The sequence below is a fragment of the Brienomyrus brachyistius genome, chromosome 7 (assembly GCF_023856365.1).
Source record: "Brienomyrus brachyistius isolate T26 chromosome 7, BBRACH_0.4, whole genome shotgun sequence".
Lineage (NCBI taxonomy): Eukaryota > Metazoa > Chordata > Actinopteri > Osteoglossiformes > Mormyridae > Brienomyrus > Brienomyrus brachyistius.
Genome location: NC_064539.1, coordinates 12,750,661 through 12,822,749, shown reverse-complemented (window position 1 = coordinate 12,822,749; position 72,089 = coordinate 12,750,661). Strand labels below are relative to the sequence as shown.

The 72,089-nt window shown below is 38.2% G+C and overlaps 1 protein-coding gene across 1 annotated transcript; it reads right to left on the bottom strand.

The window, feature by feature from the left end:
• Positions 1-19,298: 19,298 nt before the first annotated feature.
• On the bottom strand, positions 19,299-67,569 carry parp8 (poly (ADP-ribose) polymerase family, member 8). Its single transcript, XM_049019124.1, has 26 exons — positions 66,962-67,569; positions 66,150-66,204; positions 45,577-45,614; positions 39,042-39,131; positions 38,678-38,748; positions 37,609-37,677; positions 36,436-36,530; positions 31,815-31,875; positions 31,561-31,651; positions 31,240-31,306; positions 30,650-30,778; positions 29,934-30,492; positions 29,664-29,717; positions 29,477-29,572; positions 28,265-28,357; positions 27,759-27,884; positions 27,507-27,572; positions 26,797-26,864; positions 24,929-24,977; positions 24,374-24,486; positions 23,820-23,892; positions 22,899-22,968; positions 22,722-22,798; positions 22,506-22,575; positions 22,347-22,431; positions 19,299-22,092 (listed from the first exon to the last, which is right to left on the bottom strand). Exons 1-26 carry the CDS (start codon positions 67,140-67,142, stop codon positions 21,990-21,992), a joined length of 2,649 nt encoding a protein of 882 aa, XP_048875081.1. The 5' UTR covers positions 67,143-67,569; the 3' UTR covers positions 19,299-21,989.
• Between the last annotated feature and the right edge of the window lie 4,520 nt (positions 67,570-72,089).

The following is a 72,089-nucleotide window of genomic DNA, read 5'->3' as shown; positions in this document are numbered from 1 at the left end:
GCATACATTTATTGAAATGTGAGTAATGAGTTTCTGATATAAATGTGTATAAACAAGTCACTTTGAGAAACAAACCATTCATTTGCAGAGAACGTTTTTAACATGCAGGTGCAATTGCAAGATACACACAAGCACCAAAATACAATGGGAAATGTGAAATTCAACTTTCATGTACCACTTATGTACCCTGAGCAAGGTACTGCCCCCAGGCACTGCTCCCCGGACGCTGAATTAACTGCCCCTTGCTATGTCATGATGTCACATATGCGTTAAATGCGGAGGACACATTTCGTTGTTGTGCACTGTGTGCTGTGGTGTGTCAACAATGATCACTGATCACCAAATTCTGAATGTCTTAGGCAGTCAAAGAAAAAGAATTTTAAATGATCTTCACGTTGGAGTAATACTACGAAATTACGTAATTTCAAAACTCAGCCAATTTAAAATCGATCCTACGGTCACTCCAGTATTTGCAACAACCATCCAATACAGCCATGTAGTTTTTGAGTCGACCACTAGTACACCATGTTTGGATAATCAATACCTCATTGAGCTATTTAACGTAACATAATTAATTACTTAATTAATTCAGCTGGTAGTGAAATTTAACAAATTTTACATATAATTGCTCTATCAGAAAAGTAGTTTTTACACAACTATACATATGACTCTGCATTATTTTTAATTATTTAATGCGTTATTTAATGCATCTAGCTGATATAGCTCTTGATTGAAATATGGAAAAAAATATAGTGTAGCATATGGAAATCTTCAGTAATATTCTGCCTGCTACCTGATATTTTGGCGTTTACTCTTACTGCTAAAATTGTTTTAAAGAATACTCTTGAGGAATATGTTACTTTAAAATTGAAATATAAGATTGCAAAATATTACAGTAGTGTTATCTACTGAAACTGCAGTTTTTGCCCAGTAATGCCATTAAGTAATCTTCTGAAAATAATTACTAAACAAAAATACACAAATATACTGTATTTATATGCCCACTCGGATTTTTGATAAACTATTGTACTATTCATTTTTTTCCTTTGCCTTAACTGCACTTTGTCATATTTGTGTAGCTCTTATAGGACCTGTTTAGTCACTTTCTGTTTGGTTGGTCAGCAAAGTCAGTCACATGACTCATTGGGTTATCTGAGTGCTAACTTGGATCATTACCTCCTGCTCTGCGCTGACAGCAGTCACCCCTACAGATATGTCACTCAATCTGGGCTATTTGCCACTATTACACAGATTTGTGAGCAGAGATGGATAGTTCAGGTCCAGCAATTTAAAATCCATAATAAGATTTTGTTTCAACTAACCAGCTGTGGTTGACTCTTTATACTCAACTGAACCTTATATTCTGGACCTGAACTATTCACGTCTGCTTTGGTTGTACTTAAACATAGAAGTTTCTCAGTACAACTCTGCCAGTTCCTTTTGTCTTATGCAGAGCACATGGTAGAGTCTTTGCCCCTAAGCCATGAGTCTCATGCTCTGCTAGCTGGCTTGCAAATACTCAGCACCCTGAGTGCTGAACTGAGGTAAAATGAGGCTACAGCTGTTCCCTCTTGCACTCAGCTCATTTGTTGTTTATAAAATACCATATTGCCAAAAATCCCATAGCTGTGCTGCAAAAAGAAACAAAAGAAAAAAAAAACAGCTGTGAAATATAATTCACTTCCTGCAAATATCTGTCCTGTAACAATGAAATCTCGATGCAATCCGCATGATTGGAGCCTCATACTCTTCTGCGTATTTTCACATATTTCCCATGGGGACATAATATTACATATAAAAACACAAATGCTACAACACGAAGTATGCACCGATATGCATTTGAGACGTCCTTGGCTTTAAACTATGCAGACTTTTTACTAAATAGAAATAATCACATCCAAATATTACTCTAATACTCCACAATAGTCCGTTTACTGATTTATTTTACTGTCTTTCCGATTTCACTTGGAAACGCTCCTCCAGTACCTTTCATTTTATGTGGACACTGTTAATGTTTCCAGTCTGCTTCCATGACCAGGCTGGCCCTATTTATTTGCTTTCTTGGGCATCAGCTCCTTGTTGGAAACTAGCTATTCCTTTGAAATGTTTCTGAACACACAGCATTGTTCTAAACACGAATAACATAATTAGTAAATTTAAGTATTTTTTTAAATACAAAGTTTAATTTTACAGGATTATAACGCATCCTTGGCTACCTTCCTTGAGGAAAGACAATGAGCCATAAATGCTCCTCCCTCTACTACCCGGGTACCAACAAGGCTGAAGAAAGATTCAACAGGGTGCTCAAGTAGACCATACAGTTGGGCATCCAGGAACACCAGCACAGAAGCAAACTGTGACTGATTTTCTGCATGTCTATTGCACAAAGCTGACACTGTTGCCACCTACGTCTACATCCCTGCTGACAAACACAGACATCTGCCACAGAGTTAGCCAATGCCGACACAAAATAAAGGTGCATACATGCCAAACAGGGTGCCCGTTCTTCTTGCTTCCAAAAAGGGGACAAAGAGAGAGTGAGAAACCCGCTACATATCTCTGATGGATACAGGAAGTTCAGTGTTCCTCTACCGATAAGTGAGAAGACTGGAGAAGGCACATACAAACTGAGTGACGGTAAAACCTGGAATACATCCCACCTTAAAACATTCCATCACACCCTAGCTATACCCAGGCTCAACAAACAGGAAACTAAGCCAACTGATCTCACTCACATGCTGAGGCCCAGGCGAGATACTGGACATCATTGCTTGCTGAAGGATTATGTCACTTGATTTTACAAGCAATTACACCATAGATAGTGTCACACTGTTATTCACTTGCATGGTATTTAACCCCCGGCGGTGAAGTGCATCATCGGCGATGTAGCATATTTTTCACGTTTATTTCAGTTAATATCTCGCTGAAATCTTTATGTAGAATCATGAAAAAACACTGACTAAATCCGTAATCTGTCTTGTTTTCAAAATGTCCATTGTCAGAAGTATTAAAGTTTTTAAAATGAGGTTAAATCGACAAAAAAGTAAACCATGTCACCTTTTTTTGTAGTACCGCCCTCACCTTGAAGATCGCTATTCGCATTATAAATAGCCACATTACCGGGTATTCAAATCACATTTGCATGGTAATTTGATGAACAACGCAACGGTGAAACCCGATCCAGATACAACCCCATCAGCACTATAAAAGTGGGGGGAGGATGTGGCCAGGTGTGAATGACTCATGCATACACATGAGAGCTCCTACATATTCAAATGAATATATATATATATATATATATATATATATATATATACACACACATATATGAAAGGAGGCCAGAAATAGTGACATGAGTTAGGTTTTTGTTATTAATTTATCCAACTGAATGTTGCAACTACACCATCTTCATGTACCCAAGACTTTGGTGATCAGATATCTGGGATCAAAACAAACTGCCACCATTGTGTACTTTCATAATGTTTCTGCAAGTGTTCCAAACTGCATGTCTATACTTTGATGTCAAATTACAAACTTAACATAAATCTGACATATTTACAATATACATTAAAATTAAGATGAGTAATGCCAGAACAAATATATGACATAATTTATTTGCCATGAATTAAGTTTATTATTTATTAAATTATTAAATTATTATTATTTAAGAGCTTGCACATTGCACTTCATATTGCACTCACCTAGCTGTTAGCACTGCCTATAGTTTCCCCTACTTTGACTAATTGCACATTTTATTTCCTATACTCCTCCTGGGGGGTGATGCCTGGAGACCCCAGTCTACCAAGATGTCCAGCACACCCTGCTACATGTGACGTCGCCAACACCAGTGACATCCCTGCATCCAGCTCGCCGTTCTGCCTTTGTCATCTTCCATTTCCCCTACTCCTCCTGGGGGGTGCTGCCTGGAGACCCCAGTCTACCAAGATGTCCAGCACACCCTGCTACATGTGACGTCGCCACTACCAATGACGTCCTTGCCACTGTCGCCTTTGGCTTACTGACTGGGGGCTTTGGGTGAGGATGCTGTAAAGTGCTTTGAGACGATGTAATGTCGTGATACTGCGCTATACAAAAATAAATTTGTTTGTTTATTATATTTAAAGAAATGTGTAATCATGCCCCAGTCAGTGATAGTGTGTTCCCTACCCCTAGACCCCTGAGGGTTAAGCAACTTACAGCTTGTAATGATGTATATGGCCTGTACTTTAAGTTAACTGTTAATGTACTGTTTCAGCCACAGTGGTTAATTTGTTCTGTTATGTCTTGTAGGTTCAAGTGATTTTCCATTGCCTAAACCAATAATAAGCTGTTGTGATTTCTTAGACTGAATAAGCAAATGTCCGCTGTATTGGTAGTGGCGGAACAGGTGGTAACAGTGTTGGGTTATATAGCCTATATATACTATATACTTTCAGTTATGTAGGATACATGCTTATTTTCTCTAGAAAATTGGAAAATGTTGTGTTCGGTACATTAACGCAATAGTATTATAGAACTACAGGATATGCGTATGCCATGCAGTGAATGTAGGAGGGATGTTTGGATTGACTGCATCCATGTTAAAGCTGCCATATTCTGAGTTACCCTACTGCTGAATAAAGTTGCCGCTCTAACTCAGGTCTCATGCCATCATTCAGCCTTAAGAATATAACAGGCTACTGACTCATGTAGCGTCTGCACTGAAGACTCTTCATTCTTTGAAACTTGCCCTTTCTGAGATCCAATGCAGTGACTGATTGAAAGGGAGTCTGACACTTCGCTGCGAGCAGGGCTGCATCTCGCAATATTGTCCTTCTCAGTGTACACCCTGAGCTTGGCTTCAATGACTTCCAGGTCCCTTTGATTTTCAGGCTTTTTCTGTTGTCGACCCTGTGCATCAATGACTGCCTCCATTTCAGACTCAGCCGCCTTTGCAGCCAGTTGCGCAGCTGTGTCTGCTCTCTGAGATACTTGGTGACTCTGAGGGAAGGCTGGAGGAGCGGCTGCATCCAGTGGCTCTGGGAACTGTGGAGCCATATACAGATTTGGCACAGTCCCCGTCGAGCAGTATGCGTAGTCTTGCTCTTTCCACCTCAGCATCAAACTCTTGCATTTCTGTTACTTTTTGTGGCAAAAAAAACCAATCTGATTAACTAATTCACCACACTGAGATAAGGATTCATGATAAGGATTAATGATAAGACATTTGTAACTTTCAGATATAAATACCTTAAACAAAATAAGTTAATTTAAAGGCATGTGAACTGCGACAATTAACAAAAAACACCTTGCTTTAGTTTGTGCACAACACTATACAAGCAATATAATCCTAAAAAAATCTTATTCAACATAAGTAAAAACAACTGTCTTAACACTTTGTGGTTTATAAATATCAATAACTTATAAAACAACGTCTTAGAATAACATTTACCATTCAGGACATTTTATTTCTAAATCACACTATTCTACAATCCTGAGCACCGTTATACTGGTACTTTGCAACAATTCCATTCTTCATAAACTTATTGTGTACTATCCATCAATACCAGAAGTTCCACCACTGCAGAATCCCACCAGGAGATGCCTCAGGGCTGCATGCTGAAACCGTAGCCCACATGTGAAGGCCGCAGCATGACGGGATGAAGGGCGATGTTTTCACTTTAACTTCAGTGGGCACACTTCATACTGATGTTCGCAAGTGTTTATTCTTCCATTATTGTATCTTGGAACACCATGAAAACTGAAAGGCGAAAGTAAAATGGTAAAAAGTAAGCAAGTGTTAAAAACACAAAGCTTAAAATTACGGAAATATTTAGTATGCCTCAAATAAACTCAAAATACATAATGACAAAAAATATACACATTTTATAACTCGGTTACTCTCTTAATTTAAATCGATAATCGTAAACACACAGTATGATAGAACGCAATCTGTGATATGTACAGTAATAACCATTTCTGGAAACCTTGCATCGCTATACTTACTTTAATTTCTTTAATAATGAAAGTTATAACAGTATACAATAAGGAAATCATATTTTATTTACTGTGTGTGCCTGTTTATTAGACCAACTATAGATTATTGTGGCTTTCTCCTGCAACTCTCTTCAGCTTCCACAAAACTTCCCGCTCATAAACCCAGCGCATATCACGTGACTCGCAGCGTAAGCTACAGTAAGTATTATTATTCCAAAGTGGAAGCATTTAGGAACAACATTATCTCAGCCACAAAGTGACAGACCACATAAAGTAGCATAACGGGGTCGCAGAGTGCTGAGGCACATAGAGCATAAAAATTGCCAATGCACTGTTGACTCAATAACTGCAGTTGAAAACTTCCTCTGGCATTATCTGTCACAATGCTTAGGGGGTTGCCATATTGGCTGAGCACAGATGACTTGCGATTCCTGATTGCAAGATGCAGGTCTTCTATTCATACCCAGAATAAAGAATGTTAATTTTGGGTTAAGAGCATTTGCTCCACACCACACCACCGCACCACAGTTATGGAATAAACTTCCAATTAGTGTTCGGAACTCAGACACAATCTCTGCTTTTAAGTCAAGGCTTAAGACTTACCTCTTTAGTCAGTCTTTTGGGTAGCAAAATCCCCTTTTCTAAGGTGAATTGGAAATCTGGAGGTTCATGGTCATTTGAGATTAAAGGTGAATGGGGGGATTGGTGCTGTTGTCCTGCCACTCTCGCCGATCATTTAAACTGTGGACGGTAGGTTGGCTTGATGTCAAAACCCCTGGTAACCCTCATGCCTGTGCTTCCTTCCAGGTCTCTCTTTTAGCCAGGCTGCCATAGTTACTCTAGTCCTGCCGGAGGTTAGGTTAGGTGTAGGGCAATAACTCTTCTCCATCTTCTCTTTTCCAAGCTGATCCCAAGCCAGCACTACACCGTGTGAACCCTCACCTGGACTCCTTGGAGATAATCCAACCAACATAAAACCAACTGGGACTTTTAAAACGATATGGACTAAAATTAATGTCAATGTAAATACAGTTTTCATGCTCCCTGGTCGCCCAGAGAAGGATGTGGTCCCCTTCCAAGTTTATGTTCTCAAGGTTTCTTCCTGCTAGAGGGAGTTTTTCCTTGCCGCTGTCATCTCAGACTTGCTTGGTGGGGTCCAGGTCGGTTATATGTAAAGCGCTTTGCGACAATGACTGTTAATTGAACTGAATTGAACTGAATGACAAAACTGTGTGCCGGGAGCCTTATGGAATGGGCTTAGATGGCTGAGCAGCTGCATGCAAGCAGCACATCACCAAGAGCAATGCAAAGTGTCAGTTGGAGTGGTGTAAAGCACACCACCACAGGACTCTGGAACAGTGTAAACATGCTCTGTGGATTGAGGAATCAGGCTTCTCTCTGGCAATTCCAGGAGAACATTACCTGTCTGACTGCATTGTTCCAACAGGTCTGGATGTTGTTCATCCAAATGGCTACTTTAATATTAGTTTAAATATGTACTAGAACTTGTGCCCATAGGTGGAAATTAGCGGGAGAACATTTTAAACTGAATTTGAGAAAACACTTCGTTACACAGCGTGTAGTTAGAGTATGGAATAGTCTTCCTGCTAGTGTAGTGCAAGCTAAAACCCTGGGTTCCTTTAAATCAGAGCTAGATAAGATTTGAACAATTCTGAGCAATTAGTTAAGTTCTCCCCAAACGAGCTTGATGGGCCGAATGGCCTCCTCTCGTTTGTAAATTTCTTGTGTTCTTAACTGTAAAGTTTGGTGGAGGAGGGATAATGGTATGGGGTTGTTTTTCAGGGGGAGGGCTAGACCCCTTAGTTCTAATGAAGGCTTCAGCATACCAAGACATTTTGAACAATTCTATGCTTCCAATTTTGTAGGAACAAGTTGGGGAAGGCCCTGACCTCAACCTCAATTAATACCATTGGGATGAACTAGAATGGAGATTGCGAGCCAGGCTTTCACGTCCAACATCAGTACCTGACCTCACAAATGCTCTTCTGGATGAATGGGCAAAAATTCCCAGTGACACACTCCATAAACTTGTGGAAAGCCTCCCCAGAAGAGCGGCAGAGTATCAGCTCTATATTGATGCCTATGGATTTAGTATGTCTTGTAGGTGTAATGGCCAGGCGCTTTAGTCTATGTTAAAAAAATATATTTTGGCTGAGTGTACTAAGCCAGGTAGTAGAGCTTCTGGAGACAGAGAACAGAAGAAGCTCTTTAATCCCTTTTAGAAATACAAACATATTTAAACAAAGTTTCTTTGGCTTAATATAAATTTAGCAGCCATGAATATCTGAACCAGAGTGCAACATTCTGACTTCAGTTTGGATCTACTGTACTGGTTCTATTATTTTACAACAATTAGTAGAAAGTTTTCATTCTATACTATATCTACAGGATTAGGGCGGCAAAATTCTGGGGATTTTCAAAGTTGAAAACCTTCCATGGGAATTAACAGGAATACAAGGGAGTTAATGGGAAAAACTGAAAATTTGCTAAATTGCACGTTAGCCTATGACAGGGAAAAAACATCTAGCAGCTTAATTTTGGTTAAAATATCCAGATTTAATGCAAATTCAGTTGAATTTCTGTCCTGCACCATGCATTCCTCCATCACATGCACCGATAATTTCTAGAATCCTGCACACTATACAGTATAAGTACTATTTAAGCCACATTACTGCATTTAATCCATTGACTATATCCAGTCAAGTAAGTGTTAATGATATTACTGGGTTAAATATATTTGATCTATGGCATTAAACATTAACTAGCAACTACTAAATCAAAATATGTTTACATAGTAGCTAACTAGCCAGTAAATCAAATATGCTAAATGTAAGGTAAGCTATTTACACTGTTTCATTGACAGTTTAACCTTTGGGACTTGATTGCTGCACAATGGGTTAATTGAGTTTAAAAACAATAACTCATAAACCCTTTGATGCACAGAAATTGCCAGAATCGTAAGATGCTGAACTTGACGGCACTAATAGTGATTTCATTGTGTAACCAAGTGCTTATAAGTAACTATCTGCGTGTAAAGACACCCCAAAATAAGCATCTGCATCCAAACGAAGTGCTTATAAATCATATTCTATGTTGTATTATTCATACAGTTACAGCTGCCATATCTCACAGCTCACATGGAGTTCCACAGCTCTCTGAAATGGTCCAAATCAGCTCATTTATTACAGACAAAACACCTGTTCTAGCCTATAAATAACAATAACACACAACATTCTATTTATTAGGAAGCAGAGGAGGAAAATTCAGATCCTAAAAGTACGGTGTCATGCCCGGCTCGTCCGACCCTCGTGTGTGCCACGCCCCCTGATTATCCACGTGTGTGCCACGCCCCCTGATTATCCACGTGTGTGCCACGCCCCCTGATTATCCACGTGTGCTTCCCTGATCTTGCCCAGCTGTGTCCGATTATTTTCGCCCAGTCTTGTCTATTTCAGTCCATGTCTTGCCTTGGTTTTCGTCCGTCATTGATGTTAGTCAATGTCCGATGTTCCCTTGCTGTCTGCCCCGTCCCGATCCCGTAATAAATCCCCAGTTTTCCCCGATTTTCGCCTCCTTGACTGCTTCCTGCCAGCTTGCCTGCCTGTCCGCTTACCCGCTCACCGCGAATCCTGACATACGGTACTCTATGACTTTTGACTCATTATGCACAATTGGTTGCTCGAATTTGATCTGTATTTGGAGTTCTTGGACCTGAACTTTCCACCTCTGTTAGGAAGTCAATTACTTGATATTTTGCAGTATTTATTCACAAAAGTTTGCATATACCTCTTTAATGTCGAGCTGAATATTTCCAAAATTCCCATGAAAAGTTTTCAGAAATTTACCAGAACCTTTCTTTCCCTTTGCAACCCTATATAGGATACATTTAGGGATGACAGTAAATGTATAATGTGGTGTTGGGCAAGGTCATGGATCGGATAAGTAGATCTTCTCAAGTTGTTTCCTCAGAAATACCTATCCAAAAATTAAAGACCATGGGAAAAAACTGAATTATCATCTGACCCATATGAGGTTCCTTCCTTGCTTAAAGTGCTTTCTTCATGACTGTTAATGTTCAAATCCACAGTGCACACATTGTCAATGGCTAGTTGGAAGAACACAAGGACAAAGGTCTTCCATGAGCCTCCAAATCTCCAGTGCTGAACCCCATAAAAACACTTGGAGGATACCTAGGACTCACTGGAGTGGCACTTACTACAGCCATTACGACTTCCATCACACTGGCATTAGCTGGCAGATTTCCAAAATTGAGCCAGATTACAAAAGGGCAAACACCAATGCTCTTTTGAGTGTGCATCACCACATCGTAGCCAAAAGCCTAGTGAACAATATTTAAGTGACATTTTCATATTCCCAATGTATGCGTATCTGTAGTACCATTTCACACGCATTCATTAGCACTGAGAGGGGAAACTATATGACTTATTAGGCAATTTCTCAGTTAAGAGAGATCAAGCCATGTTTGGCCTTCAGCTGTGTATCCACTGCAGTAGGTGAAGTTAAGGGTAGTAATGGGTTTTTCGTCTTGTTAGACGAAGAGGTACTAATAGAATTTATAACATGTTGTTACATTTTAAAATATATATTATTAAACAGTTCTAAACGTTAAAAATATCATTATATCACTATATTGTACCCTAACATTAATTAATGGTCTTTTAATTAATGTTAATAAATAAATTTTACAAATATAGCAATATGATGTACAAACATCCTCCTTTAATCACCAAAAAATGTATATTTCCTTCAGTTATACAAGGCATTTTAATTGAAAGCTTTTATCAAAACTGTCATATTGATTAACCTTTATAAAAGTGATTGTCAAAATCATAAACTAAAAGTCATTTTTGCATTTTGTCACATTTGACATCTTTGTGTAATGATGAAGGTTAAAATGCAGAATATTACTTGAATTTGTACTGCTGGATAGTCATTTATTTTTGTATCTTTTACAAGAAGTAAGTGATGAGAATGAAGGTGCTGTTTTAGTTTTAGGTCCTGAACTAGTGGTTTCTATGGAGATTATCTGTCTCACTCTTATATTTGTACCATGAAATTGTCAGTATGGAGTGCTTTGTTTATTACTTAAGACTTCAAGAGATAATGCATATGTTCTTCTCTACACAAATTTCTTTTATCATTTTTGCTACTATTATACTCACTAAGACACCATCCTATCACCTGAAACTTTTCCTTAAATGGACGTTGAGAGGAGGAATGGAATCTTAGCAGCCTTGAGAATGAATGAGTGCTTGTTTTTTCTTTCAAAAGTCAGGCCAAAAAAGACTTCCATGGCAGGACAGTTAGCATCAGCGAACATATTACAGCAACTTTTACATTAAAGTATTACACGCAGTGACATCTTGATAATAAAACATTATATATTTTAACTGAACATTTCCTTTTATTCCCACGGTATTCCATTCTAGTCCACATGTAAATGCTAAGCAATACCTTTACAAATCAGCAGATCGTAAGACTTTGTTTCTGTTTGTTTTGCTATTGAGCTATTGCACTGATTTTACAGATAGAGATGCTGAATTCACACACCACTCCCTAACACACTGAAAATGGCCCCAAAATCGGGCGTGTTGGATTTTCAAAAAGCACGTTGACAGCCATTTTCAAATGTACTGGGGTGACTGAAAACAAAACAGGTCTTGACCCTGGATCAGATTGCAGAGAGGTGGTGGGTGAGGGGTTCCTCAGAAATCCCAAGGTTGCTCTCTGCACTCTCCTTAAGGAACTGGCGTCCTTTGTCGAGGGACTTTCTACATGCCTTCATAGCAGGAGAGAATCCAGGGACCCGTTCCTACATGTCCTTTGGTGAGTATGGCCTGTACTGAAAACTGGATTCTACGTCCAGGTTGAGGTCCTACTAAATCGAAGTACAGATTAACAGACTACGATATATGCTTAAAACTACACATAATATGATAACACTATAATCTTAGGGAAAAAAACAATGGCTCTGCACTGTCTCTCTTTCACTACGAAGGAGATGGTGACTAAACCTTGGAGTCCCTCCAGATAACTGACCTATGGCTGTAGCACTGCTCATTTATTAACAGATCTTTTCATGTTTCACTTCATATATCTGCATAAACAGAGATTAGGCTATAAGCGAAAACTAACGTGTTACTCATAGCCTACGATACTAGTGCCGAACCCAGTGAAAGTCTAGTTGAAACCAGCAGAAAACTAGTTTTAGGACAGTTAAATTCTGCTGTAGTGTTTGTTATACGATTTATAGGGGCAGTTTGTAGTACACTGTTGTTTAGGCCTACTAGCTGTAGTTACTGTAAATATTTTATACAACAATGACAGTATTGGAGGACATTGCACAACTACTCAGCTATTCATATAATTCATGGGTCAGATTTTCAGATTAATGGTAACTATTTCTGACACCTATGACTCTAATTCCAGTGATTCAAATGTAGAGTATATGAAGTAAAATTAACACCAAAGACAAACTGTTTAATCATTTGTTCAGCAGTGATTAAAATACCTCAGTCTAAACAGTCAAATAGTAGTTCAATTTTTACTACTGTAAAAATATCTTAAGACTTTATGGGTGCAACCAGTAAGCTTACAGTGAAAATATGTATTATTAATATTCTATCACGATTAAGTTTAAATATCGTAGTTTAAATTAAGTTTTATCATAGCAACACGTTAAAATAACTGTAATTTAAGTTTCGCCTTCTAAAGATAAAACTAGTATGCTTCATGGAAAAGGCAACGAAAGAAACGACAGTAAATCTGAGATAACGACCCTGTAACTACAAGCGTCTGCTTACAGTTACACCTTTCATTTTAACATTATTTAAAATTACACACACGCACAGGTTTGTAATTATATTTTTGTGGGGACACTGAATTCATTTCTATGGGGAAAACCGTAATCACAACATGACAACCTTAACCCCTACCCGGCCCTAACCTTAACCACAAGTAACTAAACAAAATAGAAGACTTTGGGCATTTTTAGTTTTTTAATTGCGTTCTTATATCCTTGGGGGACCTGAAAAATGCTCCTCACAATGTTAAAATAACGTGTATTGTGAACTTAAGCGAGGGAATCCGTTTTAACTAGCATTTTTCTCGGATCACTATTACTAAAGTAATTCATACTGGGATCTTTAGAAATGTCTAAATCTGTCTGATTACATTAAATTCTTTCTCTAATACTCAAATAGGTGTCCGTTTACTTTTGATTTAGTACTGAAAAGGCGAGCGTTTTAAGAAGAAAGGCTCGTCACTTTCAAGCAATATAGAGATGGACCAGATAGCCTAACCGGCAGCGACGTAATATCACATCGTATTATACGCTGTTCACCAGGCAAACCGCACTAATTTGAACAACCATTCATTTACTCATTTTGTTTTTTTCTTCTAAAATGTGCAATATTTGTTGCCCGTCAGTTGAAGCACCAGCCGCTTACAGACTTAAACTTCAACAAGAGATTTTGGGTGCAACGCACGGACCCAAATCTAATGTCGCATAGACGTATAGTTTTGTTGGATACAAAAAACAACAACAAAAAAAATAATAACAATAACAACAATACGACGTATTATTATTGTTGTTGTTTTACTGTCGTTTAAAACCACTTTTGGACGTGTGTCCAACTGTGTAACATCTGCATACTTCTTATATCAGTATAGAAAAACTAACAGAAAAATCCTAAAAAGTGTACTCCGCAATTTGCCGTATATATTGGAATTTCTACCGAAGATTTAATATTCACTGAAAAACTGAACAAAGGCCTACATAATGACTGAGGCAACGCAAATGAAATTAGTATAAGCCCGCTATAAGGAAACCAACTGATTATATATATATATATATATATATATATATATATATATATATATATATATATATATATATATAAATTCAGGGATACACATTAAAGCTGAATATCACTGTAAATATTCTAGTTAGTATAATGAAGAATACGCATTGAATTGTCATGCAATAGTTTTCAGCAATTTAATACCAAGCAGTAACCTCTCTATATCTTTAAGCGTGAATGTGTTGATTGTGATAAATATATAGGCTACTGATATCCATCCATTCATCCATCCATCCATCCATCTCCGACATGCTGTCGGTAACGAATAAAAATGCTCATCCTTGCATTTCTCTTTTAGATGTATCTATCGCAAATGTTCAGAAATATCGAGCTCTCTCCTTAGCACAGGAAAAAGCTAAAAGAAATTCACATAATAAAGGTATAGAGGAACAGGTCTTTCAGACAGAATTTTGAACATTTATTATTCCAAGGCATCAGTAAGGAAAGCTTAACATAAAAGCTAAGATTGGATAAGCTAAATTGTGTATTATGTTGTATTACATTGCCGTTACTTTTATGTTTCGTGTCTTATTATTTAAAATGTTCTAAAATGTTAACGACGAAAAATGAAATAAAAGTCCCATTTAAAGCTTTCCCATTGCCAAAACCCATTAACGTTTAATATGGCTACAATATGGCCTATTTGGAGAGAAAGTTTAATTATCCAGTGCAATAACTGTAAATGTATCGACGATACAACTGTTTATATGCCAACTTCGGAAAAAGTAATAGTTTCAAAGTTTACCTGCTAAATGTTACAATACTCTTTTAATTAGGTCTAGTCTATGTAATTCCTTTCGAGAGAAAATTATGGTGTTTAAAGCTTATTTTATTTATGTGGTATTAAGCTGAAAATGATAAACTTTATTAGAAAGATCGTACCTTGTTAACAGCTTCCACAGTCCTGTTGCGAGCTTTTCGGGAATTATCCTTAAATTCAGTGGAAATCTTCGCGTCTTCTTATTGATATCTACGTTTGACTGTTGCCCGTTGCAGGTGGCCACTTCTGTAAATAGTGAACCATTATTATGGTAGCCTGCTGCCTCACTCCAAACCAAGAAGCTGAGTATTTATTTTAAATTCCTCAAGCCCTTATATTATTAAATAGGGAATAGGAAAAAGATGCATTCATGAAATCTGCCTACCTCTCTATCCCGAATTGTTAACAAAGGTCAAGGTTAAAAGCAGGATTAGGAAGGCTGAGAGCGTTGTAATGATACTTTACAAAAATCTCAATAACAAAATGAATCATTTTAATTGCAAATTTTTCTCTAATGTGTTTAATTAGAAAAGTACATTTAATTAATATAAACCTGATTAGCATGCATGCCTTCTACGTTTATTCCCAATGACCATTAATCAAAACATTCTAATAGATGAAGAGTATTTCTTGTTGAATAATCATTTCTAGCATTCCCTGACTTGGAATTTGTAGACATGCATGCAAGTTATCATGATACCTAACCAAAGGCGGAAAATCTGTTCGTTTTTTTTAAATAGCATATTTGCAATGAAGTATTCCCGAGGTCAATACTTCCACCTAGTGGATGAGTGATAGAACGTTTTAATCAGAACGTTAACTATTGTTGTCTACTGACCTCTCGTGGATTATTGCTGTTGCTGCAAGCAATTATCAGAATTGGAATACTTTTATCCATCCATCCATCCATTTTCCAAACCGCTTATCCTACTGGGTTGCGGGGGGTCCGGAGCCTATCCCGGAAGCAATGGGCACGAGGCAGGGAACAACCCAGGATGGGGGGCCAGCCCATCGCAGGGCACACTCTCACACCTTTCACTCACACATGCACTCCTACGGGCATTTTAGCAACTCCAATTAGCCTCAGCATGTTTTTGGACTGTGGGGGGAAACCGGAGTACCCAGAGGAAACCCCACGACGACATGGGGAGAACATGCAAACTCCACAAACATGTGACCCAGGCGGAGACTCGAACCCCGGTCCCAGAAGTGTGACGAAACAGTGCTAACTACTGCACCACCATGCTGCCCCTAAGGGTAAACATATAACATATAAATATAATGAAGTTGGTGAACATGGAAATTGGTAGAGTACTATGGTGACAAACAAAATTAGGTATTTTAAGATATTTTAAGATTCTTCAGCTCAGTTAGTATGTGCTAAATGACAATTTAGACAATAAAACAACAAACTTCAGCACCATGATGTTGTGACAATCCACCCATTTTCATACTGCTTCTCATAGCCAGGGTTGATTGGGGGGTGCTCAACACAGAGCAGAGGGCGCAAAGCAGCATAACAGTCTGAATAGGATGCCAGTCCATTACTGGGCACCCACACACTAGTTTACCTGACCACAGGTTTTTAAACTGTAGGAGGAATCCAGAATTCCCAGAGAAGGAAGAGATGTTAAGATGTACTGCTGGTGGAGAATGCAGCTGTCACTCCATAATATGGAGCAAGTGCTTCACTTGAGATGCAATGAAGATGATGACGGTGTATAATTTACATTTTCATACTCACTGTTCATGCCCTATGCTGCTCATACGGATTAATGGGCATCCTGGGAGATTTTACTCCATACCATATGTATCTACTGTATTTTACAACGAAGAATGAAATCTGACCCATTTTTTAAACAACATCCTGTGAAAACAATCTGTGTTGTTTGTACCGTTTCATTTTAAAATTGGCACTCCAGCCACTGGAAAAAAGTGTGGTGCTGAGGTATCACCCATTGCATGGCTGCATTAAGGTTCTCATCCCTGAGGTATCACCCATTGCATGGCTGCATTCAGGTTCTCATCCCTGAGGTATCACCCATTGCATGCCTGCATTCAGGTTCTCATCCCTGAGGTATCACCCATTGCATGGCTGCATTCAGGTTCTCATCCCTGAGGTATCACCCATTGCATGGCTGCATTCAGGTTCTCATCCCTGAGGTATCACCCATTGCATGGCTGCATTCAGGTTCTCATCCCTGAGGTATCACCCATTGCATGGCTGCATTCAGGTTCTCATCCCTGAGGTATCACCCATTGCATGGCTGCATTCAGGTTCTCATCCCTGAGGTATCACCCATTGCATGGCTGCATTCAGGTTCTCATCCCTGAGGTATCACCCATTGCATGGCTGCATTCAGGTTCTCATCCCTGAGGTATCACCCATTGCATGGCTGCATTAAGGTTCTCATCCCTGAGGTATCACCCATTGCATGGCTGCATTAAGGTTCTCATCCCTGAGGTATCACCCATTGCATGGCTGCATTCAGGTTCTCATCCCTGAGGTATCACCCATTGCATGGCTGCATTCAGGTTCTCATCCCTGAGGTATCACCCATTGCATGGCTGCATTCAGGTTCTCATCCCTGAGGTATCACCCATTGCATGGCTGCATTCAGGTTCTCATCCCTGAGGTATCACACATTGCATGGCTGCATTCAGGTTCTCATCCCTGAGGTATCACCCATTGCATGGCTGCATTCAGGTTCTCATCCCTGAGGTATCACCCATTGCATGGCTGCATTCAGGTTCTCATCCCTGAGGTATCACCCATTGCATGGCTGCATTCAGGTTCTCATCCCTGAGGTGGTGCAATGGGCTGCAATCAGTGTGCATCCCCTTACCTGGTAACATGAAGTGTTTGTGTACTGCAACCAGATCAGAATTTCCTTCTAAATATTATTCTAAACCCATTATAAGTACCACTACTTACACCAGCATTCATTCAGAACTGATTTTATGATTTGCCTTGCAGCTCAAGTCAATAGAAATACATCATGGAGTAGTATGTACCATCGTCCATGGTTGCCCCCAGTCCTTCAGACTTGCATACCAATAGGAGCGTTTTGGGGGGGCAGTGGCCCCATGACAATATGCATGGCCTCCCCTGTCGCACCCCTAAATATGTATGCTACTTCGTTCTGAAACAAATTTATTAATATTATTACATCTATTATTAATTACATTTATATATGTGGGCAAAAATTGTGTGAGCTGCAAACAGGCAAAACACAAACATAAGCACATTTTTTTGACAGACTCATAATGTATGAGTGACTGGTGGTCAAGTCGCTTCAATTGGTGACAGAAAAAAATAAATCAAGCTTGTGGAAGCAAGACAATCTAAACAAGAAATCAAAGTAAAAAATGTAAAATGTGACTGCAAAGCATTGCATAAAAACTTATAGGTTTTCAAAATTGTCTTTTACTTCTTTTGTTGGCAATTTAGTGTAAGCAATACTTGGAGGGCATTAAGGTCAAATGCATCTGCCCTCCCCCAAACAGAACAAATGCCCCATCTGGCCCTCCAGTTGAAATGGTCTAGAACTGCTACTGCATGCCATCATTTTAGCCATTTTGTCTTGTGAAACACCAACAAGTTCAGCAGGTTTTGTGGCTTAAACACGTGTCAAATGCATCTAAACCATCTGCTCTTCTAGCCACATTAGAGATTACTGGGCCCATCCAACAATTTGTCATCACCACAAACGTTATTAGATGTTTGGGAGTTCAGGAACTACTCATTTTTTCCCTAATCCAAATGGAAATCAATTTAGTTAGAGTAGAACTGAGCATTATATTATCTGGTGCTTAATCATGAGAAATAACCTACGTAAATGTGTGTATGTGCATATATATACATACACACACACACACACACACACACACACACACACACACACACACACACACACACATAGCTTATTTCTTAGACATTCAGCTAGGAACAAGTCCATAGGAAAAGAGACATTTCTTCTTTCTTCTAGATAATCTTGCCCTACTCACACTGATTCCAGCATTTATAGTACAAAAAGGCCTCTCAACTAACATTAATGGCATGCTCTCCTATTTCATTAATTTCCCAGGTATTAACAAGTAGCCGATCTGTCTCTTTACAATAAGGGCATAATATCTCCTTGCAATACAACTAAGGTGGAAAATTAACCACTTCCAAGGTCTCAATGTGAAGCATTTCACCTATTTCATATACTGTCATCAACAGTAAGCTGTATGAGGAGTCTGTAATGCATCTGTTAATTCCAAGGAATGTCGTAATTTTTTATATTTGTCAGATGTCATTGTCCACTGTGTGTGGGGAATTTGCGGATGGGTTTGCTTCAGGTTCCATGCTTCCCTGACTCAGTCTAAAGACATGCAGTCAGGGTAACTGGTGTCTCTAAGTTGCTCGAAATGCATGACTGTGTATGTGCCCTGTGAAGGACTGGCACCCTCAGCAGGGTATTTTTCATAGCCTAGGATGAAACTGTGATACTACCCAGTAGAAGCAGCAAGAATGGATGGATGTCGATGTTATACTGAATTGTAGGACAACACTGGAATTCCCAGAGGAAACCCGCACATGCACAGAACATTCAAGCCTGGGGTGCAAACTGAACCCACAACCCTGGTGGTGAAAGACCACTCCCTTAAAAGCATTTTTAATGTTAACATTTTAATGGAGGAAAAACAAACACATTCTCTTTCATTTTAAATAAACAGAATTTGCTTAGTTTTTAAAAGGTTCTCGTACATAACAGCAAAAACCAAAAATATGTCAAACATCTGGTTTAAACAAATGTAAATTTATTGAAAGTAAACAGATACATAAGCTATTATTCCATAACTAATAAAATGCCAGAAAAAGCTTGATTTGATTGCAAAAGGAAAAAAAAAACTGTAGAAACTCAATACAGAAAATATTTGGCGTTCATGTTTTAGTGGCAGTATTTACAATATTTACAGTATATTTGCCATTACTCTGTTTCTAAGGCACCAAAGGCTAATTAGCAGAAGTATTTACTGTTTTGTGCAGGGCAGAGATAATCAAACTTCAAAAGTTTCAAATGAAAACCATTTAACAAAAAAATAAAACAAACCAAGAAAATAGCACAACTCACCCACATTCACTATGTTGTTCTTCCGACGTTATGCTCTCCTTATTTTTATTTCTAATTATTGATTTTAACCATTCAGTTTATGTGTTGCAAATCAATGCAATTTTATTCATTTTTATGGATGTATTTTTTTTAATGAATATGATTTACAAAAATTATAAAAAAAAATAAGTAGCCACCATATTGAAAACGAAGACAATACTGTTATAGAAAAGGGACTAATGAATTCATTTTCGCTGTTTTACCTCATGTACTATCCATTTATTTGTGTAACACATTTGATTCACATTTTGAATTAAATAAAAAAGGACTATAAAACTGTAACCATCAGGTATTTACAATAGGAGTATTTTTAACTGAATCGTAATAAATTTCTTTTCTATACGGTGGGAGCATATAGTACCTAAAACAAGAACCATTATATATTCCAAATATACATATGAAGAATCAAATGGAACTTCAGTTTGGGGAATCCATTAAGCTATCAGGTTCAGATAATAAATTAAACATAAATATTGTAAAAGCCTTAACTCAGCATTAATCAAAGTTTCACTATTATTTTAATAAACAGCATTTTGAAACTGGAATTAAGGAACAGTGCGCATTTCATGATATACATTTATGAAATCTTCACCAAATTTTAATTTCCAATTTTTTCCCTTTTTTTCGAATAGGGGAATATATTACAACATGTACACACCACTTTAAACACATTGAACATTTTTAACAAAAATGTTCATTATATTTATCATAATATCCATATATACTATAACACTGATACAGTGTTAAGAGCATTTACTTCAGCTGATAATAGAATAATGCTCCTGGTCAAAAATTTAACTTCTCATTTGAAATAATTTTGTCAAAAGAAACTACAAGTTTTAATACCTTCTATGCTATTTCAATTAAAAGGAGACACAAGGATGTGCCATATTAAATATTCAATCAGTAATGAACAATTGGACAAATAAAATCTATAATATCAAACTAACAGCATTCCTTAAAACTATGAAAATACTTACCTAATCATCTATTTTAACCAAATTTTTTACTCTCATTTATTGCTTTTGATAACCATTGATCAGACATTAATCAAAGTTTTCTGTAATGTGTCTTAACTGATGAAAAATAAGCAAGGGGAGCATGTGATATTTTGATTTAATTGACTCACTTATAAATGTCTACAATTAGAAAGAAATGGCCAAATATAAAAGCGGAACCTCAAACACAAGCTTTGTGTTCCCCCATATAAACCCCATCCCTTAAAAAATAACCTGTTAAGTCTCTCCCCGCGATTTTTTTTAAACATCATAGAATATCATTTGTATATCAGAAGTTGAAGGCAGATAAAAACCGAAGACTGGAAAAAGAAGCACTGACCAATTGCTGTAAACCAGTTACTGCTGGTGTATTGAGCAGCAACCATTATTGTCATTGGGCTTTGTGTTGGGCTTATGAAGAGAAATTAACCAACTGTGGGAGGTAGGCTGGGAACATCCCTACAGCAACCGTTTTATCACTGCTCTGAAGCCAACAGCATGGCCAGGTAAGTAGATGACGACATTGATGGTTTTCTTATGCTTAAAAGTATTAGGTTTGGATAACTTTCATTGTAGTCAAGCATGAATCTTGTGTAAATCACCCTATTTGGAAGAAAACTGATCAGTTAAATATGACTGACAATTGATAATGGGGGGGGGGAGGCATTTTGATAAGTGTAATACATTGTATACCAAAAACATCAATTAAAGTGCATATCAACACCATTGTTGTTCACTAACTACACTGCAAACAGACATGTCTCATTTAGTAAACATCTTGTGAGATTTGGCTTTTTGTTATACAGGAGTACCAAATTACTGTAAAGGTTCAACAACTATGATAAATCCTATCAATTTCACCAAGAATGTTACTTTTTTTCTTTTTTTTATTAAAAAAGATGAAAGCAGTCCATCGGTCAAACTGGACTTTCCTGACAATTCATAAACAGTGTAGGTTACTGTACTTAAAAAATAAAGTCAGAATTTGTAATAGCAGAAGGCTCAGTGTACTTATTTTTTTCATACTTCATACCAGGGTACAAAGGTTTCACTTTTTAAGATTTCAAACCAATGTAAATTTCTTAGTAGTGTTCCATGCTTATCAAATCATACTATAATCACCACTTTAGCTCAAAATCCAGCTTTGAGGCTATAAAGTGTGAACTCAGGGTAGAGTAAAGAGTCAGCATCCTTATCCAGTTGCCGTCTGATTGCCTATAACTCGCAAGATCTCTCTGTGGATGCTGTTGTCCTGTGTGTTGATGTTTGTGTCACCAACCTGCCCATCTTCATAACTGAAAGGCATCAATGATTACTAGTGACTTATAATGAAAGGCAAACATTCTCAGCAGCAAAATAAATATATATACATGAAGACAATAATGATTAACATTTTAATTTAGATCTATATCGCACAATGTATTTAACTATTTTCTGTACTGGTAAACATAACTCCGCTAATAAAATACACATTTGCTTCGATTAACCTGTGCCTTAATCATCAGATATGTTTATAAGGATGCGTTATTAAGAAAGTGCCAATACTTACACAAAAAAAAATCTTGTACAGACATTATCTGTGTTGGGGACAACCCAGATATCACCATGTTTGTCCAGATCAGGAGATGTAATGACTAAAGGAGAAAATCGGAATGTCAGTACTAATTATGAACATTGAACCTGAATGTACACATATTGACAGACTTACCTTCACACAATGCTATACACTTCAAATTTCGACTCTGCAAGAATTGTGGCTGCTGCCCCCTCTTCTGGGCCTTGAAGAAAAAAAATGTGCAATGTACATTTTTCAGATGTCACAAAGGCAAATTAACTTTCAAATACTTAAAATGACCAATTTTATTACCAATGTCCAGCTATTATAAAAAAAACACATTTATAAAGTAAACAATGAATTTTCCACCTGCAGATTCATGTTCGTTTTGCTGTGTGATGTACTCTCGTCCTTTGAAGAAACTTTCTGCTGCTTTTTGTTTATCCCTGTGAAATGTTATACAATAAATGAATCACAAATGAATCCATGACCTAACTGGCCTGGGTATTAAGCACATTTAGAAAACATCAAATACATGATTCTTACCTGAGTAGCCAAAGGAAATACTTGACATAGGGCTGACATAGATTCCACTCCCATAGATGGCGCCATGGAGCTGTAAATGGCGTATAAAAAAAACTAATAAAAATTTACTTAAAAACATTTCAAAATAAAAGCAATCCTATAGGAACATTGATAGTTATATTTTAATACAAATTTGAATACATCCTAAAAAATAATTAACTACAGGCATGATTACTTCCAGCATATGAAAATTGTCATTTCTGAAATAAAATGGTGTTTTAATCTTTTAATCTAATGTAAATGTTGCTTTCACTGAATGTTATATGATTTAAATGCAGCAAAGAATATTATCAACTTGATATAAAGATATTAGAATATACGCTTATTTTGTAAAATGGACTACATCAAAAGAGTATAATTTTAGAATGCTCTTTTGACCAGAAACTGCTACCAATTCCTTCACTGAGATCCTATTAAAGTATGTTCAGAGAACAAGCGGCTTGTTCATTCATCATCCTGCCTAAAACTGCCTTGGTTTTGATCATGCATGACTGCTGAATAAAAAGGAACAAAATTTTCTATTCTGGTGCTGTTCACCCCTGAACCTGAGCCTTAAGCACACTGTCCGCCAAAGCTCAGTGGAAGTACTGTGTACTTCTCAGGCCTGGGACAGCAATACTGAAGCAAGAACATGCTTGAAGGTCTTTTCTCTCGTTATAAAATAACAAAATCATACAGATATCGTTTTCATTTGCTTATCAATTCTAATATTTTTTTTTTGTTTGATTTCCTAAAATCAAACAAAGCTGCATCCTAACAAATTCCTTAGATTTGTTTAAGCATTTGGATCTGCATAGTCAGATGCACATATACAGGCATAAACGAAAATGTCAGTTGCACAGGTATTTTTTCCTCCAACAGTTACACATTTTCTTTATTTACCTGAAGTCTTGTATTGGAGGCAACAACCAAACCGTTCCTCAGAATGGAATGCCAATTTTCTATGTGTGAGCCACTAAAAAGAGCAGATAAAGGGATACATATAGGACATAAAAAACATGTGAGAAATACGGTAAAAGGCTATAAACCAGCTTGATAGACAATATAAACTTCTCATGGGCAATGTGCAGTGGGGTGGGGGTGGGGGGAGGGGGGTTAATAGTTAGTAGATTAGGTTGTAATTTGTAGAATTTTGTGTGAAACCCCCTGGTCGGCAATTAAAGGATGCCAGTCAGCTTGTATTCTTTGGACTGCAAGAGAAATCCCAAGCTATGCCGGGAGAATAAACTTTGCAGGGGCAAATTTCAAAGCCACAATGCTGAAGGTGGATGTCGCCAAGCCGTCCAGCAATGAACTACAATAACTATAATTAAAGACTCGAAATTTCTGCCAAAATCACACAGAAGATTACAGAAAACTACCACGCCTTAACAAAACCAAAAACAAAATATTAAATAGTTTTTTACAGTTGGCACATGATGAGCGTTTAAACATACTGGAAAGCGAAGGTGCTCCCAAAAAGGTTTTTGGCAGCTCTGAAGTTGGATTCTTTGGCGGGCGGACTGCTGAGCAGGAGAAACTGGTGAGGGGTGTGCATGAACTTCAGTTGCTGCAGAGAAACAAAGGCAATTAAAAAAAAACACCAACAAAACCAAGTCTGCTTTTCTTTCTGCTTCACAACAGCAAACGAAGTGCTCCAAACATATTCCTGGCAAACAGAAACATATGAATATTTATTATTCTGGACTTCATTGCCTTTAAAATGTTAAATATCGATGAAACTATAATTTCCAAATCTGACAGAAATCACACTCCACTTACTGAATTGTTTTTCAAGACTTAAATAAAATGCTTCAAATTCAGAAAATATAAATGCACTAGTTTGCATCATTGCCCAATTATATATAAAGTTTCTACGATTCTATCAAATACTTTGTTAGAAATCTTTGTATAGCGTGAAAATGTCTACTTGTGCACTATTTTTCAATGAATTATGTTAATATTCACAGCAACAGCCCATTTTAATCTAAACCAAAAAAGAAATCACTTACTCTGTTTACTGGTAGTTTAACGATATGTGACCTGTTGCTGGATATTACCCTGTAGAAAAAAAACACCAATTATATCTGGACTAATTAAATTACATCACTTGCATTTAAACAGGATGAGGTGATTGAGCCCAATGCTTAGGGAGTCAGAAGGGAATTAGAAAACAATTGCATCTCTGTCAAGTCAATCTGAAACACGAAGTCAAAATGAACTAATCACGTGATAGTTTTATAATTCCATCCATCCATCCATTTTAAAAACCGCTTATCCTTCTGGGTGGCGGGGAGTCCGGAGCCTATCCTGGTAGCAATGGGCACGAGGCAGGGAACAACCCAGGATAAGGGGCCAGCCCATCGCAGGGCACATTCACACACCATTCACTCACACATGCACACCTATGGGCAATTTAGCAACTCCAATTAGCCTCATCATGTTTTTGGACTGTGGGGGGAAACCGGAGTACCCGGAGGAAACCCCACGACATCATGGGGAGAACATGCAAACTCCACACACATGTGACCCAGGCGGAGAATCGAACCCGGGACTCAGAGGTGTGAGGCGCCAGTGCTAACCACTGCACCACCCCCTAGTTTTATAATTTATTTTTCTAATTAATTTACATTTTCTTACCAGTCCTCTTAAACACAAACACATTAGACTAAAGCCCTGAATAAACCATGACAAATTGGCAGTCCTGTATCTATTAAACATGTTCTAGGTATAACTGTGATCAAAGACATTATCACATTCTCACATTTGTATCACAGATTTCACATTTGTAAGTATGTCACTGAACAAAATTTGATATATTCTAAAAATATGAATCAATATATATTAAACTGATTTAATAAAATGCAGAGCATATGCACTACAGTACAAATTAATTTGGAGTTTCTTCTGCTTCATACAAAAACAAAGGTACCATTAAGCTGAATATTTCAAGATCAGAGTAAAGAAATTTGTATTCAGAATTTTAATCCAAAGCAACTAACAATTTCAACCATTTGCTGGTGCGATTCAGGTGAAGTGCCTTCGCTCCAAAGTAATACAGCAAAAGGCCCTCCCGGGACTTCATCCAGCACTTTTCAAGATATAGACTTCATGCTTTTTCAGCAGATCAAAACTCACAAAACACATACTTCACCCATTAGGATTAGCTGTGAAGTTGATATTTATTGCCCAGAACAGGAAAGTATTTGTAAATGAAGTGGACCTTTCAGAGCCCAATACAGCACAAAAAAGTTCCATTCTTTTCCATCATTCTCTTCTAAATATAACACACTTTGACTGAAATAAATGCTGCTTATAGCTCATACTTGTGCATTCATGTGTCCCAGCTAAGTTAAGAATGAACAGCAAAAGAAAGAGTTCTTATATTAAATTCCCAAGAAAAACATTAATATACAGATCCTTTTATCAGTCTCTGGAGATGTAGAGGCGCAGTGCGGTATATTAAGAGTTATCTTACATAATCAATTAGACTTCTCAGGCATATTACAAAGGCATTTGAGATAATTAAAAATGCTCATGTTAAATTAATTTCCATAAAGTATCGTCCAATGTATGGTTTGCAGGAAAGGTAATTAGAAATCTGGTGGCTAGATGGTGATATTTTGTGTGTGTGTGTATGTGTGTGCGTGCGCGTGTGAGTGAATATATGAAATTGAATTTCTGAATTTTAGTATTACTTTCATTTTGGTTAAGGGAACAAATTTAAATTAGATTATGCATCAATTTCATCAATGTCATAAGAATTGAGTACATTATACATAAATATAAAATATACAGCAGTGAATTTTATCCATAGTTATGTGTAAATATATATTTGATTACGAGCAGCCTCAGTTCTCCATCACAGAAATAGACTCACCATTGCAGTAAGGGATGAGCAAGAGGGTCATGTTTGTCCATCTGCTTCTTTATTTCCAAATACGGTGCCTTTGCAGGAAGAATTCAATAATGCAGAACAATCAACATGAAGATAAAACACTGGTATGTAATTAACAAAGCTCAGTTGTTCTCCAAAGTCAGATTTCAGTTTGCTCGTTGAACAAGCTTTCGCACCGTTTGGCTGCAACATAAGCATTTTAATTAACAGTGTTTTTTTTATTTTAACACATTGCGTGGACAGTGTATATAAATCTTTCACTTTCTACTTGGACCACATGAATAATTTGATTTCCCTGCCAATCAGGTGTCACAGACAAACTACAAATGTTACACAAAACCTTACAGACAAGCACCATTCAGCTTTGTGGCCATCTTCAATTACATAAACCAAGGGTTGCCACAGATTCGGATCCAGCCGATAATGCACCTTATGAATCAATATGTGCATAACCAGTCTTTATGTTAAGCTCCCATAATTGTTATATATTGATGTTCATACTGAAATCCATGAAATGTTGTTTTGTTATTGAAAATGGTTCCGGACCTCTGACTTCAAACAAAAATCGAATGTGGATCTATAATCAAAAAGTTTGAGCCTCCCTGATATAAATTATTACTTTTATTACTTGAAACAAATTAAGACTCATATAGAATTTATTAAATCACCATTACGCCACCTGGCAAACTTACCTGGGTCATTTCTCTGATTGATGCTATGCTGTCAAGGGCTTTCATCACTCGGTCATAGTCTTTTTTCTAAAAACATATAATATTAATATGAGCTTGACCCAAACAACCAAGGAATGAAGGCAGCGTTATTATAATATCCCTAGTATAATTCAGAAAGTACAACTATTTATTACAAATACAATTACATATTTTGCATATTTAAAGTATAGTGATTTACTTAAAAGTGTTAAACAATAAAAAAGCATAACATACCCGAGGGTTGAAGGCCAGTGACTGAGAATCGTTGGGATCAACCACTGATGGATATGGTTCGAAAATGACGACCTTCCTTGGAGACTCCAGTGCAGATCGGCACATAGAGACCAGCAAATCCACCACCTGGTACACAGAGAATGAGCTAACAAATGATCGCCCTTCTGCATGAGTGCATGGCAAAGCTGAAGGCCACTAATTCACTGCAATATTACAGACCCATAAAAAGACTCAGACATATTGTGCACTGATCAAGGTTATTAGCACTCATTGTTCAAAATATTGAGAGGATTACAATACCCGAGTTTATCAAGAAGCAAAACAGCTACATCAACAATCATTTACAAAACTGGTAGTATTACAGTTTTACCACAGCCAAAAATTACTGTTTGAAAAAGAAGCAATAGATGAGCAAGTCTCTTTTACATGAATCTCTTTTACTGAAAAAAGCATTCTTCCCCAAAAGCTTCTTCAAATACATGCCAAATACATACAATGTGCAGTACCTGAGCACCTGTGGCTATTTCATCTGCGGCTTCATTCATGACACCCAGCGTTTGAAAGGCGAACACACAGAGCTCTCGTTCACAAACTGTGGGCTGCAAAACAATGGCCACATACTGCATGAGAACATCAGGATATATAACTACACATATGCTCAAAACACTTTTATAGGAGGTGTGCACATGAATATTCATTTTGATAGCACACAATGATCACCAACAATTCGTGCTTATTCTCCATATTTTTTAAACATACTAATAAAATTACTCAATGAATCATTTAGGTCACCTTCTAATTATTGGAAACGCATACAATATAATGGCAAAAAGACCAGGGCTGGAGGAGAATTTTCTGAATTACATCTCCAGGTTTGTGGGCATCTCCAGCCAGAGCAGATGAGACAATATAACAAATTCTGTGTTGGTATCAGGCTCAAGATCTACATCAGCACCTACAACTGGTTTAGCAGGGATGGTAGCGATCAGGTGAACACAGAGAGGACTGCTGAAAGATCATGAAGTAAAATAGCTCCTGAAAATCCAGAGGTTTAACACCTTGCAGTGTAATATCCAGTGATCAGTAATAGAATTAGTACTGAAAGTTTTAAATATATGAACAACAATGTAAAATAAATCACATTTCAACATGTTTAAGTCATAACTTTATCAGCGCCCAAAAAAATCTTTGTGAAGCCATGGAAAACAAATGAAATCGATACACAAACCATGTGCAGAATTCAGATTTGCTATCCTGTACGTGTGTGTGAAACAAAATCACCTGCTTACCCCAAAAATATTGCATAACCAAATTATTTGTGTTCTCCCCAAAAATAAAAAAAATATGCATATATATTCATGAATTCTCACAGGTAAGAGTAATATATTGCATTATTTTTGCTCATATTCATTCTTTATTTTTGTAGAAAAAGTTACTGATCCATAACAACAATCAAACATTACTTCAATCACGCTGTATATGGAATGGGTTTTACTGAACATATAAGTCTACGTTATGCACTTGGTTGAGCATTAGATTGATGGAAAGTGATTATGCATTCATACAACTGACAGCAATGTGCTCAATGAAATATTTTTGTTGCTCTTTTTCCAAAATCTACAATGAATTAAATAAGACACAACTGTATAAAATTACGTGATCGCTTACGTGGCTAACATGCTAAAATGATTCTACTAAATACCGTAGCTCTGACTTACTCTAAGCATTGGTCCATTCTGAAAGACGTGAGGCTCGTCGCAGACCACACAGTACTCGTTAAGGACAGGTATCCTCTGCTCAGCATATTCCATGATCTGTAATTAATTCAATGACTCAATTTAAGAAACAATTTCAGAAAAGTTGAAAAGTATAATTACATCAGGAAAAAACAAAACAGAAAACTACCTGGACAAGAAACCCTCGATCTCTCACCGGGATTGACTTTGCGCCATAGTTTGGCTTGCAAGGGCGAAAAAAATGTGTCAATATATTAATGCTTTAACCAGGTAAACATTTGTATAGTTATTTCCAAATCCGTAAGATAATGCATCATATGAAAACAAGTTTAAAAAGTGCTTCAGACCAAGGAAGACAAGCAGCTCAGCTACCATCCTCTCGACAAGCAACACTTGACAACACAGAACAACCTAAGGAGTTATGAAGGTCGCTTCTTACCGTGGGCGGGGTGGATAGTGATGGGGCGAGGATGCCGATAAGTCCTGAGGTAAGAGAGAGCCGCCTGCCTTCAGGGACAGGCTCCTTAAAGAGGTCAGACTTGCCCATTTTGGTGTTGCTGGAGTAAGACCTGCTCAGCAGCTTGTGTTGCTTGAGGCCGTCGAGCTCCTCGGTTCGGATAGTGCTGGAGCAGGAGCGGCTGAGGAGCCGGTGGGGCTTCAGGACTCCGCCGTTGTGCTCGCAACGCTGCTCTCCCAGGCACGACCTGGGCAGCATCTTTTGAGACTTGAGAGAGGCACAGTCATCCGGCTTCACCGCCACGGAGCAGGGCCGGGTCAACAGTTTGTGGGGTTTAGGGGTCAGGGGGTGCTCCACCCGTGGATCGCTGGACAGCGACCGCCCCAGGGGCTTGTGGGACTTGTTGGCACAGCCATCTTCTGCTTTCACCGTACTCGAGCAAGTCCGGCGCAACAGTTTATGCGACTTCGACACTCCGTCCTGCTCCGGTTTCAGCTTCTTCTTATTCTTTCCACACCCGGGAGGAGGGTAGCTTGGCGATCTACAAATCAAAAAGGGTGACATAAAAACCAGATTAGTTGATAGATTTCCTCTGCAGTTCCAGATTTGAGAAAATCTGTGACCTTAACTTAATGATACATGATACATATTATACTGATCAGCTCAGAACTATTTATTTAATATTTCTTAATCATTACCTGCGGAGAGTTGAGAAAATGTGCAGAGGTGACTTCACTTTTTTATCACTCTGCTTTTTGCTGTGAGGGCAGTTTAATTTATCCTTACTGTGAGATTTCCATTGTTGTGTGACAAATGTCTGCATGATCCTGGAAGGAATAAACAAGCATATTCATCATTTCTTGACCATGATGGTGTATTTGAGGTTGATTAATTCTCAGAGTTGGACATTTCTGGTCCAGAAAGTACAAATCCAGATCAATATTTTGTTTTAACCAACCAGCTGAGCAGAAAGAGTCACAATCACAGAGTATTCCACTGGTTGGTTGAAATATCAAGATTTTTACTTTCTGGACCTGAAATTTCCACCTCTGTTAATTCTACAGCACTAATATACCACAGGAATTATGTTTAACCTCTTTTATTAAGTTGTTAAAACAGCTTTTGAATTTTTTTAGAACAAAGCAAAAATATCTGAGGAACCATAAAGTGATATAAATTTAGTAAATTGTACTTTTATTAATATTATTAAGTGCAGATTGGACAAGGCAAATAGTCATTCATAATGCTAATGTATTTTATTCTGCATTTAACTTCTGAACAAACATACTTTTTCAGTTGGTGCCCAAGTCCAAACCGATTTTTTGTCGATACTTGAAATACATCAACAGTCGGAACTGAAAAACACAACGATAATTGTGAGGGAAAAAACAAGGTGCTCTGATTCAAAGTAATCTGAAAAGTCTGATCGTTTACACAGTCATTTTGTTAATGTCTACTGTCAACTACTGCTACTAATTATGGCTGGTATACATTCTCTTAATTTATTAGATAATTTGACTGAGATGAACATGTTTATTAAAATTGAATGCTTCAGTATTTAGCAATGCCTTTCGGACAAAACTATATCAATAATTAAAAATTTCTTCACCTGGCCCATTTAGATACTGTGTGAGTGAACAATGGAGGCGCACAATAACTGGTTCTGTCCTGATCACATCCCATGCAACAGCAATTTCCTCCTGGGGGGACAAGAAAATACTCCTTGCAATTTTCTGTGTACAATTTCATGCTTACATGCTAGACAGCCTGAACATACTACAACTATCATAAGAGAAAGGTAAACAGTTATAAGACAATGGGTAGACCTATATTTTTAGAAAATTTGTGTTTTGAATTACTTACGTCAAGGAAACTGACGTCAATGTGCAAATCTATATCAACGTCATCGATTGCACCATATTCCCTGAAAAACATAATAGGAACGTTGGTGACCACTGCTCTATACAAAACATTTCCACTTTTTAGATGGCCTTCAGTATGTTAGTAGGGGCCCAACATAGCGCGGCACTGCAAAATTTACAAAGGGACATTTAACTAAGTGCCCCTTTAAATAACTCAACAAATTGACTGAACTCCCCCCTTCCCCTCTTGTGAGACCTCGCCTCGACCCCTGGCCTTCATCTAACCATGCCACAGCATTTCAATGGAATTCTGGCAAGTTCTCTGACTAGGCCACTCCGAAATAGAAAATTCCAACGGTTTGAGACATTCTGTTGTTGATTTATTCCTACATTTTGGATCATTGTCATTTTTCATGATCTAACTTCTTTTGAGTTGTGGTTTTAAGAAGCATAAAGTAACTGAATAATAAGGGTGTGAAATGGGAAAATATTTAAAGGGCTTGTGTAGGTGTAGTGAAAATGGCGGTATTGCCAAAAATACAGGTCATGCAATCAGCTGAGCTTGCACTGAAGGGGTCAATAAAAGGACAAAATGAAAGTACTATGTTGGACAAACTGTCTTGATGTCTCAAGAGAATAGAATCTATTGTAGCATAATCAACTCAAAGAGGATCCACAAAGGAGACATTGAAGGAAAAGCTAAGGACCTGTATAGAGGTTAAATCATGAATAATTAAAGTAAATAAAATGGGGTTTGTTGCTAAAGAAGAGAGGGAATCAAATTTGTTAACCAGTCAGACTATACTAGAGCGACCAAGGAAACTCAGGATTAGCACATCACTGGGAATGTATGAAACTCGTAACCTCCAGCAAATGGCCGAGCCACCCTGAGAGAAATCTTAGGTGTGACTCCCTTTGCACGCAAAGTAAAGAAACTCTCCTCCTTCCTGGTGAATGTTTGTATTGTTAATCTGTTGAGGTCCGACCACATCGTAAATGATTGCACGCCACCTAGGCCCTGAGGCAACAAAGAAGCCCCAAACCGTTACACTCTCTTCAGCATGCCTCACAACTGCATTTTGCTGTTGACAGCGGTATGCTATTTTCTCTAAAAATAACACAGTATAAGTTGTGTTCAACTTTTGTTTTATCTGTGTTAACACAGTGCTGCAGAACATCCAGGTGGTCTTACGAAAACAGACATTTTAAAATGCAAGAGATACATACAGACAGTTAGCGGTCAGCCGGGGGATCTTTGTGGATTGGTGGTGTGGCCTTGCCCTGCTGTTTGTAGGATGTCCACCATTAGGCAGTGTAACAGTGCTAAATTTCTTCCATTTATAAATGATCAGCCTAACTGTGAACTGATGGAAGCACAGGTCTTTATAAATCATTTTGTAACCATTTACTTTCTTAAGCACTTAAAACAACTCTTCTTTCTTCTGAAATCTCCTTTGATTTGCCTCTATTGCACTTGAAAAAAACTTTGAATGTGCCAAACAGGCAATGGAAATTGTGTTCTTTACACATGTATGGAAGGCAGGTCATACCCCCACCGGAACTGATCAGAATAGTTGACTCAAATTAGCCACTTACCAAGTGGTTATTACACTACAGGCTGACTTTGTTCTTATTGCAATGACCTTGAATATTTGAGTAATTTGTTCTTATAGGTACAGCAATGTAAAATGTGAGTCGGTAATTATTTTGACTTTTTATGAGGATTACATTACAATTGGGGTGTCATATATACAGAAATCCAGAGACTTCCAAAGAGGGGTGTGCAATCTGACGATATTAGATTATGAATGATTAAAATATCGCCACAATCTTCCTTTACAGAGAGATCATTAGTATGATGCTACAGTGCACATTCTATAAGGTGCAGCTCTATAGCTCATAGGCGCATCTAAAGTTGTTCTGTCAGCCAAATCCATTACGAAGTACTGCTTGGGTTTCTTCCTCTTTCCCTTTCACACCCCCATCCCAACATGCTATGTGCAACATGCAACACATTCCCTTGGAAAAGTTGGTCCCTAAAAAAAATTCGACATTGGTGATATGAAACTTGTTTGGATTTTCCAAAACCAGCACAGTGCTAACAGGTATTTGCAAAAAAAGGGTTGGCATGTTGGATGGCAACAAAACAAACCTTTTTCGCCACCTCAAATGAAACATCTGAAAGTGTATGCTGAGTATGTTTTTCTTTAAGGCTTTTTAATCTCATAGGGCTATATTTAAAAAAACAGGGGAATAAGCATGGTTGTATTGTTAAGTAACTGGCAAAATATTCTTAAAAACAAACATGAAAGAGAATTGTGGAAAAAATCGTGATTCCAAAAGGTTCATCAAATATTTCTGAGAAACGTCCGACCCTGGTACTGCATCTTGCACTGGTTGAACAGCAATGGCCTTTCAGTTTTTATCACAACTACTAAAGTACAGCACTCCTTATGCACATACTAATCACCTTTATCATCCATCATCGTGATAGACAAAAAATTTAATTGAAATAAGATAAGAAATCAAAATAAGCCCGCTCAAATAAAGCAGCACGATACAGCCAATAAGAGTCCACATAAAGTGTATCATGTTGCCTGAATGGCATTAGCAGCTGCGGCTAGTTGCTTGGGTTTTTGCCGAGCTGTGTGAGTGTGAATGAGCCCAGTCATATTGCTTAATAAAATGCTTCTTCAGCTTTTAGCCAGAACTGTGCTTTAGCATGATGTGATGACAGTAAAAACTGCTGGTACTCCACAGCAAGATCTTACTGCTGAATCCAAGGCAGTACGGTACATCTTCAATAAATTCAAAAATCATTCATTCGTTCATTTTCTAAAACCACTGTTCCTATTCTGGGTCGGGGGGGAACAGATGTTCAGATGGGGAACAGCCCAGGATGGGGTGCCAGCCCATTGCAGGCCACACTCACACACAATTCACATAATGCATACCTACAGACAATTTGGCAACTTCGATTAGCCTCAGCATGTTTTTGGACTATGATAGGAAACCTGGGTACCTAGAAGAAACTCCATGATGATACGGGGAGAACATGCAAACTAAACACACGTGGAGGTATGGCAGAGACTCCAATCCTGGTCCCAGAGGTGCGAGGCAACAGTGCTATCTACTGCGTCACTGTGCCACCCCGACGTCTCTATCTAAGGTCTCAATTGCAGGTCGTGATTGCTATTTATGCATGACAATATAATGTAGTTTTTTTCCTAAGGAATTAAAGGTGTCAGCACAAGCTTTTTATAAAAATCACAAACACAGCGTTATAATACAGCCCACCAAAGTGTGTGTGAGAAGGGGAAAAAAATGTAAAATTCATTTGGATTTTTCCACACGCATAACAAGCACTGGAGCCACCACAGTTTAACAGCACCAAACATCTGGATGCTTAACAGACCATCACATGCTCACTGGACTGTTTACAGCAAGAGCACCAGTAATGTACGGCCAATGGCAGATTCCTCAACAAAGGGCGTCACTGTGAGCTCTGAGAATAGAGGCCCTTTCATCTTCATTCCACTTAATTACTGCTATGGTTTGTAATCTCATTGGCAAAGGAACCAGCAAATCCTGTGTGAATTCCCTAAAGAGGCAATAGGGTCGATGGAGTTTTGCTGGAGCGGAGTCCTCTCAGCCACAACATAGTAGGAGGCATTTATTTTTGAAAAAGGATCATAATAATGATTTTGTCCCTGACAGCTGTGAACAAAATACATGCATACTGTAGGACATCACCACAGAGCTGCCAACTGGTACCTACACTGCTTTCGCTTATCAATTATGCTACAGGCACAAGATGAAGCTTCCACCTAACAGATGTGAAATTAAAATGCAGCTTCTATTTCCAAATATATGACTGCCATTTGCACCCATTATTGATTTCTAACATAAGATGTCTTATGATCTTAAGATCATTCTTTTGCAGACATATTCTGGGTTTTCATGCTTGTGTATTAAGTTTCCTATACAACACAGTATGTCGCCATGTGAGGCCCTAGCAGTGATCTCTGAATGATTCAAATACTCATTCTGAAATTTATGGTGATCAGTGGGGGCTGGTTGACATCTGCAGGTGTCTGTTGAAATGCATGCATGCGAGGATAAACTGAGATGATAAACGGAAATAAGTAAAATCAGAAGAACAAGGAGATACAGCATGCTGTGACACCAGCTCCAAATCAGAAAGACACTTTAAATAGCTATAATTAAGAAGCCCTACACATGAAATTATTTAACGTAAAAGCCATCAGACCTGAGGGCTTGTCAGTATGTAAAAAGGTTGAGCTGTCAAGCTGGCTATCAGGCATATTTTAAAGGTAATGTGTCTTCTTGTCAACAACACCAGAGAAGTCTATTGACACATAAATTATGGCAGTTTTTTCATAGGATAAACCTACAGTGTACACAGTATACTGCATATAATTTTAATCAAAAGAGCTTGTATGACATCTGCCAACTGGTTATAATAAAATTCAGAACACATTTCTGAATAGAAAACTTATCAGTACAACGCAGTACAGGCCTCTGTTAAGCAATTGTTCTCTAGCTGGTGAATTTGGAAACCAGACTGGACGTGACTTGAGACAGTATGAAAGTACACTTACCTGAGAGATACTGCATGAGGCCCGTAAAACTCTCGCACTGCTGCCAGGTCAGCCTCAAGCTGTGGGTGTTTGTGCAGCTCTCCATCGTAGTTCACCTGTAAAGTGCACACACATTCAGTCACATATGCATATATTGTAATTTTACTATTTCATCATGTGAACCTATTAACATAATGCTTGACATGATAATCAAGCGGATTAAGGGTGAGGAATTTAATAAATAGTTCAATAACTTCACCTGATCAGACTTCAATTTATTATGCTAAGGTGAAATTGTTTCCTATACCTATCCTGAACAACAACAACAACAACTACTACTACAACTACAACTACTACTACTAATAATAATAATAATAATAATACTAATAATAATAATAATAATAATAATAATAATAATAATAATGGGTGGCATGGTGGTGCAGTGGTTAGCACTGTTGCCTCACACCTCTGGGTCCCGGGTTCGAGTCTCTGCCTGGGTTGCATGTGTGTGGAGTTTGCATGTTCTCCCCATGTCGTCGTGGGGTTTTCTCCGGGTACTCCGGTTTCCCCCCACAGTCAAAAAACATGCTGAGGCTAATTGGAGTTGCTAAATTGCCCGTAGGTGTGCATGCGTTGAATGGTGTGTGAGTGTGCCCTGTGATGGGCTGGCCCCCCATCCTGGGTTGTTCCCTGCCTTGTACCCATTGATTCCGGGATAGGCTCCGGACCCCCTGCGACCCAGTAGGATAAGCGGTTTGGAAAATGGATGGATGGATGGATGGATAATAATAATAATAATAATAATAAAATAATAATAATAATAATAAAGAAGTATCAGAAAAATAACCACCTTCAACTAGCTTTTTACTAGACCGCCCGGATTTCATGTCTATGTAGTGATGCATGTGGCATCAACATAAGGGGACAACTCTTATTGGTGACACGTCATGGGGCACAAGAAGCTTAGTAACTCACTTTCTACACAAGTACAAATCATGATCAAATATACTAACTGCATACATGAAGCACTATGACTGATTAATGATGAATGAACCGGGGATCAGTATGTAACTAACACTAGTTAATTAATTAATTAAGTAAGAGTGTAATACTACATTATTTGTGCCCCCTCAAGTACATGTCAGCCTTTAATTTTTAAACTCATAAAAGACAGGCATGATTTCACCAACTCACCTGGCCACCGTAGTAGAATTCCTCTGAGTCATTATCTCCCTCAGAATCTTCCTCTACGGCATTGCTGAACTACGAAACACACAGATTACTTACTGTTTAATTCCAGAATTTTAAAGCAAAATCTCCATACCTGTAAACACACCTCTCCCCAACATCTATATTAAGGATGAAACACATGCTAATAAATGTTTTAAACTTTCTGCCTTTTCTAATTAACAAGCCATTTTTGGGGATACATTGTATAAAGCATTATAACACACTGTTCATGTATGGATCAAGGCATGTATGCAAGGACTCCCACAGGATATTTTCTTCGGTACTGAGAAATTTCTATCATTACAAAGCAAAATAATTACGTATTGTAAGACACATTATGAAATAACACCAAATCACATAATAACAAATTATGACAAATTTTCATTACATAATGCTGTTATGACATAATGCATTGTTATAGTGTTACAACACATTATGTAACAATATGTAACATTGTGTAAGAGCTCAAGAGATTATAAGAAATTTATAGCCTACATTATAATTTTATACTGCACTATTAACCTATTATTTTTATTACTGTTATTATAATTATTATTATTATTATTATTACTACTATTACACTGTCCAAAAAGGCATCAGCGTGTTTTTGTGATCCATTTCGGGTGACTTCTGTGTCAGGAGTAGAATAGCAGGCAAATAAAGAACAACATAGAAAATAACGAGTGGGTCAGATCACTTCTTAATTTATGAATGAGGTTACGAACTGCTTTAGTTACAAAGGGTTTTGAGAAACACTCATTTATCAACAAATTATCTTAAGAACAAGATAAACCACGTAGTATCACAAAGCTTTTCGGAAATGCACCCTTGGAAACTTATCTAAATTTACCTAATAAAAATTGGTTACATTTTCGAGTCGTGAATACATAATGCGCATGTTATTACATAATGTGCATATTATCACAAAACGCATTATTACACATACTTATAGTGACTGAACAAAATGATGGTTCCCACATTAAAGAGAAAATATAGTGCAGGTGCCAAGTGTAATTCTGGGGAAAAATATTACCTGGTTCTTGTCTATTTGAAGTCTGGATTTGAAGGACAGGCAGCTTGTGGCGTCACAGTTATTCCTAATTTCTAGTGAGAATAAATATGATGGATCACCTTGAGTAAGCTATAGAAGCACAGGATTCATTCTATCTAATTATATCCACTTTATAATCACATTAAATATACCTACTTACAGTATATCTACAACAAAGATTTAGTTTATTATATCTGAGATTTAGAGCCAGGTATTAATTCCTCAGATCTACATTATTCATTAAAGAAATTTAATTTCAGTTGCTTACAAAGCTAAAAATACATCAATACTTAACTTCCAATCTAGTCAACAAAACGTGGTGTGAGCATCTGATGGAATAATTTACCTGTTGCTATCCTGTGAAAAATGACAGGAATGGGATCTCTTGTAACTAGAACGTCATCATCATTCTCAGAATTAGACACATATGTATTGTCTGAGGGGAAAAGGAACAGGAAATTAAACAGTTATTTGACATGTGTAACTACAAAATATTTCCCTGCCAAAAACAGAAAACAGAAGTGAAAGTATTTCCTAACAACACTGAAAGCCATGCTCAACTTCCATAACACTTAACAATAATTTCAAATGGCTAAATAATGTAAATAAACTTTTAATATCTATGATAGCATTAAGAAATATGAATCCTAGATGGTCTTCGTAATAGTCAATATCAGAGAAAGTAATACCAAAAGAAAATACATTTCTTTAATACCAGAAACACAAAATGTTTACAGGAGAAACAGGTGCTGTCCATTGAGGTTGATGGGTTTTGTGGACTGCAGGTGTGTTAGAGGGTTCCATGGAGGCAACTATTGTAATGCAGCTTAAGTAGAAGGCTGGCCATTCAGTGATTCTTCAGCTGGGTATGGGTATGTATCCTGACCAGCAATGAGAAACAACAGTCTGCTCACGAGATGCAGGGGGAAGTCGGATCTGAGGTTTTCAGTCAGGCGATCCAGTTCCTCCAGTCGATGAACTTTGCTTATCAGTTTGTTCATGTACATATGCCTGACGCACCCATAAGGTACCCAAAATCTATGTGATCTGTTAGCTTCAGTCATTATATGACCAGCAGCAGAATCAAAGTCTGTTGGGAATGACTGGCCTGAATTAGCTGCCTTCTTTGCCAGCATGAAAAATGGAGCATTGGAACTACACATATCTCTCAGGTTTCATAATGTCTCCACCCTTTGTCTTCATTGCTGGTCAGTCAAAAGTTACCTTTAGCTGGTTCATTAGGCCACCATCCACCTCAGGAGAACAAGTCAGGCCACACTGGGAGTATAACTTAAAATTTCTCCCACTTGAACCTTTCTCGTTCTATAGCTATTTATAAGGAAACTTGTGTTTTGTTCTTTAAAATGTTTATAGAATATATAATGAAAATGGAGTTATCATAGTAATGTTTGCCTAATCTACTTTAACCATTACTAACCATAGGTGGTTCTAGACCCTATTTAGGGAGATTTCAGTCCCCTATTTTTGGTCTCTGCCGCCCTAAAGAACAGTTTCCAAAACAATTCAGCAATTTGTCCTGTATTTTCGTATATATTTCGTACCCCCAGCTTGGCAAACTTTATTGTGGAGATCTCCCCTCCTCCCAGAGAATTTAATCAGGGGGGTGGGGGGAGCAACGTCCTGTATCTCTTCAAGGTGCTGAGCCCCCCCAAAGGGGTAATCCTAGAATCGCCCTTGTCACTAACCAAATGAATAAAAGGATTTACAGACATGAACTATAGGAGATTACGTAGGAACACCCCGAGCAGCGTCCTCAGCGTTCTGGCACACTGAAACGTCGACTTTAATTTGTAATGCATTATATATAATATATATAATGCAGTCCAGTGTGTTTGTGGGTAAGGAAGAGTGTGGCAGCCTCCGAAACAGTAGTACCTCTTTCAGAAATGCTCAGTTACGTGCTGCAAGTTACAGTCCTGCCCCCATTATTGACCTCTACATGCATTCAGATATATGGGTCGGGGGGAAGACTTTAAAGGTAGGATGCAATATAATGATTATTTGAAACACATAGAGTATATTCAACATAATATTGCTCATTATGTCATGCTTTCCAAAATGACTTTAAATAAGCTCAAAATTATAAGTTTACCCGCATAAGAGACAAAATTTGCATCATGAACCTATTTACAATAGTTTTCTCTCTTCACAAGCAAAATCTCACAGAACTATAGAAAAGCTATGTTTTGCAGATATGATTTGTTTGAATATATATATATATATACACAGTAATAATGAACCAACTTTCAACTCCATTCCTTTTTACAAACGTGAGCCAGTTTCCTTGGGATACATGATAAAATCTCTTGTGACTGAATATCACCCATCACAATTAAAAACATGAAATGGGAAGTCGTAGGTTGTGCAATGGAATTAGCATAAGTCAGGGTGACTTTTCATTTTTTAACCAGAAGAGCAGAAGACATGACCTGCTTTACCGTGCTGTTCATAACAAGAGACAAAGACTTTCTTCTGCACAGGAGAAGAAAAGAGGGTGGTTCCGGTTCACTGGTGACAACGTAGAGAAAATGGTACAGAATCCCTTTATCAGTTCACGTGATGTGCACTCTCGTTAACTGAAGAAGGCCACAGTAACGATGCACTTCATCATTATGTCTGGCAAGGCACAAGTCGAAAATGTACTTCTTTCCTAATGACATGAAACTATAAAATATAGTATATACTAGAAAACATAAATACATACCCATCTTCATGGGCTTGGATTGCACTAATTCACACGTATAGGCAAATTTTCTAGACTCTTTGTAGACTGCATGTTGTTTAATTGACAATCTCCAAAGCTTTAATAACAGTAATTCTAAAACAAAAATCCATGCAAACAACTTCAATACCAGTAAAGTTAACCCTTCAGAAGTATAAGGAGACCCATGTAGCCACAATGCCATCCCTACGTAAGAATTTTAAAATGTATATTTTTGGAACTATGTTGCTTGGTCATTGTGAGTTACCGAGCACCGGGCAATAAATATTAAAAGCAATTGTAATAGTTGATATCATTTAATTAATATAATTTAATAAAAGGAAGAAACAAATATACAAGATTTTTCTATATTAAACTAATGGTATATTTGAGTTCTTTTGAAATATTTTACCAACAGATTTAAAGACAAAGCTGGTTTTACTGTACACAGCAAATACACTCAGGAGGACTCCATAAAGTTGTGCAGTAATTCACAGACTCTGCATAAAATGATGACTAGACTAGAGGCAAAATTTACATAATTGCACCCAAGTCAGGTTGCTGTCCTTTTTCCATTATCAACTTCCACAATTCCGGTACTAAGCTGATGATTGAAGAAGCTGCAGTTATTTAAAACTATTTGTCAACTTAAAGCTGGCAGAGAAGAAATAGCTAAAGACAATTTATTAAAGCTTATCTGATCAGGACGGAAATCGAATGACTACTGTTCCTAATCGATGACACTAGGGAAATGCACTTCAAAATTCCTTCTCAGTCCTCCTAATAGCGCAACCGTAATAATAATAAATAATAATAAATTAATTTATTAGACATCAAAATATACTTGTAATATCCGTGTACTACACTCACTTAGGTAAATTTATAAAAATACTTCTGCATTTAAGTAGCATATTTACTTGGTTCAAAGAATTCAAATGTAACTCACAAATATCAAGATCAACTGCAGTGACACCCCAAGCTTAAAAGCAATGCAGTCCACATTTTTCAATGTCTAATTCTAAAAGAAGAGCTGATTCAGAGGTATAGCGATGATCTGTCAAAGCTGCAACTCCAAACACAGGTACAGCCAAAATTTCCCATTGCCTCAAATTAAAAACTCTTAGTATAGCAATGCTAACCTCCCTGTCACCACATGTGATTTCTGTGACCAGTCAAACACGTAGAAATTCCTCATCATATGAATACCTGTTCCCAAAGATAATACACCTAGATGCCAATCCATCACAGAATTTAACTACAGTTATCCACCTATCCATTTTCGGTACCCTCTTTGTCATATTTAAGATCGTGGGGGTCCGGTGCCTTTCCCAGAAGGCGGGGAATAATCCAGGCCAGGACACCAACCCACGGCAGGGTACACACACAGAGTTTTGTAATAATATTAATGTAATAGTAATTCATGTAATAGTATTCACACACATACACCTATTTGCAATTTGGAATCTCCAGTTAATCTCAGCACACCTTTGGACTATGATAGGAAACCAGAGTACCCAGAGGAAACCCCATTATGACACGGGGAGAACATGTAAACTCCACACACAGAGCCATGGCAGAGACACAAACCCTGGTCCCAGAGGGGAGAGGCAACGGTATTAACCACTGCGCCACCCCCTCCAATCAGTCATGTGGATTTCTATTTAATATTCAGTTAGAGCATCAGTAGTTGTGAAGTATAAGAAATCATATGGCTCAAGCATAAGATTCTCAACTCAAGATTTTCAACCTTCCATCACTGACAATATTTCAACAAAAAATGTATCAAATTAAAACCAAAATCTAATTCACAAGCACGCATAAAAGATACACCTGTACAATCACATGCTAGCTGTTCAATACATTCCACTTGTACACATTTGCCTCAAGCTAGATCAAGCCGAATATCCAGCTTCTTTTTTCAAAAAATGATTTCCCTCCATCTCAGGTCTAAACTGACCTCTGTGTTACAGGTTTCTTACATCATTTGAATGTGACAGTGCTTTTGTTGTCCCACTCCAGTCTGTATTCACATCCTGCCCTTCTCCCTGCTACTCAAGTGTCTTTCTAAAAGGCCGATCAATCCACTAGAAGTGTCCAGCAGCACTCTCCTCTGATGTCGCCCCTGCACTTTTGGTTCCTGATCAGCAGCCTGGTACTGCTAGCCTGCTTGGGTACTCTGACCAGTGCTTGGGTACTCTGACCAGTATTCTGCCTGCCACTTAGACTGGCTCTTTCCAGACTGCCATCATTTTGTCCCGCTTCCTTTCTCCTGTCCCCAATGCCTGCTGCCCTGTCGTCTATAACAAGCAGATCGTGTTCAGCAGTTCGAGTCTCATTTTGTTCCCCTTGTTTTATTTGAAGTTAGAGTCACTCTTCTCACCTTTACACGCTCAAGTACACAATCCAGCTTTACCTCAATTTACCTCATTTGTACTCTTTCCTTTTCAGCACACAGTTCAGTGTGGTTGCCTTATTCTGCTTATCAAGGGCCACGAAAAAGTAGGCATGTATGTTGTTGTAATTATTGTATGAAGCACACTCCAGATCAACATGGCCAAGTGCATTGTTTACTGCATGCCAGTCCCATTTGTTGTAGGAAACAACAACCTTATCAAGATGACCAAGTGTAAATAGTGTTTGTATGAAACATTACACATCAACTGAATTGTATTCAATCTTCTAGTAGTAAGTCACCTTCCACAGCAGTAATCAGTAGCATATTCCACAAAAAAAACTACATCTATACAGAATATTGAAACTAACACATTTATGATCAACTTGAAACTATTCTCATCATAAAATTGCTCAAAACAGTTGATGGCTTTAGTTCCATAATCACAAATTAATTTTACTTTATCTTAGTTGCTTACCAGATGCCTTTATACAAAGCAATCTGCAGAACTCTTATACTTAATTAATTTGTACAGCTGGAAATTTTTAATGAAGCAATTTGGATTAATTATCAATGGTAAAACAGCAGGACCCTCCTGGGACTTCCTCAGATAACCTTTTAATTAAAAGTCCACTACACTCAAAGGAACTGTTAGTTATCAAGCATAATTTTTCAGGGGGTGATAATTTGATGAAACAATTACACTACTCAAAAAGAAATTGCATTAGAATAAAACTGGTCAGATAAAATCAATAATTTAAAACCAGAATTTTTACAATTTTAAAAGAGCATAATACTGACAAAGTAAATTTCTTCATGATTTTTGATACACGCTGACTAATGCAGAGTTTGGCACTGGGTAAATTCACAAAAGTCACATGACTGAGATAAAAAATATCAGATCATTCACAGTAGTGTACAATTCATAAAGGTGAGAAAAATATCACAAAGTATTGGGGTGTGAGTCTGATCATTGATTTACAATCGTATTCCCTAATATGCAGATAGCATTAACCACTCAAATCAACAACTCTATCACATGAAATTCATGATACCCTGTGAATTATGCATCACAGTCATAAGCACACACACTGAAACAGATGGCACTGTCACCATACAATATTTTTCTACACTGCGATATCCAACAGCGCTGCACGTAACACCAAATCATGTAGAAAAGCTCACACGGGTTCACTGTTTACTGACATTATATTCTAAATACTGTACACTGCTTTTTCAATATGGATCAGAAGCACACTTACAAATAAAAATACGCATAAATGCAAAACAACATAAAAATCTCTTTATATCTATCACCAGGACTGCATAAAAATGCACACGTGCCTAGGAGGCCGATTTCATTTGCTCTTAAATGCAAAGCAGGCAGAACTTGATGCAGATATTCCAGAAAAACAAGAGGCTGCATGAAATCTAATAATATCTGCTTCAAGCCATGATGTTAAGAAGGTTCATTAATTAAGACATTCAGAAGACTGAAGACTGATTATTTTAATTAAGCTATTGTTAGTCCGCTAACTAGCAATTGGATATAAAATATAAAATATAAGAATATGATAAATATCAATGCAGACAAACAATTTTCATCGCTAGCAGTAATATAAACTTTAACCAACCTTATTTTACTATAATGATGCTAAATAATACAAAAATAAAACGTTGAACTGTAGACAAATGGAAAATGAGAGTTATTACAATTCCACTGGAGTGAAGGAATAAAGGAAAGCGATGCTTCGCAAAACTTCTCACCTGGGTAATCTTCAGAGACGTGCACTGAATATGAAACCCTAAGGAAGGGAAAGGAGATGAAAGATCAGGGATTCGTTTGTGCTTCAGAATAAAATGGCTAGAATTCAATACAGCAAAATATCCTAGCAAGGAATAAAGTACAAAAAAATAATTCATGGAAATATCCATTAAATTCCTGTTATGAATATGCCTAGAAAGAAATTACAGCACGGAATTTCCGCACCATACAAAAGACTGGCCAACAATGAAAGACAGCACCACAAGAAATTGAACGGAAAAAAAATATAATAATATAATATAATATAATATAATATGCTCAAATTTATTAGGCCAACCTGCTTGTTAGCACAAAAAGCCTGCTGCTCCAAACAGGGAATCATGTAGCAACAGGATCAAAAGATTGAGTTACTGTTAGACTAAGCGCTACAATGGGCATGACACACGATCTAAGTGATTTTGAACAAGTTATGTTACTGTAGCTGGTAGCAGATGTGGCGATTCCAGAATGTTAGAAACAGCCTCCCTTCTGAGATTTATGCACTATACTGTGTCTAGAGTTTCCAGAGAATGAAGCTACAGACAAAAAAAACATTTAGTCAGTAACAGTTCTAAGGGTAAAAATACTGCTAGTGAAAAAGGTTACAGGAGAATGGCCATGCTTAAAGTGAACAGGAAGCTTCAATGACTGCAAAAGTGACACCTTCAGTACAATAGTGCTGTGCAGAAAGGCACGTCAGGACAAGTCACTCAAGTCAGAGAATCCTGTACTGGCCTTACTAGTGGTGACACGTTACACAAACCCGACGCTTTGGTACAGATCTCCATTTTGGATGCACAGTTTCACAGTGCAATTTTATTAAAACTGCAAATAAAACACAATTAAGAACAGATGCAAACCAAAGGCAATGTGTCTGTTGACATGTCTGGTAACAAAACTTAAGAGATACTTACTTGCACATTGTAAAAATACATTTTAGGGCTGTCAAAGTTTATGTATTAACATTTGTGATTAATTTGAAAAGAATACTGCACGGCTTACCACGGAGCCCCTTTTGAGGTTAGGACAATGTGTTTAACGAGTTTTATGGACCACATTGTTTACCTGCTCCTGTCATTTTTTTGCACTTTTGAGGTTATCAGTGTCACTTCAAATCAATTTCATCCTTAAAAAGTATTCGTAAGTAGATTAAAATACATAAGTATATAGAAACATTCTTGTCAATTTTGCCACTTCTTCAATTCGTTTTTAGAAATGCAGACGACACATACATTTTAGCCTGAAATCCATGTAAAGATTACAGTGGCAGCTGGTGATTAAAATGTTTGGGTGGGGGGGGCACAGTTTTTGGGGAGACAAACAAACTGAAGCAGTAATGCTGGCGGCAGAACAAATCTGACAGACGGGCTCCTGATTTTCGGTGGGGGGGGGAACGGATGTAGAGCTGTACAATACAGACCAAAAAACATATCTTGATATTTTTAGATAGAATAGCAATACATGATATGTACATACATACATACATACATGGATAAACACGCACATAAATTATATTGTATTACATTACATTGCTACACTACACATTTGATTCCGTTTTGGTTGTGACAAATATTGAGGTGTTCTGTTATTCATTATTTATTTGCTTCTATGTGCTTGTATCTAAATTCTGTATTGATTGTTATACTGTGTCTGCCACACTGATATGAACACAGGCACAAAAAAAATGCAAAACTCCTATATATCATTGGTCCTTCTTACTTCTGATATTCCTCTAATTGTTTGAGAAAACTTAGGCTTCAGAATGTAGCAGCAACATCATTCCAATTCCTAAGAACATCACCAGGGAATAGAAAGTTTACCCTAGGCACTGCATTTGTGCAGCACTAGTTTCATGTTAGAAGTACGTCATCTGCATAGAGAAATGCACTACAGTTGCTCTAAGTTACAAAAATGTAGGCCTTTCTGTGAACAGTCCTGGTTAACACTCCAAAGGGTAATTAGTTCCTGGCAATCTAATAAGGTCTGGCTTTCACAGCTCAAATATTACTCACACCCAGCTGTTGTCCATTTATGTCCTTTTTGAATCACTATTAAAATTAAACTTCTTTCCCAGTGTTGACTTACCTATGACCCGTATTTCCATATGCTAATATGATCTCCTCAGTCATTCTGATGAAGACTTCAGATAAAGACTGGTTTAGAGCTTGTCATCCAATTGTTGCAAGATCAATTTCTCTCCTGCCAAAATATCCTATCGTTGTTTGTCACAGTGACATTCACTTTATACACTGCACAAGAAATAAATGAGCACTACAAATCTGTTGTTGGCTTTGTCATACAAATTTAGAAAAGAAGAAAAGGCTGATCCTGTTATTGTAACTATGGTCATACATGAACAATATATATTTTTATGCAACTAATTTTCATTTTGCTATTTTTCTCCAACATACAGCTGGAGCACGTTACAGAGACGACAGGTTCTGTATTAACTCAGCTTTCATTATGGCTAGTCTTTACTATCCTTCTATAAGTGTCATTACATAATATAAGTTTAAATCAATAAAATCATACACAACATTAACTGCATTAACTTTCAATTGTAAACCAATTTATTAATTTATTGTAGATGGTTAACACATATTACATTTGAATAAGTTAAAGGATTTCAAAAATAGAGCAGACAGAGGATACAATGTAATGCAATTACATTTGTATTCTTCCATAAGAATGCACTCAGATATTTTATTATTAACCATGAGTACTAACTAGCTAGCCATCTCCCCTGTTTATGGAAAATGAAAAATGATCACAAGTAGATTTGGCATTTTAAACTCAAAGAAGCTGTTTGCATTGGAAAGCTTTTCAAAGACTAGGCCTGCTACCATCCCATGGAGTTGACCTTCCAACCTGAAATGTATTGAGGGTTTAGGTTGGTTTACATATTCTTCCACTTTAAAATTGATCCATTTTTTCTTATCTCTATAGATGCCCTCTCTGAACCAACAATAAAATCCACAAATACCAATACATTATAGTGCCGTTTTTCAAAACGCTATGAAAACTGCACCTCATTTCTATTTCCACGCATTCATCTTACTAAGGTGAACATATGATTTTCAAATGCCACTATTAATGCTGTATAACATGTACTGCAAATCCAGACCTTCAGACAATCATGTGCATATATAATTAGTATTTTATCTAAACAATAAGCTTTTGGAATCTTGGTGATGGGTTGCTGGCATAAATCCAAGAAGTAAAATACCTTATTAGACTTGTATTTGAATAGTTTGCATTTATAAAATACCTGTACACAAAAGCAATTAGATCTGTCCTCAGTTGGGGACCTTATGAAAAAGGATGAATGAAAACATCTAGGGCAGCATGGTGGTGCAGTGGTTAGCACTGTTGCCTCACACCTCTGGGACCCAGGTTCGAATCTCCGCCTGGGTCACATGTGTGTGGAGTTTGCATGTTCTCCCCATGTCGTCGTGGGGTTTCCTCCGGGTACTCCGGTTTCCCCCCACAGTCCAAAAACATGCTGAGGCTAATTGGACTTGCTAAATTGCCCATAGGAATGCATGTGAGAGTGAATGGTGTGTGAGTGTGCCCTGCGATGGGCTGGCCCCCCATCCTGGGTTGTTCCCTGCCTCGTGCCCATTGCTTCCGGGATAGGCTCCGGACCCCCCGCGACCCAATAGGATAAGCGGTTTGGAAAATGGATGGATGGATGGATGAAAACATCTATTTACTGATTCTGTTTTAGTGACTCGTCTTTTCTTATTAGCTTTTACTACTTACAGTGGTTTCACCATTTTCCTTAATTATTATAAGAAGTCAAAATCAACTAACTACATCATATAATGATGGGTCAGGCCAAGATATAAAAAAAAATATTAGGGTGTAAGATAAAATGGTTAAACAGTTAATTGTTTTTTCTGAAAACAGGCTCCATAGGCAGGTTATGTAGCCCCCAAAGTAGAACAAAGGCACAGGACATTCAGGGTAAAAACAAATGACTCCAAAACAACACAGACCAAAACAAACTAAAAAGAAAGAAATTCCCACAGTCAGCAAAACACAGCAAAAAAAAAAAAAAAAAAAACATCAGCTGGAAATCCCTACCACACGTTACATTCCTGATATGCTCACCTCTCATCTAAGTCAACTCAGCTGACCCTGTTTAAATCTAATCAGGCCAATCTGGGATTCATTACCTAAGGTGCTTGTTTTTCCAGGGCTAGTTATCAATCGTTCATTTAATTTAACACCATATATTGGTGTCAAAAAATCCATCTATTCATTTCCCATACCGCTAGTCTTATGTATGGTTGCGGGGGTCCATACTGTAACGTATCCCAGCATTTATGGGCTCAGCACAGGCAATGACAAAGGATGGGGTACCAACCCATCTCAGGGCACACACACCATTCAAACACACATTCAAACCTACAGATTATGTGGCAACTCCAATTCACCTCTGCATGCTTTTAAGACTGTGGGGGTAAACCGGAATACCGAGAGGACACCCCATGATAATACAGGGAGAACATTCAAACTCCACACACATAGAGCTGAGGCAAAGACTACAACTTTTGTGTCCAGAAACAAGCATTTTGAAAGCTTTTATCCAGTGGTGGGACACGACCATTCTAGCCACTGCACCAACATGCTGTATTGTAAATTAAGAATAAATAAACCAGTAAAAAATAAACCAATAAAAGTGCGCGAGTTTGTAGCCCCTGTGATAAATTGCCATACCATCCAGGGTATAAATGTATGTTTGGTTTCATTTCACACTCAGGACTACAGCATAGATATATTTATCCCGAACACCACTGTCTGAGTATGACTTTTTGTCTGCCAAAATGTTCTTTTTCTAGTGTTCACCCATTCCTTGCACAGACCCTGTTATTTCTGAAAATAAAACATTAATAAACGTACCGTTCTCTAATTAATCCTAATTAATCTGACTGACCAATTTAGTACTGCGTAATGCAACAGAAAATTCCAATTCAAATTATTGGTATACTTTCCTGACCTTTTAGCCATTACTTTGATTGCATGGTATTAAATCCATCACAATCTATCATCCATCCATCATTTCACCCATATTGCAAATGATTAACCTAGACAAGCCATTAAAATCTAATTGTCATGTTATGTGTATTTAAAATATTAAGGCACCCCTGAATTCAAGATCTGAATCCAATCCATGTTTTCACATAGCTATTTTTGTTCTGACAAAATTAGTTTAGCAATATTAAAAATACATAAAATGTGGGCAACTGTACTCAAATATAGCAGTCAGGATGTTAAAGTATAAAAGTCTTAATATTAAAGTAAGTATAAAAGCTTTGTTTGTTTTTAGAAAATAAGTGTTATCCTAGTAGTGGGTGGATATATTTTCTGGCCAATATATATTGAGCCAATATTTCAAATTTTTCTTCCATCAACATTAGCCAATAGAGACTACATTACATTACTTACAATAGGATCATTCACATACAGCACAATGGAGTTTTAAAATACAGCGATGATTCATGCATATCAACAAACCATCAGTCAATTGCTGGAGAAGGATTCAACTGCCAACCTTTGCATATGTCTAAGAGATAGGAAACCTGAGTATTCTATTTTCTATGCATATTTTAATTTAATGTACAATAATATTTCAAGTAAGAATGTCTAATAAAAAAATATAAGTGTTTACATCTTAGTCTACCCTCTTTAGCCACCTGACAAATACAGGTTACAATATTTAAGGTTCTGCCTCGTGCCCATTGCTTCCGGGATAGGCTCCGGACCCCCCGCAACCCAGTAGGATAAGCGGTTTGGAAAATGTATGGATGGAATATTTAAGGCTGGCCCCATTATTTTGCTAATGCCATAATCTTAATCTGTTTATCATATCGTGGATAATATTCATACTTAATTATGATTCTTGGTATCAATGAATTTATGAAAAAGTAAAAAATGAAAATAAACATTTGTAGTCATATTTTTTACATATTGGTTTATAATATACAACTATATTACTGATTTATTACTATACTGTACTTTTTATCGTTATTAAGGCTATACCATATACTACTGTAGGTGTGTAGTAGGCTATACCATCTCGGTTTGTGTAGTTACACTCTATGACGTTCACACGATGACAAAATTGCCTAATGACACATTTCTCAGAACGTATCCCTGTCATTATGCAACCCATGACAGTATATTCAAAGGAAGTGCCTATATGTCTGTGCAATTTAAGATTTTAACTTGCTGGAAGCAATGATCTCTTCTATGAGGTCCACAAGTCTGTCATTCATCTCCTCTATATCTGTATCCACTTATGCCAAGTTTGGCACGGGGTTGTCCAACTTGCCAAACAACTTTGTGAAAATAACTGCTGCATGTACTGTACACCCACAGCATAAAACTTCCCTTTAAAGCAAAACATGGAGATCTTTTAGATCCAAGTCTAACTGAAAGGTGGTCAATGAACAGGGCTCATTATTTTCCAGTTAAGCATCCAGAGTCTAGCTCCACTCATTGAAAGCTCACACCTAAATCATTAGAGTGTTTTTCAGACATTTCCTAGCATACATTTGCGGTGGTAAAATTTAGATAAATTTTGGTACCCCTAAAGTATAAAATTAATGAGCTGGAGAGCTGAGGGTTGCTGGGATTGCTGTCAGTGTCCTATTTGTGCTTTGTCATACGTGCTGCATGGCCAGTTTTTAATGCTTTGAGAGAAAAGGAACAGCTCCAAGTGCGTGAGCAAGAAAACGGGGCCTGTCAGAACAGCGAAGTGTAAGAATCCAATAAGTATGAGATTAACTCGTTTCACTGGTCTGAATATTTTGCAAAATATTTACATGCCGGTATAAAAATAGAGATCCTAGTACATGAATCACTATTTGTTCTAAATGGACATATAATCTCCATAACTGACAATATTGTGCTATCTTACTCCTTGGAATGTTTTCCTTTTTCTGAAACATTGTTAGAATGTGAGCAGATGAGGTCCTACCTGTATTACAGAAGATTTTAGTAGGAATAGGGCTAAAGACCATGAAACGTACATATGATTAGAGACGAGCCAAAGGGAAAACAGGAGATATTTAGCAGTCTTGTGCAAAGGGCGTCACTTGGAAGAAACGGTGTAAATAATTATACATTTTGAAGCTGGAGAGCTCTCCTTGCTTCTGCTTTCTGGGGGACTCCTACACCAATAGACTAGCAATAAAAAGGGAAACTTCCCTACATACAGGACCATTTCTGTATTGTTTAAAATGGTGCTAAGGAATTTACTGTTAGATTCCAATCTGCGGGGTACGGTTCATTGAACACCTTTTAGTCATTATTAAGAGATGAATCTATGAAATGACAAAACCTTTAAAGTGTGAGTTCTTCATTTTTGTTAAGTGAGATTATGCTTCCGGGATAGGCTCCGGACCCCCCGCGACCCAATAGGACAAGTGGTTTGGAAAATGGATGGATGGATGGATGGATGGGATTATCTGGACATTTCATGTTTATATACAGGTATATTTTGATAAGGACACGGTAAATGTCCTCAATACATAGTTTCAAAATCTCAGTTGAAAAGTTAATTTTAATACATTCAAGACCTGTAATCATACTGCTATTCTCATTTTTAATAGCTTAAATTTAAGTAAAATCCAACATCTGCACAGTTGAAAGATAGATGGATGGATAGATGGATGGATGGATAACATGTTGAAATTTAGCATTAATAACTCAATACAACATTTGGAAAGCAGTAATGATTTTCATATGAAAGATACAAAAACGCATTCAGCCGTGAAGGGAGTGGGCGTGGCCACCAGCTGTCTCAAGAGGGAGTCAGCTGACCTGGTTTATTTGTATCATTTCCCCCTGCCCTGAATTCTTAAACTGTGTATATGTTATTACATTCTGCCTTGTTTCAACCCCAGTAACCCAAACACCAGTCTGACACATCGCAAATATCTCCTCCAACTGATCCTCCCCCCACCACAAGCTTTATTAAAGCGACACATTATTTTTTTCTTCCTAGTCTTGTAGGAGCCAGATGGGTTCAGTATTGAGTGGCTTGACCATAAAGAAGAAACACACCAACTAGATAGGTAGAGGTGGGCTTTTGTATGACCTCCCGCCCTACCCATGGGAGCATGCAGGCAGCAGGACATAAATGCTAACCCGTGGCTCTCAAAGAAAACATCTCCTCACCATTTCTTTCATTGGAGAAAACAAGAATAAATATTGTAAAGAATGACATCTCTATACAATTAATTCCCAAAAAGAGAAAATGATCCTACTTCTGTGTTTACTTACAATAGGTCTGACATACAAAAGACCTGATAGACCTGTCAGTTTTGTATATACCAGTATATTTATATATCTGTACATACCTGTACATGCCTATATATTTCCATACTGAATATGGCAGACCCAATACACCCTTCTGGTTTCTGTACATGATCTACACTCCTGTACTCCTGTAAATTATTACAGTACTTTATGTAAAAATGCTATTTGTTCACTTGTGGTCAGATGTTAACTGCATTCATTGACATTGTACTCTACATGAAAACAATACAGCTGAATCTAAAGCTGTTCTACCCACGATTAGGGAAAATTTTCAGTACGAAAGACACACAACACGACAAACAATTTTACCATCAAACATTCTAAGTAAATGCTGTTTTTTCAGATACATGTCGAAAATATTTAAAACAACAAAGACATGTTATTTAAACACAAAATCAGCAAGTAATAATGGTGAACCTGAGAGATGCTAAAGAGAGCTTCACTTCACAAAGTTATGCATAATTTCAGGATAATGACACTGACATAGAACAAAAGCTTCTTTGACAAAGATTTAGGCAATGGCCGTCTTGTTCTTCAACCACTGTAACGACAGAGTCAAAAATGCAGACGAGATGCTTGGGGACATCTCTAGGTAGAATACAAGCTCAATTAATTTAAGGGTAGCCTGTGCAATAAGGCCTCCTTAAAATGTAGCCACAGAGCACACTTGTACTGTACATGCGTTTAGCAGCCTGACCACTGTGTTTATGACTAAACAAGCAGAAAATGACAGATTATAATGGCATAGCATAAATATTTGAATAAACCCTGGGGTATATGTGAATGTGGTAGTATTTGAAGTTTTTCCTAAAACTGCACATCTTGCCTGTGAAGAAACTACATTTGCATACTATATAGGCAATTCTGAAACTGACAATGTGCAAATATTTTTATTTATATACTTAAGACACTGTACTTCGCTAAATTCAAACATCATTCATTATAAATACTGTAGCAAAAGCCATGTTCTAATGAAAGCTGACTACCAATAATTTTCTTTTTACATTATACAACAAAAAATGCATGGACGCAATCATACCGAAAAAAAATGTCAAATTTCTGCCCATGGTATAGCTCTTCAAAATGCGAAAACAAAACATTTACAAACCACTTAGCTTAAGATGCAAATAGAACACACACTCCAAAATTACAAATCTGCAATGTATATACACATTATAGATATGCAAACACAATTGAGTATATCATTTTAAAAAAGCAACAACCTTCCAAAAAGTACTTAAATTTAGCGAAGTTTCTATGTAGCATCACATTTCCATAAAATGCCTCGCCTTTGTGTAAATCAAAATTAAACATAAACAAAAAAACACTCACACTACTTCTTATGAGGCACTTTACATGTGTGAAATTTTAAGCAACTGCAATAGTTTACTCATCTCTTATTATAAAACTAATAATATTGATAACCTTCCTTTGTCTGTTTGGATTGCTGTCAGGTCACAATAACCTCAAACAGTACACAAGAAGCGCTCCCTTTATCATAAGATACAGTATGTTGCAACCAGAGAAATAACTTTAAAATGATCACAAATTATTTCTTTGTTTATTTCCTGTAACCATTTTTAGCCAAGCTATGGAAAAAAATGCCAACATTATTCTCACAAATAAACTCTGACTTTTTATATTAGGCCTATAGCCTAACACAGTAATACAAGTAAATTCCAAAGTAACATTTTTGGCATTGGAATCACATGTAGGTTATTTTAAGACAATTGATAATAGCAACCACAGCAACATTGCGAATGCTTCTAACATCTGTAGTCTACCAACCAATATTCTGACTAATTTGTTGAATAACTAGGGGTTAAAGGGAGCCATAACAATCTGGAAGAGCATTCAGACACCTTCATTTAATAAACAAACAAATCTGATTGCCAGTTAAATACATAATAATATCAAGCAAGTTTATTTTTTGTGTGCTGCAGCCTGGTGTTCCATCCCGTTGATGCTATCAAGATACTCGCTTAAAAAAACCAGAAAGTAATGTCACACCACGGCCCTGCCCCCACACTCAACACATCCTATTTCTAGTCTCATCTCTTCTCTTTAGCAGGTTTATGCACGCAAATTAACTTGTGGTTACATTTTTTTTCTTTTTTCTCGTGATCATGGTACTAGCTAGCTACAGAAGGGGAGCTACCATAAAATCAGTTGTTTCTTTTTCTGGAGTGATAGGTAATTTCAAATGCAATGTTTCAACAGAGTGCTACAAATAGCACCAAATACACAAGCTGTTTTATGTGCAACTTGGCTATCTGTCTCGCTAGCTACCAATATGGCAGCTGACACTTTGGCTAGCACTTCGGCTAGTTTAACTAGAGTGTCATTGGGTCCCATGCAGAAGCAAAGCTAGCATGGAGGTGGGGGGGGGAGGGGGTGACCACTGACAATGACTGTCAGAAATGCCCTTCTTGGGCCCTCCTTCCCTGGTCTGACTGTGCTCTCTGTAAGAATAAGTAGGAGGTGATTTCAGCTCCATCACTGGTCCCACTACTATGAGGCTACATCCACACTGCTATATATTTGTTTTAAAACGTAGACGTTTGTCTCCATTTTGCCTTTCATCCACATTATGCCAAAGTTGTCAGCCCCCAAAAATGAAAACTTTTATAGATGATCTCACAGCCATATACTGTTGAAAACTCCATGTGAGTTGCAATGTACAGTAGATGACTGAAAATGGAGACTTCAGAAAACGCAGACTCCAAAAGTGCCCTAACTTGTCCCTACTCAGCCCATCCCTAATTTGATCCCAGTAGTTACACTCTCTGATTGTCTGATTGGTCACCTCTTAACCTGACATGGAAGACTATTCCAACATGGGATATGGAGCTGCTGCTTTCATTGGCACTTTCCTTGCGGCTAACTTGTATGCAGCTAAATAGCATATTAGACAGTGTGACTGCTGCATATTTTTGCATTTGAAATTAAACTAATTTCCCGATCACCGTCTCAATGTGTGCATTATGGAAGTAAATCTGTCTCATCACAATTTGAATTTTATATGCCACTGAAATTCTAACATTGAATATTTATACATTGGAAATATGCATCAGATTTTCTGAGATGCCTCCGAATTACAATCTTCAAATTTTCTATAATGCAGTTTCACTGCTATTTTTCCAAGTTCACAAATTCACGATAAAACAAATTCAGGGTTTAAAGATACAAAAAAAGTCAAGTTTGAAAAATTCAAAAAGAACATTTCAGAGTTGCTCCAATTCGATGGTCTGAATTCACATGTAAAAATACAAGTTTAAAAGTATGAGTTATACATCCAGGATACCAAGGCTAAGCAATCGAATCTGTGGGTGTGTTCGACTTCATGCAGCCGCTTACAGTGCTGGCTTAAAGCAATGCATTCTGGTCCTGACGTTTGTGTCCCAGGCAGTTCCGAGGCATTATCTGCTATTTCTCCCGAATATCACGTAAAGCACTGTGAACTGGTTTTCAGTTAATTTACCTGGTAAAATAAAGTTAAAAAAATTACATAAATGCTCCCATGGTACACGTAAGCTGCGATGGGCTGGCCCCCCGTCCTGGGTTATTCCCTGCCTCGTGCCCATTGCATCCGGGATAGGCTCCGGACCCCCCGCGACCCAGTAGGATAAGCGGTTTGGAAAATGGATGGATGGATGGTACACGTAAGTTAATGGTTTATTTATTGTTATTTACAGTAATGTTGCACTGCTTTCCAATTTCCAATGCCTCTCCTGGAGCCGACACCTTATCGTGGTGGAGGGGTTTGCGTGTTCCAATGATCCCAGGAGCTAAGTTGCCTGGGACTTTAAGCCCCAGTTACGGTCACCCAAGGCAAACAGGTCCTGTGTGAGGAAACAGACGAAGTGTGGCCCAAAAGACCCCTTATGATGAATAAAAACATGGACACACATTTTCCCTCGCCCGGACGTGGGTCACCGGGGGCCCAACTGGAGCCAGGCCTGGGGCTGGGGCTGGATGGCAAGCACTTGGTGGCCAGGTCTGCATCCATGGGGCCTGGTCGGGCACAGCACAAAGAAAGCACGTGGGTCCACCCTCCAATGGGTTCACCACCTACAGTATAGGAGGGGCCAAAGGGGCCGGGTACAGTGCGAGTTGGGCAGTGGCCAAAAGCGGGGACCTTGGCGGTTTGATCCTTGGCTGCAGAAGTTAGCTCTAGGGACATGGAATGTCTCCTCTCTGGTGGGGAAGGAGCTTGAGCTGGTGTGCGAGGTTGTGAGATTCCGACTAGATTTAGTCAGGCACACCTCGATGCACGGCTTGGGCTCTGGAACCAGTCTTCTTGAAGGGGGCTGGACCCTCTTCCACTCTGGAGTTGCTCATGGGGAGAGGCTCTGAGCAGAGGTGGGCATACTTATTGCCCCCTGGCTGGGCACCTGTACATTGGAGTTTACTGCAGTGGACGAGAGGGTAACCTCCCTTCGCCTTCGTGTGCGCTGTGTTTGCGCTTATGCGCCAAACAGCAGTTCAAAATACCCATCCTTTTTGGAGTCCTTGGAAGGGGTGTTGGAGAGAGGGATGCTGTTCTGCTGGGGGACTTCAATGCACACGTGGGCAATGACAGTTAGACCTGGATGGGCGTGATTGGGAGGAACGCCCCCCCGGTGTGAACCCGAGTGGTGTTTTGTTATTGGACTTCTGTGCCCTTCACGGATTGTCCATAATGAACACCATGTTCAGGCATAAGGGTGTCCATATGTGCACTTGGCACCAGGACACCCTAGGCTGCAGTTCAATGATCGACTTTGTGGTCGTGTCATCAGACTTGCAGCCGCATGTATTGGACACTCGGGTGAGGACTGGGGCGGAACTGTCAACTGATCACCCCCTGGTGGTGGGTTGGCTCTGCTGGTGGGGAAGGAAGCCGATCAGACCTGGCAGACCCAAGCATAATAGTGAGGGTCTGCTGGGAACGTCTGGTGAAATCCCTTGTCAAAAGGAGCTTCAACTCCTACCTCCGGCAGAACTTTGCCCATGTCCCAGGGAAGGCGGGGGACATTGATTCTGCATGGGCCATGTTCCACGCCTCCATTGTGGAAGCAGCTGACTGGAGCTGTGGCCGTGAGGTCGTTGGTGCCCGTTGCGGCGGCAATCCCCAAACCCGCTGGTGGACACCAGTGGTGAGGGATACCGTCAAGCTGAAGGAGTCCTATTGGGCCCTTTTGGCCTGTGGGACTCCGGAGGCAGCTGATGAGTACCGGCGGGCCAAGCGGAACGCGGCTTCGGCGGTTGCTGAAGCAAAAACTCAGCTATGGGAGGAGTTGACCTCAGCTGGTGCGCCGCTGACCTCAGCTCAGGACGTTGTGGGTCAGTGGAAGGAATATTCCAAGACCTCAATCCCAACGACACGTCTTCCAATGAGGAAGCAGAGTCCGGGGACTTGGGGGTGGACCACCTATCTCTGGAGTGGAGGTCGCTGAGGTGGTTAAAAAGCTCCTCGGTGGCCAGGCCCCGGGGGTGGATTAGATCCGCCCGGAGTTCCTCAAGGCTCTGGATGTTGCGGGCTGTCTTGGTTGACACGCATCTCCAGCATCACGTGGACATAGGGGGCAGTGCCTCTGGATTGGCAAACCAGGGTGGTTGGGGACCGGAGGGTGTGTTCCAACTAGAGAGGGATCACATTCTTCAGCCTCCCTGGTAAAGTCTATTCGGGGGTGCTGAAGAGGAGGGTCCATCAGATAATCGAACCTGAGATTCAGGAGGAGCAGTGTGGTGTTCGCCCTGGTCTGAGAACAGTGGACCAGCTCTATACTCTCAGCAGGGCCCTGGAGGGTGCGTGGGAGTTTGCCCAACCAGTCTACATACACTTTGTGGACTTGGAGAAGGCATTCGACTACGTCCCTCGGGGAGTCCTGTGGGGAGTGCGGGTGTGCCGGGCTACTTTATAAGGGCCGTTTTGTCTCTCTACAACCGGTGTCAGACTCCACATTGTCCACATTGTCGTCAGCAAGTCAGACTCGTTTCTGGTGAGGGTTGGACTCCGCCAAGGCTGCCGATTCTGTTCGCAACTATTATGAACAGAATTTCTAGGTGTAGCCAGGGCGCTGACAGTGTCTGGTTTGGTGGCCTCAGGATTAGGTCTCTGCTTTTGCCAGATGATGTGGTTCTGTTGGCCTCATCAAACCGTGGCCTTCGGCTCTCACTGGAACAGTTCGCAGCTGAGTGTGAAGTGGCTGGGATGAAAATCAGCACCTCCAAATCCGAGACCATGGTCCTCAGCCGGAAAAAGGTGGAGTGCTCTCTCCGGGTCGGGGAGGAGGTCCTTCCCTAAACGGAGGAGTTTAAGTATCTCGGGGTCTTGTTCACAAGTGAGGGGAGGATGGAGTGGGAGATCGACAGGTGGATCGGTACGGCGCCAGCAGTAATGCGGGCACTGCATCGGTCTGTCATGATGAAGAAGGAGCTGAGCCAAAAGGCAAAGCTCTCGATTTACCAGTCGATCTACGTTCTTACCCTCACCTATGGTCATGAGCTATGGGTAGTGACCGAAAGAACATTAACAACACTTTATAAATAAACTGAACTATTTACACATTATTAAACTACTGCCTCAGGTTTCACCTCACCCCATGTCTTGCACTTTCATTGGCTGTTGCCACACTTTTCACACATACAGGACTTAGCCTCCAATCTTGGACTTTTGTCGGCGAGCTTCAAAAACAGTGGAAAATCATAGCTAAAATCATGCAGGGTGAGCTTTAGCCTCAAGTGTTTCTCAAGCCTAGTGATGCCCCTCCCAGCTGCTGATCATTTCAGTTATTTGCTGATCCCTATTTTAGTATGCCGTCTGCTGAACCCTGGTGAAAGATTGCCCAGTTCAGTCTGAGAGTTTGAGCAATCTTTGCTTTTTCTGTCCCTAGATTCTTCTGTTCCTTTCCTGTCCCACTCACTGGCACTCCAACTTTCCTTAAAAGGAGTTCTATTCCACCAATTTTTTAATAGACTTTGGCCCTCTTCTCAATATTCCTTAATACGGTGCAATTGTTTTTACATCCATGTAAATTTACGCATGGTAGACTATGTTTTTTTGAAGGACTCAACCAAGACATCTGTTTGAAGGAGATTTAAGATAGCTCAAAACACTCTCATCTTGATCTGTCAGAATCTAGAAAATGTGTCACAAAGCTGCACAACAGTAATTTTTGATGCACTACAGCATAGACAGTACTTATGTAGTAAACAAAAACTGGAAGTGAAACCATCAAGCACTATTGATCAAACTGAATTCATCTATAGTGTACCCAAAACAAAAAAAAAGAATAAATGGCATTAACCAACCAGCATTCTGCTGTATCTTTGCTAGAATGTCAGGCCAATAAAAGAAAATAACTGTTGGATTATTTTATGTAGTAAGCAAAGGGTACACTGTGGACAGGGTGTCAATCCATCACAGGGCATGCACACATTAATGGTCAATTTAGAATATCTAGAAAACACAAATCAGACTAAGTGCATGCCTAACTGCATGGGCTGTGGGAGGAGAACCGGGTGGCTTAAAGCAATAGCACAGCATACTAAGCCCCCATGCCACCCACACTCACAATATGCTAGTGTTTAATGATCTCAATACAGAAATAACAGATCTATTGCAAAAACCTACTCAATCATATGACAAAGGGTATTGGCCTATGGTTGTTTAAGGCAAAAATTTCCAACAGGAATAAGGAGAGGCTCTGCTATGTCCTCAGTACTTGTGTTATATAACCCTGTTCCCAAGGAGGTAGGGAGAGGCCCAATGATCCTGGACAATGAACTGTCAGAAAAGAATAGTGTACACATTTTGCTCACCCCAAAGGCATTTTCAAACTACATCTAATCATTACATCAAATTATAATTAGAGATGGAGCAAACTGACTGCTGTCATTATCCTACAAGTTAAACTTGATGAACATGATACTTATTAACATCTGTATACATACACTGGACCCATACCTGACATCAAATCAGGCTATAACGAATGAGAGGTGCTCTCTTGCACATTGCACTCATATTGCACAGCACAATGACTTTTACCTTATCACTTATGTATAGATTATGTACAACTGAACATTTCATATATTACTTATTTTATATTGTTATTTTTGTATATTTTATTATTCTCTTATCATGCACAGCTGCTCAGAGTGACCAGGTTTACATTTCACTACATGTTGTATGTGTACAACTGTGTACGTGACGAATAAACGTCTGGAATCTTGAATCTAACACCAAAAAAGCAAAGCCCTGATTACTTGTGTAATCATTGACACCCGATGGCGTTGAATGGAGGAGAGGCTACCTCTGAGGAAGTGACAGCTCTGACTGGCAAAGTCAACATCCATCGGGGGTGCCCCAAAACATGAGACAAAATCAAGGGGAACAGGAATGGGGATTTTTGAAAGGATGTGGCATGAGGGACAGCAAAAATACCAAGATGGAAGTGGACTGCATTAGACTGCCACAACCAGAGTGGAGGACTGATGATTCCTGGAATCTTCAGTCCTCCACTGGGGGGGGGGGGGGGGGGGGGGCGGGACAACAGTGCCGAAATGGCTGCACAAATGGAAGATATGTCTAATGTCTGAAAAAGGAAGTTCACTCAACATTTTCTAGTATCGCTCCACTGATAAATCCACTCTCTTCAGAACAGCCCATCTCAAAATGCTACAGCCTGTCAATACATGAAGAAGCATAATGCACATGGCTATCTGGGCATTTGCAAGTATGGAAACAGCCAGATAGCCTATTCTTCCAACTGCCACTGACACACAGTGGCTATGAATTCAAACTTGTAAAGCACTTTCATTTTTGGAACCAAAACACACACAGGTGCCAGAAATGAATGGTTTACGGAGTATGTGCATTGATACTCAACAAGCAAAGGCAGGGTGACCTATCACTCTTACCGGAAAGCAAACACAACCTGCCGTTGCTGCTGCAACGTAGTAAGGTGTTCCAGGAGCGGCAGAAAGCTTTGTATGCCATCTACTCTCTAGCCTGTTCCCGGGTTTTAGCACCACTTACATCCCTTTGGTAGTGGTGGGGTAAGCAAAAGCACATGACATGGCAACAGGCCAGGGAATCCTTGGTCAAGCTATGGGGATTTTCCGTAGGGATGTAGAGAGATGGGTTCAATGTCGCACAAATACAAACAGGACAATAAAGAATGAGAAAAATGAAATGGAAAAATATACAGCACAGTAGTGGCATCTGAAACATAATCCACATTTTTGGGGACTGAAACAAAACAGAACAGCCAATTTATACTAATTTTGAGAAGACCGATCTGATTAACGTGAAAAACCTCACCATCTTACTCTCCCGCTTATGAGGCCATACACTCCTTCTTTCCCATTTCATGGCCTTAGATAAAGATTTTTAAAGATCATTTACGTAAAATGTATATTAAAAAATGTATAACATATAAACAAAGTTTCAAGCACTGCAGATATTCATGTGAAGGATTTTGGCAACTAATAGCCACATTTGGTTATTTCTTTGACTATTACTGAGTTACAGTCAAATTCATTTGTTTAGAGTTGACTTTTATGAATCCATAATAAACGCGATATAAAACCAATTTGGATGTTTAAGAAAACACTGTGACACAGAAAACTTTAAATGAACCCAAATTGTAATAAAAATGAAGGGCCAGGTTAAAATTTTTGTATTGAACTTTTAATAAATGGGCCACTGTTGGGACAATTATACATATGTAAGACAAATGCTGTGGATTTTGTTCATTTGGGAGACATATTTTTTAAAACCATCAAGTGATCAAGACAAAAACAATTTATAGTCGACACCAGATTGGGGATGCAAAACTAAAAAAACTTATATGAAAAGTACACATTTTATTTGTCTATATTGTTAACATTATTTCATTATAGCCATATACAACAATAAATAAAAACTGAAAAAACCTGGAATGACTGTAATGATATTTTAGCTGTAACTATTAAAAATACGACATGAGAGACACTATTTCCATTCAAGCCTTTCTATATTAGCACAAAAGGCTTCTATATGTCTGAAAATACAGAAAAGAGTCAAGTAACATACATTTAGGATGAATATTGGTTAAGTGGGACAAAGGGTAAACTGAGACACTGTACTGTATATGTTTGATACTCTGCATCTTTACACCTCTGTACATGTGGTCTATTAACTTAAGCTCAGTTCCTGGGTTTTCAATAATACCTTTATGGTTTAATATTTAAACCTAGAATCATATTTTTAAAGTGAAAAAGTAAGTTTTCAAAAATCATCCCACTTTGCAATCGTATAAACTGTTAATGCTATATATCAGGACATAACAAAGTATAAGAACACACACACACACACCAAAGTAATAAAGTAAAAAGACAGGTAAATGCTAAACCAATTGGCTATATAAACAAGAAAAGATACTGTGCAAAATGTAATATGTATTGTGATATAATTTTTCAGGCATCAACCACTACCACATCAGTTTGTGAATGACCCAGATAATTCAGCTTTTGAATTCATATTTTTTTCTACTTTTTCTTTTTTTACATAAAGCTGTGGTCGGTGTTGCCATGGATGCATACATAAGGATGCAGTAGCAGTCTTGCAAATTAACTAAAATATCCGCAATAATTTAATTGTTATGGCAACAATAGTTGCAAATGGTGTTATTATTCATCTTAAATAACCCACCTATAATTACCTAGGGTGTAAGACGTAAGCTTAATTATATCCACAAACTAATCATTATCCACAAAATGTCCCTCAACCCCCCCCCCCCCCCCCACACACACACACACACACACACACACACACACACACACACATAATGTTACACAGCTTCTGAAATATACAATTATGCTCAAGCCAATTCAACATCAAATAAATATTGTTAATCTCAATTAGCATAACAATGTTTGAAGAACAAAGACCAAAGATAAAAGTACGCTTTACAAAAAGTTAAAGTAAAAAACTGTCTCAGTTTTACTGTAAGTAAAAGTCCATGCAAGCCATTACATCACAGAAGCAACATCAGATTAATAAAATTGTATGTAAAGAAATCACTTGTTAGAGTCTGTTCCAATTAAGAACAAAACTCATTTAAATAATTGTGCACCTTTGCTTTTAATATAAAAAAAAAACTGGCCTGCTTTGTCTTATCTCCATTGGTGCTGCTCCAGTGAGCAAAGAGAGCTTGAATAACTCTTTGAGATTAGCATATTTATCATGTAATTTTCATGACTGGAAAATCAATACAAATGTATCATTTTAAATTCCTAACAGACATTTTTCGCCAAGCACAAGAGGAAATGCTACTTTTCAGGCTGTATGTGCTCAGATTGAGATTACCTAAGGTTTTATCAAAATAATCCGTAACAAGGTCATTCCTAGAGTTACCAGGCTTTTACACAGTTTTGCTACCGACTAAAATTGACTTTCATTGTAATTGTGCTTACAGGCTCAGTGAAAAACATTTCCCACTGGCAGCAAGTTACTTTCATTCACATCCAACTCCCAAGGTAGGCTGAAATGTATTTGTGTTTTATGTATGAATGTTAGAATGGGAAAAGTGGAAATGACTAAAATTGCAGTGCATTCTTTGGGGATGATATCCTTTGAATGCGAACCCCAACATCTGTAACTGCCAGCCCAAATCATATTTTGTACTATAGATCATTACTTTGTGTGTCTAATTTTAATTGCTGCTTCAAATTAATAGTATTTGGGTGGCTTAATAGGTCTATGTGAATCTCTTTATCATAATTTCAGACTTCCTAGTATCTGACAGTGGTGCAACCATGTCTTTTCAGTAAACTAATACTTTAGTTAAAAATTTCAAAAATAATCAAGATTTGAAACAAGAAAACGTAAAAATAAATCACAGTAGCACAGTATTTCTAGAAAAACAGAATGTTCTCTGAAGGATGGACCTCCTAGCTTTCTTACATTAAAAACAAAATAGTTTCCATAACATAAAAATGAATATTCAGAACCAGAATATTTTTAAAGTTGAAATAACTATGTGAATATAATTGGAATAGTGAATATAGCCATTGTAAGTATAGCTTGAGCTTAAATAAGAAGGGTATGACAACACCATTTTGGTTTTCGTACTATACTTCAGAACACCAGCTTGCTACCTATTTGGCCACGTCCAAATTGTCTTTCTCCTCATTTCATGAACATGTACATTGCAGGAGGTTACAAAATTAATGTAACTACCTTTTAGGTCCCTTCGAATACGTGAACGTGAACGTTGAGTCCGCGTATCGAAAATCTGAAATAAAGAATGCACAAATAAATAAATAAATAAATCAGTCAATTAGAGGAGATAAAGCAGAAATAAACACAAAATGGTGAGGAAAACACCATCACCGCAGGAAAAGTCCTATTTCAACAAGTGCAGTTTCCATGGCAACGTCAGAAGGGGTTTCCACTGACAATGGAGGAAACGGATGATAATAATGACTAAATATTAGCAGAGCTATTTCACGTATAAAATCGCTATTCAATTTTAAATCTTTTTTGTCATGCTCTGGTGACAAAAATGATCAGGCTTAATTGATCCCCACATTTAGGTCTGATGTACTGATAAACAGGAACCAACGACATGGGTAGCATAATAATTCCGTTTTTTTCCTTAACAGAATCTGATGTCTAGGTTTAGTCAAAATAAATAGCCCTGTTTTCGAACAACTTCGTAGCAAAAGGCAATAGGCTAAAATAATAGCAGGTGTACTCACTGTATAGGGGGGTCCGCATATTTAAAATTAAATGGACATCATTTAAGGCTCGAATTTCGCTTTTGTGCGTAATAAGGTGCTTAACCAGCTGTCAGCAATTAAGTTATCTCGCCAATGATGCCAAAATATTGCAGGAAGAAGCTCGCTAATGCGATACTGTGGCCGTATTTTCGGCAGTGTATTTCAATTTACAACTAGTTAGATAGAAAATATATGCAAGAGCAGAGACGGAATTTTAGGAGGATTAAGCCATATAACCTACGCTGCACATCACTGAAGTCGGAAACTCACCAGAAAACAGGCAGTCTTTCTCTGCCTTGCACCTTTGAATTACGATGTCGACGTCTTTTTGTATTCTCTCTTGTCTTGAACACATCCCCATAAAATAAAACCCCCTGGAATGGCTTGTTTTATTATACAGTAAAAATATATATCGGATATCCTTTTCAGGATGTAAGCGCCGAGCTTTCATAGACTGAATTCCGGATAACTGAAAAAATGCGCTTTCGCTCTCGGCTGCTTCCGTAAAAATAAAAAGACCAGGTGAGACGACGAACTCTTTATTAAATGATCTCTCCGATAAGAATAGACACGAATGAAAAGCACCAAGACTCAACAGCTCCGCTTCTCGACGTACATTTCATACCGATAGCTGTTTTTTATATATTAAACCGGAAGCGCCGAGCACTATTTCACATCACCGCTAACAATGGCGATTTCGAAAGCTAAAGCCGAGATCTTCCTTGTCTGTTAAAGAGAAACGCGCCCTTTTATTAAAACCCGGTGCAAAATAAAAGGAAAAAAATAACTGATCAGGGACACCGAAAGTACACAGTGTATCACACAAGACGTTCTGCAATTCGGTGCGAGTTGGTGATGTAATGCGCGTCTCCGGTATTTTCTTAGCTACAGTAAATAATAACTGACAGGTAATTGATTTATTCATGAGGCTGCATTGCGATTATATCGGTTAGGGCAACTAACTGATAACCGATACAAAACTGAGGTGGTTGCATGCAAGCAAATGCTCTTTACATAGGTAAATTCTTGTGTGTGTGTGTGTGTGTGGTGTGTGTGTGGTGTGTGTGTGCGCGCGCACACGGGTTTATATATATATATATATATATATATATATATATATATATATATATATATATATATATATATATATGTACTACTTTGAAAAGTTTCCCCACATTAATTGCAATACTGATTGAAATTGATTATGACCTTCATACCATGCTCCACCAGAAATTATCATTAGAATGCAGTTGACTCCGTAATATGGAAGTCTTGAGTCACATGATTTATGTGCACGTGCAATCAATGCGTACGCTCACGTAGTTCTTATATCTGCATTCAAAGTGAAACACATTCGGAATGGAAATCGAAGGATTAACACTAGAATTCCTGGAAAAATGAGGCTCTCCTCACAAGGAGCCCCCCCTCTTACTCCCCTCACAAGCTGCCCGCCCCCTCTCCAGCACCATTAACACCTTTTGTTTTGCAAATGAATCACAGTCACTCAGCTGAAGTCATCCCCCAGCCTGAAGTCACTTCTTCAACTCAGGTCTGCACTAAAGAGTTTATCTAGTGATGTATTGTAAGGATTCACATGCTTTTATACATAATAATTTGAAATACAGTGGAACCCCCAAATCTACTACGGTAACCGTGGTGTCAATTACACAAATATATTTTGATATAGCAAATACATATATTTTGATGTATGTTCTGTGTCTACAACTATATGTGTAAATGTATGATGAAATAACATGTCATACATGTGCACGCATGTGCATTTCTGATGTAAACACTTCATGTGCCACATGGGAAAAAGTTGCATCATTGATTCATGAGTACAAGCTGCAGGAATATTGACAAAGAATGTGTAAATTTCAAGTATCAGATGGTATAAAGATAAAGAGCATGTGTGTGTATGATAGAGAGAGAGAGTCCGTGTCATTCAAGTGGAAGATACACATTTATTATACAAAATAAGCACATACACTAAAGATACAAAACCTTTTCTATCCACTAACAGTCATCACACACCCAAGGACCCTCCTTCCTACACTTGCTACAGGTGTACCTGTCACACTGCACACATCTCTCTGTACTGTGGTTCCTATTACAGTGACGGAGCACCTGACACTGAGTCCTCTTTCCAGTGGCAAGCTGAGGAACAGAAGCTTGTCTAAGCTGTGTCTTCATTTCTTTTTCAATCTCCTTTTCTTGCATAAATCGACGCCGAAGTTTCTTTTTCCCAAACAGAGCCATCTTTAGCCTTCATGCAAAGCGCAGCTGCAGTGTCCCGAGTTCTTACTTAGTGATTCATTTATAATGCATATATCGCGCTAATGTTATGCCAGGGTTCTTTTACCGATATATGTAAATCAATTTATCTTTTAGCTCTAACTTTTACAACTGAATAAGGTTACACAGATTGTTGCAGACATCAACTGTATGTATTTATTATATCAAAAATAACCGATTGAATGTGATACGGAAACACACACGCACGCGAAAGTCTTTTTTTTATTATGCCGTAATTATATATCTGGACCACAATCTGTTTTTGAATAATTAGCACTTTGTGTGCTCATAATTGCCCATCCTGTTTCATACGTACATCACGAAGTGTTTGTGTGCACTGTGGCATCTCATAATCCCACACACAAATGCACACACGTCGGGAGTAATTTACAGTCTTTTGTGCGCTGATAACTGCGCAATGTTTCCCATGTAACATGTGAATTGCTTCCGTGTGAAGTTCACCGTGGCATCTCATAATCCTACGCACAAATGCACACACGTCCGCAGTAATTTACAGTCTTTTGTGCGCTCATAACTGCGCGATCTTTTTCGCAAGTAGCAACGTCAGTGTTTACATTCAAAGCGCATTGTGCTCTCTCATAACAAATGGACATAGTAATCAGCAGTCTTTTGTGTGCATGCACTTCTTACGGGGATTACGGTCTTTGCACATTGCAAGTTGCAGGTTTTTCTTCATTACCTATAAAAATGCTTTGTCTGTCGGTACATTTATAATGCAAATATCATGCCAGGGTAATTTTAATGACATACATTAATTTATTTGTCATTTAGCCCTGATCGAATTTTAAAACTGAAAATCAGATTACCGATTGCTACAGGCAGTAAGCAAATGCATGTGTTTATTCCATCAAATACTTTCTTGAAACTGAAATTACCGAATCAAGAGAAATGGGGATTCAACTGTGTTTCAAATTAGGATATATTAACGCATGTATTTTACGATTCCTCAGACCACACTGTTAGAAAACGTTTCTGTGCAGACCCGAAGCTGAAACCGTGAAACTCCGCTTTCATTTGCAAAACAATAGGTGTTGATTGGCGCTGATGAGGGGGCGGGCAGCTTGTGTGGGGAGTGAGGGGGGGGCTCCACCCGAGGTGCGTCCGAAAAATTTCGTTGACTTCAGGGATCGTAGTGTTAAAAGTACCTACTGTTGCGACAGTGACAGCCTTGTGGGTGTGGTGGCATATACATCCACGTACAATTGCTTTAGATTAGTACTTAAAGCTTTGAAAAATTGTAAATGATATACTGTTTACATGTACAGATCTGATAAAAAAAAATACTATCAGAAGCCTGTCTCAATATTTTGACAGCCTTTCCTATTTTTCTTCTAAATGTATTATGAACCAAGTGTTGTCTGATTCTAGCTTTTGAATATGTATAGTCTGTGAGACAATATACTTTGAATGCCGTATTGGCAAGGATTACAGCTTTTTACGTATTAAAAATTCAACATTATGCTTATGTGAAGTATTGTATTGCACATTTCTGTCATTAATATCCTGTTGGTTGATCCCCAGCATGTGATATTTGTTTGTTTGTTTACTCTTCAGTGTTTACCAAAAGATGTGAACTACCTTTGGCTGTCATTTTAAAGCTGTTTGAGTGACTGCAAGATTAGCACACCATTAGTTCTAACTGAAATATCAAGACTAGTAATCACACATCTAAACATTTAAGTGGAACTTTCTTCAAATAAGAACCATGGAAACAGAGCCACAGGGAAAAACTGTCTGAGGCTTCATGTAACATTCTTACTAACAAGCGCACATCTGGAAGAAATCCAGGAAGGTGTTATGTCACATGAGTTGGTGAAGGGAGGGTCAGCAGAGGGCAAGTTTCATTTATGCATAATTCCCAATAATTAGCAGCTGTTTGGTAATATTGTTACATGCTTTCCACCACCTTTTGTACAGTAATTTTGAATACAAACCTCACTGAAATTGTCATGTAGTGACATTACTGATGATTGGCTTGTCTGATTTTCGTTTGCTTGTTTGTTTGTTTTTGCTTTTTTATTTATGATGTTTTTCAAGGTAACATCCCTGAAAATACTTACCAGGGTGTTCCCCTGCCCTGTGCTTCCTGGTCCCCAATGTTCCCCACAACCTAGAATTGCCATGAACAGATGGGTGGATAAATTATTTTTTCTTTCAAGATTATATACAAAGACTATGGAACCTGGCTGATGTGCTGGGTATAATGTCAGGCTGGTTGCTACTGTTCATTACACGATAAGCTCTGAACCCAGTAAAGATCAGAGAAATAAAGTTTAATAAAGATCAATTATGGCTTTCACCAAAGCCCAAGTGATCTCAAACCATCCACAGACTGTAGCAGTGAATTTCAGGATGCAAACTGTAAATGGTACTGCTCCGGTAGTGAGGGATAAATGGTTGACTCTGTGCTCTGACCACAAGCTTCAGTACTAAATCTATTTTTTTCCTGTACAGTCAGTTTGGGGTTGACCATTATGGATTTACAAAACAGTGAGTTAATGTTTGGAATAGATCAGTGTGTTATCATCGAGGCAAATTGCCAAAATATCTCAGTAAATAATAATCACAATAGGGAGCACTTCATAAAGGCTGTAATTATTCTATGATGTCTTCCACAGCTGAAGAGCAGTTCCCAGTATCTGGGTCACATGTGCAGTACAAACCATATACGCAACATTAATAATCCAATCAAATTAGCTTAAAATAATTTTGCAATTATATCACCCAGAAACAAAGGTGCATTCTTCCCTTTACTTTGGCTTGAAAGCATGTGCTATGATTAAATATACAGTAAATAAAATAAACTTAGGAAGTCAAATTAGACATGTTATAATAACTAATATGTTATTTCATTCCAGATATAAACTTTCAATCTGAAAAGACACTCAAATCTACACTATGATACAAACTAAGAAATACCAAAGTCATCCTTTATCAGAACAGACACCAGTTTTCAAAGGTTAACGCATCTATAATCTTTAATTAGACAGAGGAAAACATGCTAAATGTTCTCTGTGGTGTATTAAAAGCAGTCTTTGGAGAAATTAAGAGTGCGTTAATAGAGAGTAAACCACAGATCTGA

What these genes read in the sequence shown, in the direction of transcription:
- parp8 (XM_049019124.1), bottom strand. Translation starts at nt 67,142, where the DNA reads ATGAAAGCTCGGCGCTTACATCCTGAAAAGGATATCCGATATATATTT. An exon ending in TTGACGTCAGTTTCCTTGAC is followed by an intron (nt 31,652 to 31,814) that starts GTAAGTAATTCA and finishes TTGTCCCCCCAG; the next exon opens with GAGGAAATTGCTGTTGCATG. An exon ending in GGGAGCACCTTCGCTTTCCA is followed by an intron (nt 23,893 to 24,373) that starts GTATGTTTAAAC and finishes TGCTCTTTTTAG; the next exon opens with TGGCTCACACATAGAAAATT.